Raw genomic sequence first — 72,089 nt, 5'->3', positions numbered from 1 at the left:
CATGTCCCTTTATTTTGCAAAGCAAATATATTCGATCTAAATGCAAAATCATTTGTTTAATCATACAGACAGAGGTGGTACAGTACTAAGTTAGTTCCAAAATGTAAGGAATAATCCAGTGTTCAACCCAAACGTTAACTTGCTTTATTGCAAGAGATTTTTTAGATAATTTCATGGCAAATCTATATCACTATATACTGAGAAGTTAACAAGTCAATTGGGACCGTCTGTACGTCTTGCCCCTGCCCTGTGTGACCATGTGTTAAGATGGCTGTGGCTGTTCTTTTCTTCTTTACACAAACTCACATTTGGATGTCCATTATCATTGCAACCTGTGTCATAATTGTCACCTTTAAATCAACATGTGTTCCAGCACGGATTAGTCACAAATTTTATGCACATTGCAGTGGTATCAAAATCCAAAAACCCTGTCTTGTAAAGACTTACTTTCTCCAGCTGTCTTTCACCCTCCTGGGTCTGGCTCCGGCTCCTCAGAAGACCACTCAGCCGCCCCAGAGGCGGAGGGGGAGGATTTGGTGGCAGGCTGGGAGTCCTCCTGTGCTTTATCCTGCCCTTCACCCTGCTCCTCCCCCTCCATCTCTAGGGAGGCTTCGGCCTCGTCCTCTGCCTGAACTGCCACCTGCTGCAGCTGGTCCTCTACCGCCTCCTCCTCCGCCTCCCTCACAACTCGACGGCGTTGCCGCCGTTCTTAACGTGCCCAGACTGTTGGAAACAAGACAAAAAAAACCAGGCTATTGTTAACACAATCACCAGCTTAATAAACCAATAGTATTATGACAATCAGCTGATCATACATGTTTAACTTAGCATTGCCAGCAGACACAAATATTAGCTACTACCAAAGCAAGGAGCTAAACATGATGAAGACAAAGCATTTCACATGACCTGTCACAAATGCTTGTTTTTGGTATAGGGATGTGGAATATCTTAGTGGCCTAGTGGTTAGCACTTTGCTCTCATAGCACTGGGGTCAGGAGTTTGAGTCCTGATTATAGCTTCATCTGTGTGTAGTTTGCATGTTTGCTCAACAACAAATTACCAGTAGTCTGTGTTGAAATGTTAGGGAATTTAAGTCTGCAAACTGCCATGGGGCTGGTAATGATGTCAATTAGTTCTCTCTGTACCGGACCACTGAATTACTGGAAAGATATCAAATACTTTGGATGATGAGTATATTTTTGAAATCAGCCTTTGTTGGGACTTCCTCACATTGTAACTAGCCAGTTAATTAGTGATTGGTTCGCTATATATAGTACAGTAGGTAATCTTTTTGCACCTTATGGGACCTACAAATATTTGCAAAAACCCCTAAGGTGTTTGATTTTTAAAACATGCCATTTAAATGTTTGCACAATAATAAAAAAAACATCTGCCACTTCAATCTGTTTAGAAGGTTAGGTCAGCAATTTACAGCACTGGGGTCAAGAGAGTTGGAAAGGCTGATTCAACAAACCTCCCTTATTGTTTAGAAGTTTCTCCCCAAAACATTTAGGAAAGTAAATGCTCAGCAGACAAATGTAGGAGACAGGAGCCAAAGCAGGTTGGGTGCATTTGAAGGGGATTGACCTTTATAGTGTGCTGGAACATTGCTATGTACTGGTAGGCCATGTCAGGCGATTAGGTTGAACATATTTTCAAACATATAGAAAAGCTAATGTGAACATCTGTTTTGGGCGATTAATAGAGAACTCACTGTTTATAATCTTCTGTCGCAGTTCCTGAAGGAGCTGGGGCTGACTCCGGCGGAGATCGCTCCAGCGGCGCTGGAGCTGGACCACTGTGCGAAATTTATGATAGTGCAGCCGGAGGTGTCTGCGCACCCTCCTGTATGCCTATAACTTGATCTTGTTCGAGACATAGCGCCCAGAGGGCACATTATCCATGCCCACTGTTAACACGCAGAGTTCTCTGTGGCTAAAGATTGCTGCCCTCATTTTGGAATTTGGAAGCAATCAAAATGGTAGTATTCTGCTCTGTGATTGGTTCTCTCAGCACGTATGGGCGCGATCACGTCACACGCGGATCTTTCAGACACCTTTGTGTTTAATGGTTGCCTTCTCCCTCCAAAAATATGGCGTCCATTGCGGACGAAAAGAGTACTCTATGCTTTGCAGTGAGGAAACATCAATGTACACCTGGCTTCTCAATTACCGTATTTGCCGGCGTATAAGACAACTTTTTTGCCCTAAAAACATGCCTCCTAGTTGGGGGGTCGTCTTATACGCCGGGTGCACTTGGGACAGCATATCAACGGAGACTGAAGCGCTGACCAGCCTATATGCGCATGCGCGAGCACGCCAGCGGGATCCGCTTACCATCTCCGGCCATGATGTGATCTCTGCACGGACGTGCAGCTCGCAGCACTTTTACATCCCAACAGAGGAACAGGACCTGGGTATTCGAGAGTCAGACTGAGGCATCCAGACCATCCAACCTGGGGAGGAAGGTAAGTGCACTACCCACTACCCACTACCCACTCTTCCCAGATTTGTGAATGGACTCTGTTTGGATTATCTGTTCCCCCTGGTCTGTTCCAGCGACTATCATTCCAGTGTTTTTTTAGGTACAATAGACCATTTACACTTTGTTCAGTGTTGTTTACCCAGCTACATCTGGGACAGACTCTCCGGATTACCACACTGTTTTTGGCACTATCAGGTTACCTCATGTACTACCATTATATACAGGGTCATGATACATGTAGGGGCAATTCTGTATGCATTATTTTCTGCTTTGTTTATTCAAATCTATCCTACCTGTCTCTCATTGCGCTGGGAGATCTCTGTTTTGTTTACTATCCATAATATGGATTCAAGGGCGGACCAGACTGCTGCTAGTGCCATAGAGACAGGAGGGCAGACAGGGAGCAGGGACCAATCCAATCAGGCTTTGTATACAGCCAGCAGCCAACCACAGTACTGCACCATTGTACAGTACAATACAGCATAGAAAATGTCCAGCAGTCAAACCCCTATCAACCCTATCATGGCACAAAAAAGAAAGAAATATGATGCAAGTTTTAAACTTAAAGTTGTAAACTTTGCCATGGAACATAATAATTGTGCTGCTGCAAGACAATATGGAGTAACAGAAAAGATGGTTCGGGACTGGAAATCAAATGAAAAAGCATTAAAGAGTATGCCAAGGGGTAAGTGTGCATTAAGAAGAGGCACCCCACACTGGCCAGAACTCGAAAAACATGTAGCAGACATGGTGGCTCAGCATCGCCAAAACGGTTATGTGGTGACACGAAATACAATACGCTTGTTTGCACTTCAGTGGGCCAAATCTAACCCAGATCACAGCAACAATTTTAAGGCCACTATATCCTGGTGTAGTAGATTCATGGCAAGGCATGATCTGGTACTAAGGCAAAAGACAAAAATTGCCCAAAAATTACCTGCAGATCTGGATAACAAAGTGGATAGTTTCCATCGATACGTAATACAACAGCGCACTAAACATGGCTATGCGTTAAGTAATATTGGAAATATGGATGAAACTCCAATGAACTTTGATATGATTGGAAATAAAACTGTCCATCAAAAAGGTGAAAAAACTGTTTTGATAAAAACAACAGAACATGAGAAGTCAAGTTTTACAGTGGTACTAGCATGCACAGCTGATGGCAACAAACTGAAACCTATGATTATTTTTAAAAGGAAAACAATGCCAAAACTCAAGTTCCCTGCTGGTTGTTTTGTGCACGTGCATGAAAAAGGCTGGATGGATGAGGAGGGTGTGAAACTTTGGCTGGATAATGTATGGAGCAGACGACCAGGTGGTCTACTTCAAAAACGTAGTCTACTTGTGTGGGATATGTTCAGGGCTCATTTAACTCCCACCACCAAGGAAAGGCTTGCGAGAATAAAAACAGATGTAGCAGTTATTCCTGCAGGATTGACATCATTGGTACAGCCCCTGGATGTGTGCCTAAACAAGCCGTTTAAAGATCACATTAGAGAAAAGTGGAATGAATGAATGGTTAGCGGCGAAAAGTCATACACAAAAGGAGGAAACATGCGTGCTCCACAGTTGGATGTTTTGTGCCAATTTGTCATAAAAGCCTGGAATGATATTGATGCACAAACAGTAATCAAGTCTTTCAAGAAGTGTGGCATATCAAATTCATTAGATGGTATGGAGGATGAGTACTTGTGGCAAGATGAAGAGGAAGCTGAAGCTGAGGCCACATCATCTGACACGGAATTACCGGTAGATCCATACGATGACTGCCTTGCAACTGTATCACAAGATGTCATTGATGAACTTTTAATATCAGATGACGAACAGGAGTTTGAAGGCTTTTAAAGGGAAACTGTCATGCCAGCAAACTTGCTAGGGACCTGCCCGGCACTTGCTCTCTCCCTCTATTTGTTATCTTCCTTCTATCATTGACAGTTCCAGTTTGGTTAACAGCTTAGAAAACAAACAGCATGGTAGCTCCCATAGGTTTATTGTTCCATTTGTTTTATGTTTACTGTACATGTTTGATAACATACAGTCTTGTGACAGTTTTCCTGCATGTCATAAGCATTCGAATATAAATTAACATGTTGAAATCAAATCTGATGTTTTTTTACGTTTTATTTGGTGTGTGGAAGGTGTGCGGAAGAGGGGGTAGTCTTATACGGCGAGTATATATCAAACTCTATATTTTGAGTGGAAATGTTGGGGGTCGTCTTATACGCCCAGTCGTCTTATACGCCGGCAAATACGGTAAATCATTTATTTAATACCACTTGTCCTTTTTCTTCTTTCCTTGCAAATTTAAGAAATCACTGAGCAGGCTCTGGCATACTGTGGACTGAGTTTTTTGGGGCAGAGATTTGCCAAACATGTGTAAACATTGGTAATGCAAAATGGGCCTACCTGAAAATACATGTTACTGCTGTGTTTTATTGAGAATACACATACAATTACCCATTAGGCATAAGTAAACAATAGGAAGCATGATACTAACATAAATAAATAACATACAGTGTATCTGACCAATTGTAAGCATCAAATGCAACTCCAGTGTGGAACTGAGCTCAGAGATGCTATGGGAATGAGTACTAACAGAATTAATTACTGGTGTTAATGTGTGCTAGGCTACGGCAGACAGACACTCTAAGGGGACATGGGATAGTAATTAAATCTTACACCATATAGTGTCAGTTTTCCCCTTGCGGTAACTTGGTTTTGATGCTGTCATCAAAAGGTGTTTGAACTGGAGGATTTGTAGTAGGGTAATGGCTTTTCAAAGTAGAACAGTACAAATGTTTGGGGAGTGCTTTGCCTACCTGTCATTTGGATTGAAATATCTGTCTTTGATTTGGTGCATGCAATTTTTGGACTCTACATCAAGTTGTTTCATGGTTGTGCACAGTTACCATTTGCCCTCTTGGTAGTGGTTCCCTTTAAAAAAAAAACACAGTGCCAGTTGGTCAGAGGATGGCCATGCAGACATGGCATATTCCAAGCCTATGAGCTAGGTAGCCACACCAAACTCTGCTTACTGATTAGATTTATATCCAAACACACCTTTGTGTCAACCACTATGTTTGGGGGGGGTTTTGAATCTCACTACAGATTGTGTGTCAGTGTTCAGTACTTACTGCTTGCCAATCTGGAGTATGGTCACTCTGCTGCATTAGGAGAATGTAATTGTGGCCTCAAAGTGCAATTATATGTCACACTTTGAAAGTATTTGAGCTACCTTACATGTAGACACATGTTGAAGCAGGCATTGGTATTACTCTACACAAAATAGGGCCAACATAGAAGTTAGATAGACACACACACACACACACACACACACACACATACACACACACACACACACACACACACACACACACACACGGTGTAACAACAATAACCAGCCCTGTGTAATGGGAGTGACAGGTATATATAAGGGGAATGAGATACACCCAGGTGCATGAGACAATTAGTGAACAGAAAGGTTAACTCCTCAAGCACAAGAATAAAGCACAATAGCAGCACCAGGTTAGGAGCTGCCAGGCAAAGCAGTATGCTGCAGGCAGATCGTGACAGTACCCCCCCCCCCCTTTAAAGGGCGGATTCCAGATGCCCAATTACCAAAAATGTCTAAATTCATTGGAATCATAGTCCACAATAGGGGGCCAGGCAGAAAAGTCCTCGTCCATGGGCAAAAGAGCAAAGTGAGGCCATGCCAGCTGCCAGTTCAAGCACTGCAGAACCACCTCTCTTCTTACGTTCTCCTCTCTTACGGGACTTCTTCGGAATTGGAGCCTGAGCCAACTGGGTGGAGCACAAAGATAGTTCTCGGACTGTAGTGTCGGATAGTGTTGATGAAAGCACAGCTGACCCACAGGATGGCACTGCAGGGGTTGGAGAAAACTTTTTGATTACTTCCTCAACTAACAGTTATAAGTCAGACGGGATGGGATCTTGGGTTTCAATAAATGGATTTGCCCATTCCAAAGCTTCTCCTTTAAAATACGAAATAAGGAACAGTACCCGTTCCTTAGGGTTGTTAACAAGCTCTGGTATGGAGGGAATATAAGAGGCAGCAAATTTCAGAAGGGCACAAAGTTGGGAAATGTGCCCCTCAAAGAAAGGCAACGGCTCAGACTTGCCACCCTCAGCACAGGATGACTCGGACTTGGCAACAGACTTGACAGGAGACCCGGACTGGGCGACAGGCTTGGCAGAAAGCCCGGACTAGGCGGCAGACTTGGCAGCCGGCCTGGACTGGGCGGTAGACTTGGCAGCAGGCCTGGACTGGGTGGTAGACTTGGAGGCAGCCCCGAACTGGGCGGCAGACTTTGTAACAGGCCCGGAGTGGGCGGCAGACTTGAAGGAGACAGTGCTGTGAGAAGCCTCGGAAGGTACAGCACTGCACTGTGAGAAGCCTCAGGGTGGACAGCACTGTGAGAAGCCTCAAGGTAGACAGCACTGTGAGAAGCCTCAGGGTAGACAGCACTGTGAGAAGCCTCAGGGTAGACAGCACTGTGAGAAGCCTCAGGGTAGACAGCACAGGAATGAAGTGAAAGCACATGAAGTTTATTGCTGAATATACAAGAACATGCAGGAATAAATACCGGGTAGATGACTGATGAAGGTAAGTGGTAATATGGAGAGATCCAGGCAGCATGAAACCATAAGCACAGCAGAGCAAAGGAACAACAGGATGGGGCAACAGGTCAGCAGAATGAATGTTGAGATCCTAATGCAGTATAATCACAGGAACAAGGCAGGAGAAAGAATCACAGGGTGTAACCAGCCCTGTGTGCTGGGAGTGACAGGTATATATAAGGGGAATGAGATCCACCCAGGTGCATGAGACAATTAGTGAACAGAAAGGTTAACTCCTCAAGCACAAGAATAAAGCACAATAGCAGCACCTCTGGTGAATGGAGGTACTGCTGTTAACACATAGAATTAACAAAAATAGCAACGTCTGATAGTCCAGGTTAGGAGCTGCCAGGCAAAGCAGTATGCTGCAGGCAGAATGTGACATTGATCTACATTGAAGTGGTATCAAATTCAAAAAAACATTTCTTGAAAACACTTACTATCTCCTAATGCCTCAACATCTAGAGCCACCACCAGCTGGCTCTCGGCCTTCTGGTCCTGCAGGACCTCTGCCTCTTCCTCCCGGTCAAGCTCGTCCAAAGAGCACTCACCCACCCAAGAGGTGGAGGGGGAGGTTTGGACCGCAGCCTGGGACTCCTCCTCCTCTGCCTCGGCCTGGCCCTCGCACTGCTCCTCCACCTCTGGGGAGGCTTCCGCCTCCGACTCGGCCTAAGCAGCCACCTGCTTAGCAGGACTCTCAGGATCCTCGTCCTCCACCAGCAGTCGCCGCCTTTCCAAACGTGCCCTGTCTGTTGGAAACAAGACAAAAAAAACAGGTATTGTTAACACATTCACCAGCTCAATAAACCAATAGTATTATGACAATCAGGTGATAATTCACGTAGCATTGCCAGCAGACACAAATATTAGCTACTACCAAAGCAAGTAGCTAAACATGATGAACCCAAAGCATTTCACATGACATGTCACAAATTTGGGATCTTTTTATACAGATGTTGAATCTCTCAGTGGCCTAGTGGAGAGCACTTTGCTCTCACAGCACTGGGGTCAGGAGTTCAAGTTCTGCTTATAGAATCATTTGTGTGGAGTTTGCCGGTTTCCTCCAACCTTGCATGTGTCGACTACCACTCTCCCCAAACATACTACTGGGCGGATCAATTGGATTTTGGACAAATTGCCAGTAGTCTGCTTTGAAATGTTAGGGAAATTAAGTCTGCAAACTCCCATGGGCCTGGTAATGATGTCAATTAGTTCTCTCTGTACCGGACCACTGAGTTAGTGGAGGGTTCTCAAATACTTTGGATGATGAATATTGTTTGGAAATCAGCCTTTATTGGGACTATCTCACATTGTAACTAGCCAGTTAATTAAAGAATCATTAGCTACATCGAGTACAGTATGTAATCTGTTTGCACCTTATGGGTCCTTCAAATATTTTGTAAAAACCATAAGGTGTTTGCCCGTTCAAACCTACATTTTAAAGGTGTGGGCAATAATAACCACACATCTGCCACTCCAATCTGATTTTAAGGTTAGGTCAGGAAGTGTCGGCACTCGGGTAAATAGTTGGAAAGCCTGAATCCAAAAAACACCCTTAATATTCTGAAGTTTCTGACAAATACTTTTAGGTCAGTTCATTGTCAGCAGAAAAATGTAGGCAACAGGAGCCAAAGCATTTTGGGTGCACTGGAAGGGAATGACCTTTATAGTGTGCTTGCACATTGTTATGTAAGCCATGTTAGGTTTTTAGGGTAAACATATGTTCAAACATATAGGAAATATATATGTGTGTACACGTTTTTTTTTAGAATAATAGAGAACTCACTTCTTATTATCTCCTGGCGGAGTTCCTCCAGGAGCTGGGGCTGACGCCGGCGGAGATCGCTCCAGCGCTGCTGGAGGTGAACGATGGTCCTATATACATGACACCGCAGGCGGAGGTGTCTGCGGACCCTTTCATACGCCCGCAGCTTGACTTCCTTTGAAAGGCCAGAGGGTACGTTTTCCATTCTGCTGAATATAGTAGCCCTCATTTTTGAATGCTATCTCTCACTATAAATGGAGTGCACTCCGGTTGGTTCTCTTAGCATGAATGGGCGTGTTCACGACACACGCGGATCTTTCAAACACCTGTGTGTTATGGTTGCCTCTCCAACCAAGAACATGGCGCGCGTCGCCGATGAGACAAGTACTCTGTGCTCTGCAATTAGGAAGAAGAGTTTACACCTGGTATATTAATACCAACCTCCATTTAAACCCACCTGCACTTTGCTTTCCTTCCTGTTCATTTGCTTTTTGGCAGGGCAGCCCAATTTAAAGATTTGTGAGGTTTTGTTTGCTTTGCCTAATAACAAACCAACAAACATTAAGTGCAAAATTATCTAACATATTGTAATATATACCACTTTTTTGAATCTCATAATGAAGGTATCTGTTTAGGAAGAAATATGTGTGTCATTGCTGTAATGACACTGTTACAAAAAGTGGCCTTGCCCTCACATTTTACAGGGAAAGTATACAATTTTAGGCTACACTATGCTAATTACCTTATCCCTAACAAACTCACTAATAATTGGATTATAGCATTGAGGTACACATGGCTCCAAATGTATCAACTTATTTATAAGATTCTCTAACAATTTACATTTGTAGTACACACTATTAAGTGTGGTGGTGGTGGTGGCAGATTAGTACAATAATAATAAATTTGTAATCACAATCTAGGGTTTGGCACTCCAAAAATCTGAATGTGATATAAATGACTTTTGTGTGTTGATAACGTGATAACCAATGTTATGCTTTTAAAAGTGAAGAGTGGTAGTAGTAGCAGAATGTTGAAGTAGTTATTGTAGGGCAATCGGGTAAAAATACAGTGGACTAAGTAAATGATGGTTAAATATTGAAGCAACAAAGATTTTTAGAATAAGGGGCATGTGCTTGATACATAGGTAGAAGTTTGCTAAATGCTACCTTTTAAGGGGGGTGGATGAGCTTACAATCTGTATTTGCACCTGACTGTTTGCATTGCCAATAAATACACTCCTTATCTTTCAAATAGGAATATGTCTGAGCCAGGCCCCAGTGCCGAACAGGCACCAGGTCGGCCAAGCAAGCAAAAATATAACTTTACGAACGAGGAACTGGAGGTGTTGGTCACTGAGGTTTTAAGTCGGTTCCATTCAAAAGACCGGCAGATAAGTGGACACGAGCGTCACCGCCACTGGGAGCAAATTACAGCTGCAATTAATGCAATATCGCCCTATGTGCGACAATTGCATGAGGTCCAGAAGCGGTAATAAGCAAATGTTTTTCATAAAGCCCTAGATAAGTTTAATGACTGTGTATAGTAGTTTATTTATATATATAGAAATAGATATAGATATGTATGTAGATTGTGAATTAGTATTAGTTCGGCAACTGTGAGCTTAAACCAGCCTTGTGTCTATAAAGTATTTCTCTATCAGGCCCTTAGTTGCATTTTAAAAGCAGCATGGGCCTTGCTCACATTTACACAATCAGTTTTGCACATTATCCACGCTTGAAAAGGCCCACACATTTTTTTAACGTTTTTCAATAATAATTGTTGTGAATGGCAAACTTACACTGTTTTATTTTACAATTCTGATTTGTAAGCTGGTATTTGATCCCATAATGTTTGTCTATTCCACAGATGGACAGACTATAAAAGCAGACTTAAGAGCAAGCTAGCTCGCCAACACCGATATGCAAAAGGGATTGGGGGTGGTCCACCCCTGGACATTACATTGAACCCCCTAGAGGAGCGTGCAAGGGCCGCAATAGCAATAGTGGAGATTGTTGGGGTGGGTAACATAGACACTGGCTATAGCCCACCTCGAACAGGAGAGGCCGCTCCACTAGGTACATGGTGAGTTTGCTTTGTTAATGTTTGCAAAGGTTTATGTCTGTCTGAGCAAATGTGTCAACTCTCACGATGTGTCTGAAGCAAATACTTTAATTGTGCAATGCCATAGCCTATCACATTGTAGGCAATGAAATGTACACACTGAAGAAAAAAATGTCTAAATATGTAGGGCTTTTAGCACAATTTGAAAACATAAGTGGCAATGTCTGCTTTTCTGGACTGTATTTTATAATGTGTCTGACAATGCATTTCTTTGTCAAATGTGAAGCTTATATCTAGAACGACCGCGAGAATCATGAAGAATCCAAACCTGAGACCCTTCTTATTTCAGTCTCCTATCCGAAACCATGTTACAATGTTAGGGCAGCAAAATAGTGTTTGCTGAGGCACACAATTTAAATACTGACTGTTTTTTCATGCAGCTGACCAATTTCGACGTGATTATTCAGTGTACAAATAAACAAGCAATTGTTTATGTGGTATATGAACTAACAGTCAGTTTTTTACTTAGGTTGCAAACCAAAAACTAATTAGGAGCCCTTGCATTGTATAATGTTTTTGGACAGGAGACTGAAATAAGAAGTGTCTCAAGTTAAGACCCACAATGACTTTGGGGCCCTTATGTCTATGTTTAATTATCCCTTTGTACCCACTAACTATTTAGTGGTGTCGTAGCTGACAAAGCATCCATGCCAGAACTAAATGTCTCTATAGTCCACACTATGTTTAATATTTAATGTACACATTTTTTGGATCTGGAGTAAAGCTCTAAATGTTTGCACACATGTACATCACAAAGCCAGGAATGAAATCTATAACATTTTAACTATCGTCATGTGGATGCAATTAACACGAAACTAATACTAGGTAATGGCTACCAAAAACTGACATATTTGACCCCAGTTGCAGTGTTTCTTGGTTTGTGTGAGTAAATGGTTTCAAACCAAGCATATAACTACTACAGTGTCCCTTTCTAGGTTGGCAAATTCCTCCAGTAAAGGATAAATTGCATTTTTTATATGTAACCTGACACAAAGGAGCCACAAATCACAGGTGCTAATGGCACGAAATGACTTGATAAAATCATTCTAGGGATGCCACAAGGTACTTAATGGTAACTGCAAATATGTTCCGTTATGATTATGGGCAAATGTCAAATATCTACGAAGGCATTAGGCTTTTAGAATAGTGCTAATGCACAGTGTCTGGCACACGGGCAGTGCTTCAGCATAACACTTGGATCAATCCTGTCCTTATTGCACTAGGCACATATTGTTAGAAACAATCTAAGGCTGTAGTGTTGTGTGAGCTGTTTGCAGTGTGTCTGGCTAATAATGTTTGAAAAAAGATTAAAAAATGGCGCTTTGAAAAATATTACCTCTGCCAAAGAACCACACCCTGTTATCCAAGTAGACAACACATTATCTACATCAACTAGTGATGGATGTCCAAGAGCTCGTTCAGTAACTATCCAGTAATGCTTTTATAAATCACTATGGTCTGATCCCCCAATCAAGGAAAAATATATACAATATGGAAGCCTGTATGGCTTTATTTCCCAAACTGACCATTAGTTTTGTTTGCTTCAGAACACTGGCATTCATACATTTTTATACTGGCCAGGTCATTCGGTTGAAGCTCCCTTACAGTAGTTGCTTAAATTTAAGCAAGCCCAAGGTAATTGGCATAACGGGCAACATAATGCAAATGGTATTTTTGTATGTTTAGATTGCTTGATATCATCGAGCCAGTTACCCATGTGGCAAAATACTCAAATATAAAACTAACAACTAGGAAGCCACACATAACCATTGATACATTATCTACAATATCAACCAGACATTAAACACTCAAAGGACTTATGTGTGCTACGGAAGACAGTCTTGGATAAGATGGTAATGTAAATCAAAATGTAACATGGGCCCTTAAACTTAAAGCCACTAACATTAAAAACTCAGGCAAATAAGCACCCTTGCCCAAACCATGTCCAAATGCAAGAGGTGCAAATGAGTCATTTGTATCAGTGTATAAATAAAGTATCAAGTATCTGTGTGCCTCATTAAATACAAGTCAGTATGTAAGATAGTCACGATTAATGTGATGTTTAACACTTTCGAAGTACTGAATATTTCAGCACATTTGATATCATGTTGAAACAGGAATTATTGTAATGGAACTAAGTATCCCTAAAGACTATTTATACACACATACTGTCACTCACCGGACTGTGAGTGCTTCTTCCCGTGTATTTGGGAACCGTGGCCGTCCACCATCCTGAGGGTCTGCGCATGCGCAGCCCTTTCAAACCTTCAGTACCTGTCCCTTTGGTTAATTGGCTGATCAGGCAACACTCCCTATTTATAGCACCTGAGTTCCATACCTCGTTGCCTGATCTTGGAGTCTCATTCCCCATGAGCCTCTGAAGGTGTTCCTGTGTTTCCTCGTGTATTCAGCGCTGCTGATTCCTGTGGTTTCCAGACCACTTCAACTCTCCTGCGTTTCATCGTGACTGTTAGCTGATTCCTATCCGCTGCCTCCGTGCACTACAGTCTTCAGACCACTTCAACCCTCCTGTGTTTCATCGTGACTGTTAGCTGATTCCTATCCGCTGCCTCTGTGCACTACAGTCTTCAGCTCATCTCAACTCTCCTGTGTTTCCTCGAGACTGCAACAGCTGATTCCTATCCGCTGCTCTCCGTGCTCAACAGTTCCAGCTCAGCTCTACTCTCCCGTGTTTCATCGTGGCTGCACCTGCTGATTTCTATCCGCTACCTCCGTGTACCTGCAGAGTCCTGCTGGCTGCTACTCCTCAGTTCAACTCGTGTCTGCAGGAGCTGATCCGCTCCCCGTGCTTCTCAGTGTTCCTGCTGGTGTCTACTCGCCAGTCTGCATCGGATCTACGCCTCGCTGCTTTCATCTCGTCTAGACCATCACTACTCTTCAGGGTGCTCCAGGAGTCCAGTTCTACATACTACTGCTTCCTGAGTATTTGTGCTATCCCTGCTGGTCTACCTACCTGTGCGCTGCACCTACTTGATTACCGCTTCACCCTCCAGGGACTTCGCATCCTGCCGGCCTCCAGCCGTTCAGGTATCTCTGCACTCCTGTCTGACAGCCTGCTCCTGAACCACGGTATGCATACTTCTCATTGACTGTGCTGGTGTATTGCATATCTTGCTGGACTGAGTTGTTCTCCTCTGGAGCTTACTATCCGCTGAGTCTTTTGCCATCATTGACCGTGTTATATTTTGCCCAGATAGTTTCTGTGACTTTATATTATTGCAGTGCTGTTCGTCATTACTATATTGTGCATGTCATTGTGGATCAAGTTCAAGGTGCCCGTGTATCCTCTGTATTGCAGTCTCTCCCCGTGCTCCTCCTCACATATATATTCAGTGGTACAACTTGCTAGAGGCAGACCACTGATTCCTGTTTCCTGTGTCACCTGTTCCAGTGTCCTCTCACATAGCAGTGGTACAACTTGCTAATGCAGACCACTGACTCCCCGGATACCTTTACCTGGATTCCATTCCTTCACCCAGACAGCGGTACAACTTGCTAAACGCAGACCGCTGACTCTCATCCCCTCCTCGTTTCTGTTGGACATTCCTCCTCACTATAGCAGTGGTACAACTTGCTACCGCACACCACTGACTACCCTCACGTGTCATTTGTCCATTCAGTTCCTCGTGTATTTCTACATATATATTACCAGTGCTGCTAGTCATAGACTTTCCCGAGCATCTCTATCATCTGCTGTCTCCTGTTCCATGATCACCCCACTACCAGAGTACCATATTACCATCTATACTGCTCTGGTAAGCTTATCACCTGGTGATCCCTGGGTAAAGACTCCTAGTGCCCGTGACAGTAAGATCAGGCCATGACAGACCCAGATACGGAACCTACAGCCAAAGAGATGCTGCAGCATCTGGTCACCCGTGTGGAGCAACAGGATGCTCGCCAACAGCTGTTACTTCAATGTTACCAGTCGTTAGCCTCCCAAGGAACATCTGGACAGACTGTTACAGCTAATGTTGAAGCTCCTGTGCTTTTCTCCGTTTCCCCAGTGCCATCCCAGGTGTCTACGGCTTCCACGCTTCACCTGCCTACTCCGTCAAAATACGATGGAGACCCCAAAACTTGTAGGGGTTTTCTCAACCAATGCTCAGTTCATTTTGAGCTCCAACCTCAAAATTTTTCTACCCATCGTTCCAGAGTGGCCTATCTTATCTCATTGTTTTCTGGACAAGCTCTGGCTTGGGCTTCCCCTCTGTGGGAAAGAAACGATCCTGTATTACAAGATAGTGCCAAATTCATTTCTATGTTCCGAAGTGTGTTTGATGAACCAGGTCGTGTGACCTCCGCTGCTTCCAGCATTCTTCGTTTACGTCAGGGTTCTCGTACAGTAGGCCAGTACGTCATTCAATTTAGGATATTAGCCTCTGAACTTCAGTGGAACACTGAAGCATTAATTGCCGCCTTCTGGCAGGGGCTCTCCGATAAAATTAAAGATGCACTGACTACCCAAGAGCTTCCTACGTCATTAGAAGATTTGATTTCTCTTTGCCATCGTGTAGACATGAGGTTTCGTGAAAGGAAATCTGAGAAAACAACTTCAGTTAAAGCACCTCTTCGCTCAACCCCTCAATTTCGTCCAGCTTCATCTTCTGTGATCCCCATGGAGATAGGACGTTCCAAATTAACTTCTGAGGAGAGGAACCGAAGAGTAAAGAATAGACTTTGTATCTATTGTGCTGATTCCACACATATGCTCAGTTTTTGCCCTAAGAAATCGGGAAATGCCAGGCCCTAACTAGTTCTGGAGAGTTGTAGTTAGGGTCCCTGGAGTCCTCTCCATCTTCTACGAAATTAAAAGTCTGCGCTTTTGATGTTATGATTTCCTTTGCTACCAAATCCTTTGAGTCTCAAGCACTGATTGATTCTGGAGCAGCAGGAAATTTCATTTCTAAATCCCTAGTGAATCAATGGTCCCTACCAGTGATTACTTTGAAAACACCGATTACTGTGACTGCTATAGATGGATCACGTCTCATCAATGGTCTCATCACCCAGAGTACGTCTCCAGTAATGCTTCAGATTGGTGTGCTACACCATGAAGAGATTTTGTTTATAATTCTTCCTGTTACGACAAGTCCGATTGACTTAGGCCTTCCATGGCTTCAATGTCATTCTCCCCAGATTGACTGGCGCACTCCTCAAGTTACATCTTGGGGAGCTGAATGTCATCATCGTTGTCTTTCTCAAGTCATTCCTCTTAAAATACAGCAATCTTCCATCTCATCTTCCTCACCTGGACTTCCTCCTCAGTATGCTTCATTTGCCGATGTTTTTGATAAAGCTCAGTCTGAACGTCTTCCTCCTCATCGTTCATGGGATTGTCCGATCGATCTTCTACCTGGCAAGACTCCTCCTAGGGGTCGGGTGTATCCACTTTCGTTACCTGAAACTCAAGCTACATCTGATTACATCCAAGAGAATCTCCAGCGAGGGTTTATTCGACCTTCCACCTCTCCCGCTGGAGCCGGGTTCTTCTTCGTAAAAAAGAAGGATGGATCACTACGCCCCTGCATAGATTTTCGTGGACTCAATGCCATTACTATTAAAAATCGGTATCCCATTCCGTTGATCACTGAGTTATTTGATCGTATCAAGGGAGCTCGGATCTTTACCAAGTTGGATCTTCGTGGTGCCTATAATTTAATTAGAATCCGGCCCGGTGACGAATGGAAGACAGCGTTCAACACCAGAGATGGGCATTATGAATATCTAGTAATGCCTTTCGGGTTGTGTAATGCCCCCGCTGTTTTCCAGGGCTTTGTTAATGAGATCTTTCGGGACTTGTTATATGTATGTGTCGTTGTCTACCTGGACGACATATTGATCTTTTCACAGGACCTGCCTTCTCATCACCAACATGTGGCAGAGGTCCTTTCCAGACTCCGGAAAAATTCATTATTCTGCAAACTAGAAAAATGTTCATTCGAGTTGCCCCAGATTCCATTTTTGGGGTATATTGTTTCCGGAGTTGGCCTACAAATGGATCCAGAAAAGGTGAATGCTGTATTACATTGGCCCCAGCCAACTACTCTTCGTGCTATCCAGTGTTTTTTAGGTTTTGCCAATTACTATAGACGCTTCATTCAAGACTTCTCGTCCATTGCATCTCCTATTGTGGCCCTGACTCGTAAAGGGGCTAATACTAAGCAATGGTCATCCGAGGCCCTCCAAGCCTTTCAATTTCTTAAAGAGTCCTTCTCCTCTGCTCCCATTCTTCGACAGCCTGATGTGACACTTCCCTTCTTCCTAGAAGTAGATGCCTCTAATGTTGGCTTAGGAGCCATTCTCTCCCAACGATCGGAGCAACGAAAATTCCATCCTTGTGCTTTTTACTCTCGGGGTCTCCTGCCTGCGGAAAAAAATTACACTATCGGGAACAAGGAGTTGCTGGCTATCAAAGTTGCATTAGAGGAGTGGAGATACTTATTGGAAGGAGCTCGTCACCCTGTGACGATTTTCACGGATCATAAGAACTTGTCATACCTAAAGTCTGCCCAATGCTTGAATCCTCGTCAAGCAAGATGGTCTCTTTTCTTTTCCCGTTTCGAATTAATCATAACCTTCAAACCAGCTGCCAAGAACAAGAAAGCTAACGCTCTATCCCGAGCTTTTGTGACGTCCTCTGACATTGAAGAGGTTCCCAACCATTCTATACTAGACCCCAAATGTATTTCGCTGGCTGCTTCTTCCACTAAAGTGCTACCATTTGGGAAGACCCTCGTGCCTCCTACTCTTAGGAGGAAAATCCTTTCGTGGTTCCATTCTTCTCGTTTTTCTGGACATGCTGGTGAACGCAAGACCTTTGAGATTCTCTCTCGAAGTTACTGGTGGCCCTCGATGAGGAGAGATGTCAAAGAGTTTGTAGCTGCTTGTGAATTGTGTTCTCAGTTTAAATCCTCCCGCAGAACTCCAGCGGGGTTGCTGCAACCACTACCCATTCCGTCCAAGCCCTGGACCCATATTAGTATGGACTTTGTTACTGATTTGCCACCTAGTAAAAATTGTAATACTATTTGGGTAGTGGTAGACAGATTTTCAAAGATGGCTCATTTTGTCCCTTTGTCTGGTTTGCCTTCCTCGTCTACTCTGGCTGAACATTTTGTCAAGGAAATCTTTCGTATTCATGGATGTCCGTCTGAGATTGTGTCAGATAGAGGAGTACAATTCGTTTCCAGATTCTGGCGGGCCCTTTGTAAAACCTTGGGCATACGATTAGCACTCTCATCTTCCTACCATCCTCAATCAAACGGACAAACTGAACGGGTCAATCAAGATCTCGAGACCTTTATAAGGATGTTCTCATCAGCCAATCAAGACAACTGGGTAGAATTGCTTCCTTGGGCTGAATTCGCTCATAACAACATGTACCATGAGTCATCTTCCAAAACTCCATTCTTTGTGGTTTACGGTCTCCATCCGTCTTTTCCGGAATTTCCTGCCCTCCCGCCCACCCAAGTTCCTGCTGTAGAGACTGTTTGTCAGACCTTCAAAAATATTTGCTCTCAGGTCAAAACCTGTTTAAAGAAGACATCTGCCAAATATAAGTCTTTCGCAGATAAGAAGAGGCGGGCTATTCCACCAATGAAAATTGGAGATCGTGTCTGGTTATCTACCAAAAATATTCGTTTTAGGTCCCATCTATGAAATTCGCTCCCGTTTTATTGGTCCATATAGGATCATTCAAGTGATAAATCCAGTTTGTTTCAAACTTCTACTTCCCAAGAACCTTCGTATTTCCAACGCCTTCCATGTGTCCTTGCTCAAACCTCTCATCATCAACCGTTTCTCGGTCCCTCCTTCAGCACCACGGCCACTTCAAGTTCATCAGGAGGAAGATTTCGAGATTACTCATGTATTGGATGCAAAAATTTCGCGAGGAGTTCTCCGTTTCCTCGTTCATTGGAAGGGCTTTGGTCCTGAGGAGCGTTCATGGATCAAAGCTGAAGATCTCAACGCCCCAGCTCTTCTTAAGAAGTTTTATTCCAAAAATCCGGACAAGCCCGGTTCCAGGTGTTCTGTGCCCACCTTTAAAAGAGGGGGTACTGTCACTCACCGGACTGTGAGTGCTTCTTCCCGTGTATTTGGGAACCGTGGCCGTCCACCATCCTGAGGGTCTGTGCATGCGCAGCCCTTTTAAACCTTCAGTACCTGTCCCTTTGGTTTGGCTGATCAGGCAACACTCCCTATTTATAGCACCTGAGTTCCATACCTCGTTGCCTGATCTTGGAGTCTCATTCCCCATGAGCCTCTGAAGGTGTTTCTGTGTTTCCTCGTGTATTCAGCGCTGCTGATTCCTGTGGTTTCCAGACCACTTCAACTCTCCTGCGTTTCATCGTGACTGTTAGCTGATTCCTATCCGCTGCCTCCGTGCACTACAGTCTTCAGACCACTTCAACCCTCCTGTGTTTCATCGTGACTGTTTAGCTGATTCCTATCCGCTGCCTCTGTGCACTACAGTCTTCAGACCACTTCAACTCTCCTGTGTTTCATCGTGACTGTTAGCTGATTCCTGTCCGCTGCCTCCGTGCACTACAGTCTTCAGACCACTTCAACCCTCCTGTGTTTCATCGTGACTGTTAGCTGATTCCTATCTGCTGCCTCCGTGCACTACAGTCTTCAGCTCACCTCAACACTCCTGTGTTTCATCGTGACTGTTTAGCTGATTCCTATCCGCTGCCTCCGTGCGCTACAGTCTTCAGCTCATCTCAACACTCCTGTGTTTCCTCGAGACTGCAACAGCTGATTCCTATCCGCTGCTCTCCGTGCTCAACAGTTCCAGCTCAGCTCTACTCTCCCGTGTTTCATCGTGGCTGCACCTGCTGATTTCTATCCGCTACCTCCGTGTACCTGCAGAGTCCTGCTGGCTGCTACTCCTCAGTTCTACTCGTGTCTGCAGCAGCTGATCTGCTCCCCGTGCTTCTCAGTGTTCCTGCTGGTGTCTACTCGCCAGTCTGCATCGGATCTACGCCTCGCTGCTTTCATCTCGTCTAGACCATCATTACTCTTCAGGGTGCACCAGGAGTCCAGTTCTACATACTACTGCTTCCTGAGTATTTGTGCTATCCCTGCTGGTCTACCTACCTGTGCGCTGCACCTACTTGATTACCGCTTCACCCTCCAGGGACTTCGCATCCTGCCGGCCTCCAGCCGTTCAGGTATCTCTGCACTCCTGTCTGACAGCCTGCTACTGAACCACGGTATGCATACTTCTCATTGACTGTGCTGGTGTATTGCATATCTTGCTGGACTGAGTTGTTCTCCTCTGGAGCTTACTATCCGCTGAGACTTTTGCCATCATTGACTGTGTTATCTTTTGCCCGGATAGTTTCTGTGACTTTATATTATTGCAGTGCTGTTCGTCATTACTATATTGTGCATGTCATTGTGGATCAAGTTCAAGGTGCCCGTGTATCCTCTGTATTGCAGTCTCTCCCCGTGCTCCTCCTCACATATATATTCAGTGGTACAACTTGCTAGAGGCAGACCTCTGATTCCTGTTTCCTGTGTCACCTGTTCCAGTGTCCTCTCACATAGCAGTGGTACAACTTGCTAACGCAGACCACTGACTCCCCGGATACCTTCACCTGGATTCCATTCCTTCACCCAGACAGCGGTACAACTTGCTAAACGCAGACCGCTGACTACCCTCACGTGTCCTTTGTCCATTCAGTTCCTCGTGTATTTCTACATATATATTACCAGTGCTGCTAGTCATAGACTTTCCCGAGCATCTCTATCATCTGCTGTCTCCTGTTCCGTGATCACCCCGCTACCAGAGTACCATATTACCATCTATACTGCTCTGGTAAGCTTATCACCTGGTGATCCCTGGGTAAAGACTCCTAGTGCCCGTGACACACACATTATATATATATATATATTTCATATATATATATGATTTGAAGAGAAACCCATCTCCAATGTGGCTTGGTTTGGATACTTGGCCCTTTCAGAGGACAATGTTAATGCGCTTTGTATTGACAAGCAATGACACATTTAGACACCACAATCCAATAACAAATGTATTCAAATAATATTTGGCCCATACTTTGTGAGATGCACAAAATATGTCCAGTGTGTGCTGGCTATCAATCTGTGTATTTAGACTAATTTAAGTAGTGCTAATTTGGAATATCTGTGTGGCCTTGAAATGGGACCTTGGCTGCCTGGACCAATGATCAATCTAGTTGATTTATTACATATCACAAATCTTTTACATTGCAAATACACCCAGAAAAGGGTGGAGAGTAGTTTATATCCTGTCCCAAAGGTGGGTTACACATAATGTGAATACGGCCTTGCAGAAAGAGTCCACTAGCTTCTGCCACTAACATTTTCAATGATTGATAGTGTGGGTTTTGTGTCTGCCATGTGGGTGTTGGGCCACTTGTAAACAAAGTGCCAATAGCACAAGACGCCGATATTGACCATATTTAGCTAAGGGCCAAAGCTTTGTAGTGTTTGAGGTAACTCCTCTAAGATTTAAAGGAAATACATAGATTTTTGCACAATGCCTATGTTGATATGCACATACCATGTTCCCATAAAAGGAGACAAAGCACTACAAATTGACTACTATGCAAACAAACACACATACAAACCTCCAAACTAACCAGAATTACTCTAAATTTACAAAAACACCAGAGAGTGGGTTTGTAGGCTATGGTGTGTCTGTGGCAAAGGACAAAAGAACCACACATTGATTCAATATATTGTAAAAGTACACATGTTCCACAATAGTTACCAAAGCACTACATATGGATTTATGTGTATTCAAAGAGGAATCACTGCACTATAGTAATCTTACAAAATTTCAATACAACAGGTTGCTTACACATTTGCAGCCTAGGATTTATTTATTACATATATGAATATAAACGTAAAAACAAGGACATAGCAAAGAAGTCAATGGTGTGTGTGTGGCAAAGTTCCTTGGCTGAAGAGATGACAATCTGGCCACACTGAAGAGAGACACAAGCAGGCTTGGAGCTCTGGAGAAATACTTCAACATGTAGTGAGACACGAATAGCACAAATCCAAAACGCAAACCAGCTTGAACTGTTTCTGCACTTGGCCTGAGACATAGCAAAGAAGTCAATGGTGTGTGTTTAGCAAAGTTTCTTGGCTGAAGAGATGACAATCTGGCCAGACTGAAGAGAGACATAAGCAGGTTTGGAGCTCTGGAGAAATACTTCAACATGTAGTGAGACACGAATAGCACAACTCCAAAATCCACGCCAACGCGCCCTGAATGTGAATCAAGCATTTACTATGGCAATAATAGCTCACAACTAACTTGCATTTAGGTATCTAGTTGATGACTTTTTAATCAAGAAGTTGACCACTGTATTGAAATGTGTAAAAAATCAGGAATAATCTACACAATAGTGTCTAATAATGGCTTGTGTGTTTGAGCTATATCTTGGTTTCAGATTGTACTATTTGACATGATTACAAACCCAAAAACCATACTTAACAAAGCTAGCACATGGCCATACGTTTAATTTGCACACCAACACATTCAAGGCTTACTAACGTCATTATTGTATGGAGCACACACACTTGACAGTCACATTTTAGTGCTGATAACACTATAGATACTTACATTTGTCAACAGCCATCACTATGACAACATCCACCAACTCCAAAAGAAGGTGCAATGGCACTACAGGCCAGCACTACAGGCCAAGTGTTATAAACAGCCTGTAGATATAATAAACAAAAAGTGTGAAAAATGTGCACTTCTCCACACTATAAGTGCTGATCAATAAGCTATAAAACTCACATGGCTAAATGAGCAGAATTAGGGTACATTTTCGATCAAAATATTTTGCTGGCCCATTTTGACACTAGGGGACATAGACATACTAGACCATTAGGCCCTTTAGTGACATAGCTAATACAAGCAGCAAGTGTGAAAAGTATGAACTGTGCAAACTGTACAAAACATTTCAACCCAAGGTCGATTATGTAGCCACATTAGCCTGTAGATGAAATCGAACACATTAAAGGTGCATTTAGGAAAAGACATTGAGGCTAAACTTAGAGGCATTTACCTATACATACAACACACATTGGAAAGCTAAATTACAGGTTGTCATTGATTTTTGCTATTATTACACATGTAAAACATTTCACTATCACACCAGGCCATGTATATTTATATTCCAAATTTTACTTACCATACATTAGTTAATCTTACTTTGACTAAACTTGGACATTATTTCACCACAGAGCTTTGTAATTTGAAATTATAGAAAGTGGCAAAAAATACATTACCTCAAAAATATGTCTCCACCACATAGTTCCTGAAGTTGGAGTCACGCACTGCTTCACGAGGAGTGTCTACAAGATCTTCCTCCTCCGCCTCCTCATCCTCCGCCTTGTCCACCCCAGCAACCTCGTCCATGACCCCTGGAACCCCACTCCTGATGGCAATATTATGGAACACCACACACAGAGCGATGATCCTACATACCTTACTCAGCTCATACATGAGGGCACCACCAGACCGGTCAAGGCATCTAAAGCGATGCCTTGACCATCTAAAGCGAGCCTTCAACACCCCAAAAGCTCTTTCAATGACGGATCTGGTGGCCCTATGAGCCGAGATATTGGCCTGCTACCGTTCTGTGTGTGGGATCAATATAGGAGTGAGGAGCCAAGGGCAGGAGGGATACGCATTGTCTCCTATGTAGGATGAGAGGAAAGACAAAAGAAACTAAGATTAATACGATTTAAGAGTAAAACTATACCTGCATAAAAAAAAATCATACTACAATATAAGTCCTAACTTTGTTCTATGCTAAATAGTAAGGTTACAAAGTCCTAATACTGTATAATTACCATCTAATGCAAACTAACAATGTCTATTAAGGTTGGCAAACCAAAGGTCATTCCAGATTATAGATTTACACAGTACACCTAACTAATACTTACACACCTGCCGGTGTACACTTTTCACAGGACACATACCCTTTACTATTAGCTCTGTTTCAGTAATAGGCCTACATTACCATTTAATATCATATTATTATAAACATTGATTAAACTACTCTATAGTAGCGCCAACTATAAATACAAGGCACATGCACTATATAACACATAGTGTAACAGTAACATCTCAAGTACAATATTATATTTATGAAATCTATCTTTGTCCTACATTGTTACTAACAAGTTATTTTCAAATAATTACCAAGAAGCCACGCATCTCCATGTGGAGGGACACCCACTTGCCTCTATTGCAATCTAGGCCACAACCATGAGTTATGAAATGCATAGGAGTCATGGGTACTCCCCCCCCCCCCATTTCGCAACCAGGTTACGAATCTGGAGAGACGGGTCACATATGGCCTGGACATTTATTGAGTGGAAATGCTTCCGATTCATCAAAACCGAAGCATTTCCACTCAACGGCACCAGTGCCACATGCGTCCCATCTTCAGCCCCTATGACGTGCTGAAAGCCAGCTATGATGGGAAACCTCTGCTTGATCCGCACAAGAGACTCCTCATCAAGTGGCAGATGGATAAACTGCCAGAGTCACGACAGAAATGCCCTCAGGACAATCTCCAGCACACGGCTGAAGGTCGCCTGGGACATACCTGCCGCGGCCCCGACTGTGCACTGGAATGACCCAGTAGCACAGAAGTGCAGTACCGCCACAAGTTTGGTCAAAGGCGGTACTGCTGTAGAGATGTTACGCTTTGGCTCAAGGTCACACTGCACAATGGGCAGGGTGTCCAAGATCACATGTGGAGGAAGCCGATAGCAACGTACAACCTCCGCATCTGACATCCCAAAGAGGCTGACACGTGGCCTGAAGATGCGCTTACTCGGACGGCGATGTTGGCGTAGTTGCTAGTAAGGACGGGGCCGAGGAGCAGGCCCCTCATGAAACAGAATGTGGTCCAACTCCAGGAGTGCCTGTATGTATTGCAAAAGCCAGAGTTTACAAACCAACACTTAGGTGACACTTTTAAACTTAGCTTTTTCTTACTTTGACACAAATGAGACAACCAATACTTACAATTTAGTCGTTATTCATCCTAAAGCTTTTTGGTTGAAAAGGACAGTCCATAAGTAGAGGTTTTCAACAAATGGGGAAGGGGAAAAAATGTTTTAAAAAAAATATATTTTTTTAAAAAAAACAAAAACCCAGCACACAAAACCTATTCATTGACCAAACAGCACCTAAACATATAGAACCACCACCAAAGTGCATGCAAATGTGATAATTACCATAGCCATATAACCTTTTAAAAATTACATTAGTTACATTACAATTGTTCAGGTGTAATCCGTTTAAGATAGTGCAACACAAAATACAGAGTGTTAAGGTTTTTGTTTTTTCGCTACCAAACCAAAAAATAAAAAAAACCAAGTGTTTGAAAACACACTAAAACACCACCTAAACCACAGCATACCCCTTCTTATTGCAAATGTTTTCACAAATGTGTATGTTATTACATTAATCTACGTTTCTACTTACCACACACACAGAAAATATGGTGTCCTGATTACACCGATCACTCTCACAGCTCCAAATATGAACACAGATCAACACAGATCCAATATCTGTGGGCGAGGGTCAACAGGTAACAAATTAAGCCATGAAAAGATATAAGATTTAGGCAATTCACTACATTCTAGAGGTCTGTATGCAGTCCCACCTCTAAGTATACACAGTGGCCTAAACATTCAAACTCCGCAGCTAACCAAACACTTTACCACTAACCTTTTACATAAAAACCACTACCACAGTACATTAAGCCCTTTCAGCAGCAATTGAGGTTTCTAGCTCACCAACACCAACCAATGCTTTGCTAAATATTTAAACATACTGAGGGCGGAGCAAGGTACAGCAGTAAACAGCAGAACAAAAAACATTTGACCATCTACGGTCTACTTACCCAGAACTGTGAAACTCCCAACAACACAGAAGTTCTAGCAAAGTATTTTTAACTACCGCTGTAATTAGTGAATTAAATGCCGTGAGTACGCGTGAGAGTACGCCGGACAGACGTCATTACGAGCACACAGGTGCGTTCTAATTAACTGAGTGTGTTTTTTTATCTAAAAGTGATCTGCCATGTTAGCAAAGTGGTTTATATGTACGGTGAGTCTATTTTCTAACGATTATTACATATGTAACAAATGAGCTTAGCTGTTAGTGTTGTTGCAATATTATTGTTAAATTAGTATACATTTAAAATATTTACTATGTCTGGTAGACAATAGTGTAGTGGTTAGGTATTGCACCCACCAATACTAAGGGCAGAAATTCAAGGCCACAAGTCAACTCTGAGCACAAAGTGGTTTAAGAGCCTACATTGAGCATACACACAAAAGAATAAAGTATAAAAGGCAAATTAAATACGCAAATGCTCATAACTCGGCCTAAGATTCACGATCATTCATTGTTTTTTTCTGGAGTGTTTCTAGCTCCTGCTGGTTTAGAAAAAAAGTTTTTTCTGTGTGTGTGTGTGTCTGTGTGTGTGTGTGTGTGTGTGTCTAGGGTGATCAATTTCATAGTACGTTATCCGTCATGCTGATAATAATAAATGCAACATGACAGAGTATTGATGAACAAGACAGCGATTCAGCTGACACAAATAAGTTGAGTGCAACCACTTTTAGGATTCAACCACTACTGACAGTGATGTATTTTCAAACGTGAGGCGCAAACCCCTTTGTCTCCAATGTGTGCAAAATGGATAAAGAAATGTTTGACCCACATGTCAAATCCCATTTTTCAATTAATGTTTATTACGTTACACAGTGCATATCCCACTGAGTGCCATCTGTAATACTTTTTTGTTCAATATTTCCCATTATCTGTATATACACAAAACATAGGAAAAGTAGATAAGGTTGCTAGTGTGTAGTCAAATGTATGTAAGTGTCATTGTTTGTAGAATCACTTGCTAATTGTTGTAGCGGTTAGAGAATGCACCTTTGCACATTGTAAACCTGAGTTCAAGTCCTCCCCCATCCAATTGTGCGCTTGTAATCAGTAATTTTGTACTTAGTTTCTATGAATTAAGATGTACCAAAGTGTCTATATAGTGAAAGGCAGCTAGCTCTATTTTCTGCCACTTCTGGCGTTCAAAGTGACAATGTAGCAGTATAATCTCTTTACTGAAGATCCACTCAGCAGCAGAGGGCGCTATATTGAGCTATCTAATTTCACCCTTCCGGCATTCCAGCAGTTCGTGATTGAGGGCAATGGGCCAAAATAACAGCAAACATCTTGCACTTGCCAATGGCATTTATTAGAAAGGTGTCTATAAGGAAAAAATGATTAGTTTAATCAAAAATACTAATGTAACCTTTGAAATATATATATATATACTAATAAATTGGTTTTTGTTGTAAACAATAAAAAGCTTGTCACAAATGTCTGTATTGATATATATGTATGTTGTGCATATTTCCTTTTGATTTTTAAACGGACAAAAATGCTTTTAAACACATTCCCTTGACCTATAACTCCCAAAAAATAAAAGGCCACTAATGCAATCACCAGCAGCAAAACACAGAAACTTTAGCAATGTAATCAACTTCCAAAGTCTGCATGAGGATGTATTTTATAGTGGTTTGTAATGTGGTTTATATGTATATTTCTAAGTATTGTCCTTTTTAACAATGTTGAAATAAAAACAACTTATGATAGAAGTAGGTGGTCAGCTTTTAGTTCTATCACATTTCCTTGACATGTTGGTTTCATCACTTGTACATTGGCGTAGCAGTTAGCTATTCTACCCTGCAAGCCTGCAAGCGTGAGTTCAAGTCCTGACCAATGCTCTTGTCTCTGAGGGATTATTAATATCCTTGCCATACTTGTGTTGATGTTAAAAGTGTTCCTGGGCTCATATTACACTCTGGCTAAAGTCACATAAATCATGCGTGTAATTCCAAAAAAAATGTAATATATTTCATTTGATTCATAGTGGTTTTTCATGCAAAAGCACCATCAACAACTGTCACATTATCCATTTCACATCGACAGTAATTAGAATGGTGGTTGTGGTGATTCTAAAGAGAATTAAAAACAATATTTATGATAACGTTGAATGTTAGCGCTAGACTAAAAATATATATATATTTTTTTTATCATGCACGCTGCACTCCATTCCAGCTGCCGGAATAAATGTTAAATTAGTGTGCACTCTATTCTGGCTGCTGGAATGAATGGGAAATGAGTGTGCACTCCATACCGGTTGCTGGAATGAATGGAGAATGAGTGTGCACTCCATTCCGGCTCCCGGAATGGATAGGGAGTGATAGTAAAGGAGATATCTGCCCAGCATATCGAACTGCAGTGTAGAGTCCGATAAAAGCTAGGCCTCTATACTGAAGACCCAGTAAGCAGCAGAGGCCGCTATATATGAAGCTTACTAATCCCACCGTTCCGGCATTCCGGCAGTTCCGATTCTAACCCAAAGGGCCAAAATATCATTAAACATCTTACACTTGGCAGTAGCATTTATTCGAAAGGCGTCTGTAAGAAAAAGAGGCTTATTTTACACAAACACACTAATGGAACATTTCATACATATATATATGTATGTATATAAATAAATTTAATTTTTTTTATATCTAAAATGTCTGTATTGATATGTATGTTTGTTTTGCATACTTGGCTGTGGTTTTTATCCGCAAAGTATGCTTCTAAAGGCGTTTATTAGTTGTTTTCGCTATCTGTTTTGGACATAAACATGACCGGGAGCTTCCTTAACTTTTGTCAAGGATTTGAGGCATGAGAGACGTCAGTTTCCCTTAACTGCACAGAGGGAACGCCTACTGTTCTCAAGTTACAAAGCATAACGCCTACTTGACTCAAATGATGTCTCATCTCCGCCCAGTCTGCGCCTACTCTCCTCCCATTCCCACCAATTTCTTCATAAGTGGTCAGCCGCCATCTCAAATATATTTGCGTTGGAGTTTGCGATTGAATTGCCTTTGAGTGCCGTATCTGCTCTGTTTGAGCAGCGTATGTGGTGTTTTACGCGGCTCAAGTTCCAGTTTTGCGCATGCGCAGAGACGACTAGCAGATTATCCTCATATGTTTGAGTTTGCGTACCTTGATGAGTCGGGCCCAGGATCTGTAATGTTATATTAAAGTGCAGATGAACTAATATTGTGTGACGATAATTTTGACATCAGTGATGAGAATAATGATGAGTGATGACATTGTCAATATTGTCAACAAATCCTGCTTGCAATTATTGTTAATTCCATTCTGAAATTGTGCAGACAATCATTAACGGTATATGTATTCTATATATAGTGGTGATTATTGATTACCTAACAGGACATAATATTTGTTTGTATATAATACAAACACACTGTCACAGCCGGCTCGCTTCTGGTGCCCTCTGGCGTCCCAGCCATCACCTTGACGACCGGGACGTCATTTCCACCGGTGTCCCGACCGTTGCCAAAGCAACGGTCGGACGCTTCTCTCTGTAGCGCCGCGTCTCGACAACTGAAGACAGCCGGGCATGTGCGCAAAAGCAGGCAACAATCTGCAGCCCATTAGAGCTTGATTTATTAATTAGTGAGCTCCTGGAGATGTTTTCAGAGCTAGGCTCTGATTGGTGGCCACCAGTATTTAAGGCAGTGAGGTCTGCAGCCTCACTGCCGGTTATAGCTTCCGTTACCAGTTCTGCTGACCTGCTCTGCTCCTTGTTCCTGTCCTTTGGATATTCTGTTGGATTGCCCGTGTATGATCCCTTGCCTGGATTTGGACCCTGCTTGTGTTTCTTGTGACCCCGACCTCTGGCGTGTTTACCAACTTTCCTCTTTGCTGGTGACCCTTGACCTCGGCTTGTTTATTGGATTCGCTGTCTGCTACCGGCCCTCGACCCTTAACTGGACTTCACTCTGCTTTCCTGGGTTCTCCTCAGCCGGTACGCACTTCACGACCCTCTGTTAGTCTGCGGCCAAATCTGTCCCCACCACTAGGGGCTCCAGTGAACATCAGACTGGCAGAGCAGACTCTGGGTTGTGCTGTACCGGCTAGAGGGGTTCCTAACATTATAACCGCCTAAAAACAGATATTCCGGAGACGAAGTTGGGATGCATGAAAGCGGAACCAAATCGTCTCCTTTTCAAGCCCTAGCAGGTCATTTTGAGACCCTGTCCCAAACGGTTCGGGAATTGTCCCAGCGTTTGTCCGCTCAAGAGGAGGACTCCCGGACTACACTAGCCATTTCCGGTCCTGTTGATGAACCAAGTTAAATTTGCCGGACCGGTTCTCCGGAAATAGTGCCCTGTTCCGGGAACTTTAAGGAAAGCTGCAAACTCTACTTTCGGCTGAAACCTCGGTCTTCTGGTTCAGAACAGCAGAGAGTTGGAATTGTCATCTCCCTCCTGCAGGGTGACCCCCAGTCTTGGGCTTTCACCCTACCGCAGTCTAGTCCTTTCTTGCAATCTTTGGAAGCTTTCTTTAACGCATTGTGTCTCCTCTACGATGACCCAGATAGAGTTGCCTCCGCTGAGGCTCAACTATGGGCCTTAAAGTAAGGCAGGCGTTCAGCAGAAGAATACTGCGCTGAATTCCGCAGATGGTCGCCTGACAGTGAGTGGAATGATCTGGCGTTACGCAGCCAGTTTCGCCTAGGACTGTCAGAATAGATTAAAGATTCACTGGTGCAGTATCCTTCCCCCACCTCATTGGAGAGCCTGATGCAACTCGCCATTAAAATTGACAGGAGAATCAAGGAGAGGTGGACAGAGAAACAGGCATCTTCCTTTTAGTCTGCATTTATTCCAGTTCCCACGGACCTTGAGGAGCCTATGCAGTCAGGGGCGTATCGCCTCTCTCCTGTCTCCTGAAGAGACAGAAGACGGTTACAAGGCCTATGTCTTTATTGCGGTAATAAAGGCCACTTCTCTTGCTCTTGTCCTTACAAACCTAAAAAAGGAGCATGTCTGGGAAAGGTCCACTTAGGTTTACAAATTGTTTCCCAAAAGAATGCTGTCCTGATTCCCGCACAGGTCACTTTTGGTGCCACTTCTGTGGCCCTGTCGGCCTTCATTGATAGTGGAGCTGCAGGCAACTTCCTCGACATCAGGTTTGCCCGTTCTGCTGGGATTCCAATGGTGAAGCTCCATTCTGCAGTTACAGTTTGTGGCCTAGATGGGAGTCCTTTGCCAGGAGGCAAAAGTGTTTGGGAGACTCCATTGTGTCACTCACCGGACCGTGAGTGCCTCTTCTCCCGCTATTAGGAACCGTGGCCGCCCGCCATCCTGATGGTCTGCGCATGCGCAGCCTCTATGAACTCTTCAGACCTGTTGTTTTTAGTTAATTGGCTGATCAGGCAACACTCCCTATTTAAAGTACCTGTGGTCATTACCTCGTTGCCTGATCTTGGAGTCTCATTCCCCGTGAGTCTCTGAAGGTGTTCCTGTGTTTCATCGTGTCTTCAGCTACAGCTGATTCCTCGCTACTACACTGCCGGTTTCCAGACCGCTTCAACTCTCCTGTGTTTCATCGTGTCTTCAGCTACAGCTGATTCCTCGCTACTACACTACCGGCTTCCAGACCGCTTCAACTCTCCTGTGTTTCATCGTGTCTTCAGTCCAGCTGATTCCTCGCTACTACACTGCCGGCTTCCAGACCGCTTCAACTCTCCTGTGTTCCATCGTGTCTTCAGTCCAGCTGATTAATCGCTACTGCACTACCGGTTTCCTGACCGCTTCAACTCTCCTGTGTTTCATCGTGCCTACTATTCCTGCTGACCTCCGCAAGAATCATCATTGCTCCACTCGTGTTATGTTCTCTGTCTGTGTGCGGATTACCGCTACCACTCTCCTGTGGCCTCTACTCCTGTTGGCGTTCAGCCGCTCAGCTATCCCTGTGTTTCTCTCGTGACAGCCTGCTCAACTGAATCGCGGTATGCTTATCTTTTATTGACTGTACCAGTTTATTGCATATCCGCTTGGACTGTGTTCTGCTCATCTACGGAGTCCTCTATTTCACAAAGTTATAGATGCTATTGACTTTGCCTTATATGATCTGGATTTCATTAGTGACTTTATATCTTCAAGCAGTGCTAGTCGTTTGCTATGATAATATATATACCATTGTAATCAAGTTCCTTGTGCTCTCCGTGTTACCTTTGATGTTCCATTCATCTACCCTAGTGCCTATCCTCACATATATATGCAGTGGTACAACTTGCTGAACGCAGACCACTGACTCCCTGTTTCCTATTGGCACCAGTTACAAGTTTCCTCACAATAAGCAGTGGTACAACTTGCTATACGCAGACCACTGACTTCCCCGTTACCTACTTGCACCTGGAACCAGTCCCATCACTACAAGCAGTGGTACAACTTGCTGTATGCAGACCACTGACTTTCCTCACGTCTTCACGTCCATCAAGATCCTCGTGTGCATATTGTTTAACTCATAACCTGTTGCTGCTAGTCATAGACTTTCCTCTAGCATCCTCTCACCATCTGCTGATTCTTCTGTTCCGCTAGTCACCCTGCTACCAGAAGACCACTGTGTGCATACACTACTCTGGTAAGACTACACCTGGTGATATCCTGGGCAAATACTCCTAGTGCCCGTGACACATTGTTACAATTGAATGTAGGAGCTCTCCATTCAGAGACCGTTAACTTCCTCCTTTTTGACTGCCTATCGGTTCCGTTGATTCTGGGTCATCTGTGGCTTTCCCATCATAACCCTGTTGTGGATTGGGTGAAAGTAGAGATTATCCAGTGGAGCTCTTTTTTGTGCACAGTCCTGTCTAACTATGCCTCTGCGTATCATTCAGTCAATTCCTGAACAGCTTCCCTCACAATATCGTGAGTTTTGGGATGTGTTCTCCAAAAAAGCTGCTGACACCTTACCACTTCACCGCGACTTCGACTGTGCTATTGAGCTTATTCCTGGTTCCAAGTTACCCAAGGGACGCTTGAACTCTCTCTCTGGTCCAGAGACTAAGTCTATGCAGGAGAATGTAGATGAAAACTTAGAGAAAGGGTTCATTAGGCCCTCTAAATCTCCAGTAGGATGTTTCTTCCTATCCAAAAAAGATGGAGGACTGAGACCCTGTATCGATTATCGAGGACTGAACCTCATTACAGTCAAGAATACCTACCCCCTTCCTCTCATCTCCGTATTATTCGATCAGTTAAGAGGCGCTACAGTCTTCACCAAAATCGATCTTCGTGGAGCATACAACCTCAACCGTATCAAGGAAGGAGATGAGTGGAAGACGGCGTTCAACACACATTCTGGCAACTACAAATATCTAGTCATGCCGTTTGGTCTTAGCAATGCACCTGCAGTGTTCCAAGATTGAATTCTCAAAGTTCTTTGTGAGTTCCTGGACCTTTTTGTAGTTGTCTATTTAGACGATATCTTCATATATTCTAAATCATTACAGATACATCGGGGTCACTTTAAACAGGTCCTACAGAAGTTACAAGAACATCACCTCTACGCCAAGCTAGAAAAGTGCGAGTTTGAGGTGCAGAAGGTATCCTTCCTGGGTTATGTAATCTCTTCTAAAGGAATTCTCCATGGATCCATCGAAGGTTCAAGCTATCCTGGATTGGGTGCAACCAAACAATCTCAAAGCGGTACAGAGGTTCCTGGGCTTCGCCAATTATTATAGAAGGTTCATTCGTGGCTTTGCAGACATCGTGGCTCCTATTGTCACCCTGACCCGCAAAGGAATGGATCCAACTAATTGATCGCCCTAGGCAGTGGCCTCATTTGAAATTTTGAAGAAAGCCTTTGTATTCGCTCAGGTCCTTAGACACCCGGACCCTACTAAACCGTTTGTTCTTGAAGTCGACGCCTCTGATGTCGGTGCTGGTGCTATATTGTCTCAGAAAGACTCTCTTACTCACCGTCTGCACCCATGTGCTTACTTCTCCCATAAGTTCTCTTCAGCTGAGGCCAACTACGATGTGGGCAATAGAGAACTACTGGCTATTAAATGGGCCTTTGAGGAGTGGCGCCATTGGCTGGAGGGTGCAACACATCAAATCTCAGTTATTACAGACCACAATAACTTACAATATATTCAATCGGCCAAACTCTTAAATCCCAGACAGGCCCGTTGGTCGTTGTTCTTTACCCGTTTCAATTTTGTGATCAAAAATGTCCGGGCAGATACTCTGTCCAGAAGCTTCTTGGCACATCATGTTCCAGTTACAAACCCAGAGCCTATCATTCCCTCTTCCATAATCCATGCTGGGTTAACCCAAGACCTGAGCATCACACTTCAAAGATTTCAAAGATTAGCTCCTGATAATACTCAGTGTCTATTTGTTCCAGTCCATTTAAGGAAGGCGGTTCTTGAAGAGGAGCATAATAGTAGGACTGCTGGACATCCTGGAATTCAGAAAACGTTAGAAATTCTTTCCCATACTGTCTGGTGGCCATCATTGTCTGCTGACATTAAGAGTTATGTCCTCTCGTGTCAGGGTTGTGCCAGGAACAAAGTCCCCAGGAGTCGTCCTGCAGGCCAATTGGTTCCTTTGCCCATTCCTGCAAAACCATGGACACACTTATCTATAGAATTTATTGTCGATCTACCTCGCTCCACAGGTCACAACACCATATGGGTGGTAGAAGACCGCTTTAGCAAAATGTCACATTTCACATGTCACATTTCATACCGTTGACCAGGCTCCCTAGTGCTCGAAATTTGGCAGTCCTGTTCATCCAGCATATATTCCACCTATCGTTTCCGATCGCAGTTCCCAATTCATAGCACAATTCTGGAAATCCTTTTGTACCCTTCTGTGAATCAAGTTTAGTCTTTCTTCTGCATACCACCCTCAGTCTAATGGGCAGACTGAGAGGGTTAACCAGTCTTTGGAACAGTTATTACGTTGTTACACTTCAGAATTTCACGACAACTGGTCCTCCTTGTTACCCTGGGCGGAGTTTGCCTACAATAATTCATGTCATTCATCCACTCAAACCTCCCCATTCTTCTGCGAATTTGGTTTTCATCCCAGGGCCAATTCCTTGTATTCCCTCAAATCCTCTGGCATTCCGGAAATTCTTTCTACAGCTGCTGATCTTAAGGTCATCTGGAAAATAGTGCAATCCTCTTTAAGACAGGCCACATTTTCTGCAAAGAAACTTTTTGGATCGCCACCGTACCACCTGCTCCTTCAAAGTGGGCCAATAAGTGTAACTTTCTACAAGAAATATTAGGCTCAGACAACCCTGCAAGAAATTGGGCCCTAAATTCATTGGTCCGTTACTCATTGTCAAGCAGATTAATCCCGGGGCATTTAGGTTGAAAATTCCTGGGTCATTGAAGATCCCCAACACATTAAATTGCTCCCTGCTCAAACCTGTACTTTATCCAAGTCAACCCCAGCTTCCAAGTTCATATGGACAGAATCGTAACAGAACTAAAAAATTTGTTATCCAGAAGATTCTTGATTCTAAGAAGGTACAGGGCCAGGTGCACTTCCTGGTACAATGGAAGAATCGAGGTGTGGAGGTGCGGTCTTGGGTTCCGCGAAGACAACTTCATGCCACTAAATATCTTAAAGAATTCTTTAAAAAATTCCCTAAGAAACCTGGGTGTCGGGGTTCCTTAACCCCTCCTCAAGGGGGGGGGGGTACTGTCATGAGCCGCGGCGGTACTCACAGCCGCCGCGGCTCGCTTCTGGTGCCCTCTGGCGTCCTGGCCGTCACCTTGACGATCGGGACATCATTTCCGCCGGTGTCCCGACCGTTGCCAAGGCAACAGTCGAACGCTTCTCTCTGTAGCGCCGCGTCCCGGCAACTGAGGACAGCTAGGCACGTGCACAAAAACAGGCAACAATCTGCAGCCCATTAGAACTTGATTTATTAATTAGTGAGCTCCTGGAGATGTTTTCAGAGCTAGGTTCTGATTGGTGGCCACCAGTATTTAAGGCAGAGTGGCCTGCAGGCTCAATGCCGGTTATAGCTTCTGTTAACAGTTCTGCTGACCTGCTCTGCTCCTTGTTCCTGTTCTTTGGATATTCTGTTGGATTGCCCGTGTATGACCCTATGCCTGGATTTGGAACTTGCCTGTGTTTCTTGTGACCCCGAACTCTGGCGTGTTTACCGACTTTCCTGTTTGCTCGTGGCCCTTGACCTCGGCTTGTTTATTGGATTCGCTGTCTGCTGCTGGCCCTCGACCCTTGCCTGGACTTGACTCCGCTTTCCTGGGTTCTCCCCAGCCGGTACGCACTTCACGACCCTCTGTTAGTCTCCGACCAAATCTATCCCCACAAGTAGGGACTACAGTGAATACCAGACTGGCAGAGTAGACTCCGGATTGTGCTGTGCCGGCTAGAGGGGTTCCTAACACACACATAAGTGGTTAAGATTAAAAGATAAATTTGCAATGTTTGCAACTGTAAATTTGCGAGATGAGACTATACATAGTAATAATTCACATTTGTTTAATAATTTAGAGAATAAGGTTATAGTCATTTGTGTGTTTGAAGTTGGAGAAAGAAATGGAGAAGTAAAAGAGGAGAAAGAAGAAAAGGGAACATAAGAAATAAATGTTTTTACATGATTTTGTTTTAGAGTCTAGATTGAAATCACTGGGGAGTAAGTATTTGCATTGTATAGATTCATCTAGACTTTTTATGTTTTAGATGTAAAGTTGTCACCTCTCCAGAATTTATTTGCATGTTTGTCTTGTGAGTAATAGTTTAGGTGGATCTATGTTATGCATTGTCAGTGGTCAAAGTGGAAAATTAGAAGTGCTGGTGTGGAAAATCAAGAGAATGGCCAGGGTGAAATTCATTTTAGATGCTTTGAAACACTCCCGAAAGTGTAAATAGGTGACAGTAACGTAACAAATGCTAAAAGAATGCAGATGTGTGTGACGCTGAAACACATTTTAATATAAACATCCCAAGATAAAGTCTTCACTCAGAAACAGAAATTATAAGTACTAGGGGCTAATGATGCCTCTTGAGTGCCCCATTTCACATATTTTTGCTCTGTGGATGTTGTCTGGGGTCTTTATTTATTATTTATTGGGCAATTACATTTGGACAACATCATTTTGAAATATGACAAGACCTTAGCTTAGTGGATTGGAAAATAAATTACACAGTAGAGAGATATCAGATCCTTTGATTGTTTGTCCCTTGTTTGCAATTTGCCCTTTTTATATGACTGCTGGACACCTCTTTGCTCCTTGACCCACCATCATGCTTCACCGCCAGAGGGGGCTTTACTCACAGCTGCACTCACATCAGAATTTTGGGTTTTGAGTTTCAAAATGTTCTGCTAAGGGAATGATAAATGGTATGTAATAGAGCAGTTACATCACAGTGCAAAATGTGCTGAAGTCGGTTACAAATTTTGGATTTTTGATACATGAACTCAACATGTGATTGTATAAAATGAAGTCCCTTTAAAGGCATAAAAATGAGAATACTACATTTTAACAGCCAAATCCATTTCTATGCAATGTTATAATAGTAATATTTTAGGCAAGCTGTCTGTTTGTGATCTTTAAGTAATTATAACACTAATAACAATAACAGTAATTATACAAACATGATGTTTCCCAGTGATGCACTTTTAAAAATTCAATACAGTAAAATGTAGGATAGTAAATATTTATATTTAATTATTATTTGCTACAACCAAAATAACCCAAATCACAATGTAGTTGTTCATGTGTCGTACTATGAAATTAATAATCCAGTTACCATGATCTCTTAATTACTATTCTCTTGTTTAAAGTTGTCATAGATGATAGTCACTCTTTGATGAAGATATTGTAATGTATTGTATATATAGGACGCCCCAATACTAATCCACAATACACAACTAAATATCAACAAAATATTTCACTAACGTTGAAGTTTCCACAAATTTCACTGTTTGCCAAAAAGAAATCAGCTCTCAAAGGTTAAGCATTGAAGTGAGAAACCACTAAATTTTATCAAGACTATTAATTGCAGAATTTACAAACCTTCAAGTGAGGATAAACCATGTACAGAATCTCATCATGATAATCACCATGTGGTCACACATACATATAATTACACACCTGTAACAGCCATGCACTGACCCCAGGCATCTCTTCTGGTCATTCCTGAGATCAGCTAATCTGCCTTGTGGTTGGTTAGATTTTCTCCAGTACCTGTATAAAAGGTGATCCTGGGACTGAGGTTACCATACAGCTAGAGAGATTCTACATAATACATTACAGAGAATAATATATAGAAGAACAAAGAGAGCAATATATCAACAAGATGGATGGAATGTTCGCTTTTTTTCTTCTGCTTGGTGTTATGGACTCAGTGACAAGTCTACCTTTAAAACGATCATTACAGGTGAGATACTGAGGAGTATGAATAGCACAATGTTACCTGATGCTGAGGAAGGTTTGAGGTGACTGTATGGTACTGTATGGTACTGTATGGTACTGTATGGTACTGTATGGGGTTCTACTGTACAGTTTTTTATTTGAAAATTATATTTAGTTTTTTTTTTTAGTTTAGAATATCTAATAATAGTATAAATATAAGGCTTTCTACCCTTCACCAGTAATTTTATGCATTATAATGTATAGGGTGACATAGATTACTGGTCACTTCCTCTTATATTCACTATGTAAGGAGTGGACTGTGTGCCAGTAGGATTAGAGAAGATAGAGGAAGAGCAGGTAATCTACTTCTCTTTCACTCTCTTCCCTCGCCATGGACCTCAGTTACTGCAGAGTGACATGTGTTACAATGCACTTTCGCAAATTGATGAGCACAGGAATATACTGTATTTAAGTGATTTATGGTAAAGAGTCTAGGGACAGGGGGTGAGAGCTTCACCTCTTCTTCCTCAAGAATTCTGCCACTTCATGTGACGTCCTCAAAAGTATAAAAACTCCAAGTGAGACCAGTGAGTAACATTAATAAAAATGTGAGTATAAACCAAAACTTATTTATCTTTCAGCTTTCCCACAATGAAACTAATGGCTTTGGTAAGCTGCATTTTTTTACTCTCATTTGAATATTTTAATTTTTCCCTGTCTTGTCCCTTTCTACATCTTCTTTGTTCTGTTTATTTTTACTATTTCATCTATTTGCTTCTATATTGTTATTTACTCCTCACACTCTCCTCTGCTGCATGTTCAATGATCTCCTTAATCTCTGGTCCATTTGCTTTTATTATCTTTTATTTATTCACTTACATTAAGTTTTTTTCTAATAAATGCTCTCTGTTTCTATATGCCTAAATATGGTTTAGTATCATTGCTAGTTCAGATGTTTTATGGATGTTGCAACATCTGCTAATGCATCTTTTGTACTAGTGATCATGTATATACATTTTGTGTTTCACTTATATCTTCAAGAATTGTGGTATCCTATAGATCCATGCCGGCAAGCATTTAGACCAGGCCTGTCCAACCTGCGGCCCTCCAGATGTTGTGAAACTACAAGTCCCAGCATGCCCTTCCAGCTATCAATAGGTTGTCTACTGGCAAAGCATGCTGGGGATTGTTGTTTTACAACACCTGCAGGGCCGCAGGTTGAACAGGCCTGATTTAGACCATCATGCAGCTGTAGCAATACACGATTTCACAATATTCAACAATTAAGTAAATCTTAAAGAGAAATCAAAATGTATTGGGGTCATTATCACATTTATTAAACAATTAAATACAGGTAACACCCACTTAGTACGTGGAGGAAGAGAAGCATGTATGTGAGGAGGTAACGGGATTCAGCCCCTGAGGACTAGAGATTCACATCTGCACTGTCTGCGCTATGTTCAATGAGATCCTGATAACAGCACCTGGAAGTCACAAATGCTTTCCAGTAGTTATACCCAGAAGTACTAGATTCAAGTTCAATAAGTAATACAATAATACTGAACATTTCTTACCTTGGTTCCGGAGTTCCCTCTGATTCAGTAGGTACCATGATGACTGTAGCAGGACAGCAATGCTGATCCAACCAAAAATTTTTCAACAAGCAGCTAATGGGATTGGGGCATCAACAACACTTCTGCCAGTGTGAAACATGAAGAGAATCAATGACCTGTTACAGATGTCAGGGCACTCACTGAAACAGGGTGATCACCAGACCCCAGTGAAGTAATATTCAGCATTATTATATTACTAGGTATGCTCTTATCATGGTCACTTATAATTAAAGCTTATTTTACACCCCACAGCACAATAGTTCATTGAACACCCCTCTTTCTCTTGCTCTGTCTCTCTCTGTCTCTCTCTTTTTCTCTCTCTCTGTCTCTCTCTTTTTCTCTCTCTTTCTCTCTCTCTCTCTCTGTCTCTCTTTCTCTGTCTCTTTCTCTTCATGCTTTAAACCATCTAACTCTTCTACTGATATCAATTTTTTACCCACCTATATGTTTCTCTTTGTCAAAACCCGACACACAAACAATGAACATGATAAAGGAGATAGCAACATCTCATCCAGGTATAACCGTTAAGAATAGACACACCCCATACTGCCCTAGTTTAGCTACACACTGCCAAGAATGTAGATATGTTTACCATTAAATATTGTGCATTAATGACCAACACTGGGATATTTTACATACTTTTGGGTAAGTAAAACATTTACATTTTGGAAATTTACTACAGCACAATAAACACTGTTTGCTAAAGATTGTTTTATTATTCCCCTTTACTCTGTATGTGATTATACTCACATTGTCAACGTCTATTTGGATTTTTCATACTTTTAAAATATAATTTGAGATGAGTGAACCTTCTGTGGTTCAGTTAGGAGAAGGTCTTACGATATTGTTCTATATAAATATGTAGAGGGGCATAAAAGTTGATTATATTGTAATTTTTTTATGTGATATGTATAAATGTGTTTGTCTTGGGGACAATGCTGTCTTTTTAGCTGTCTCATCAACCTCACTCACACTTACTTCTGAATTTAAAAATACAAAACAGAAGTAGGAACATTTTCCTAATAAATTTTTTAAACCATATACTAGACATTTATATCTGGACACACTGTAACATATGAGAATCTGGTCATATAACATATTTATCTGGTCTTATGGAAGTCATGTATAGCAAATAAAACATTAACATAAAATGTAGATTACATTTTTAGGAATTCCTTTATTAAACTGCAACAACTGCACTCAGGAAACTATTCAGATAAATGTATTATACATGGTTATCACATTGTAGGTTTAAAAGGATCAAGCAGAGGCCTCTTGTGAGGATACTAAGAAGAGGTCCTCAATCTGCTCTTTTCAGAGCCACAGATTGGGGGTGGGGAGGGGGCAGAATGCTGTAGGGGCAATGGAGCCAGGCAATGTTTTTTCCCTGCTCAGGAGACAATCCATATAGATGAAGTATACATTGATACCACATTATATGTACATTTGTATTTACAGCAGATACAGATGCCAGTGAACCTGAAGATATTTTCAGCAGGATTATTGAAGTCAACAAAGGTATCAACCTACTACTAAATGCTAAAATGCAATACAAAGGAGTTAGGCTAAGAAGTCTAAGGGGGAATTGAATTAGCTATAACGAGTCTATGGAAATATATTGCCTCAATGTTTTTTCTCAAATCTCTGCTCATTCTTCCTATCATTTCATAGAGATGTGGGGAGAAAAGGACTGGAAACGTGTTACTGCATTTTCTGGCAATGTGTACAGACGGACATTGGTATGATGTCCGTCAGCACCTTGCGGATAATTTAATTCATCCCTAAATGTAGAACAATAGTATTTATGTAGAACAATGTTATTTTCAGTCGGTGTGTTGAAATGAGTCTTACATTGTACATGCATTTGTAGTTTAACTACAATAACTCTTATAAAGTAAGTAAAGTTGTGTTATTGATCTAAGAAACATATTTTTAATGGAAACAAAGATGGGTATAATATTACTTTGATATTGTTACAAGTTAGGATTAAGTTATTAATCTGACATCTCATTAACTGGTGTTTTCATCTCTGCAACTTTCTTTTTAAGAATAAGTATGTTCATTCACTACCACGCTCAATCAGACTTTCCCACAGCCTTCAAATCTTTAGATGCTCTTTGAAAACCAATCTCTCTTTTAGAGGTGACCTCATCCCCGATGACACTATTCACAATACTGCACCCTTGTAACTGTCCCAATCTCCATTCTCCATCACATTGGCTCCTCCTATTTCCTCCTATTTCAGCTGTGCCCGCTTCCACTTAGAATGTAAGCTCTGTAATGGGCAGGGTCCTTCATGCTGTTGATTTCATTTCTGCGTTTATTTTGTCTACCTTGTATGTAGCTGTTTTATGTATGTCCTGATTTTATTACTGTACAGCGTTGCAGCACTTTAAAAATCTACCATAATAATAATAGTAATAATTCTTTATGTGTGTTGCTGTGACTAACGATCCCCCTGGTGGCACCAATTCTTTGACGATTTCTCTGCATGGCTCCCTCATTTCTAATATTCCTACATGCCCAGCATCATCAGTTATTTATATAGCGCCACTTCTTACTTCAAGTACAAGATTGATAAGATCAGACTTGGAATGGTATCATCTCCCTCGACAAGCAATCAGCTCAATTCCTTCCCAGCATCCTCTGACATCCTCTTTTTATTTGATTTCACAAATGAAGATGAAGTATCTACTCTTTACTTATCTTCCTGCTCTACCTTCTGTCCTCTTGATTCTATACCTTCACCATGTCTCTTGTGCTCATTTCACCTCCAAATACAAATAAAACAGAGTTAATAATATTCCCACCCAACAAGAGAAGTTTCCTACTTGACATTTCTATTTTGGTTGACAACATGATCATAAACCCCACACCACAATCTTGCTGCCTTGGTGTGATCTTTTACTCAGAACCATCCTTTTTTTGCCCACATGACTCTATATTTAAATCATGGTGCAGACTTTTAAAAGAACTTTGCTAAAATACACCCATATCTTACACAAGACACTGCAAAACTCTAATTCATGCACTCATTATCTCCCGCATTGACTATTGCAAATCCCTCATTACTGGTCTTCACCAAAACAGACTCAAGCCTCTACAATCCATTTTGCACACAGAGGCTAAATTGATTTTCCAGGCAAATCATTCTTCCTCTGCTGAGCCACTCTGTCAGTCTCTACATTGGTTGCCTGTTTTTTTACCAAATTCAATATAAAATTATTCTACTAAACAACAAGGTCATTAACAAAACTGCACCAGCATTCACCTTCTTACTTTTACCACCCTTTGCACAATTCCCACAAGACAATAACACTCTGACCCCTGACCAACATTGCTATGGGACTGGATCATATTGCATACTAATAACTTTTACCTTTGCAATCTGTCTGGACCGAAATGCAATATGTAGACCTAACCTAATGTATCAAACTCCCATTGTCCCTTAGATTGTAAGCATGTAAGCAGGGCCTTTCTACCTCTTTATCTGTATTATCCAGTATTGTATATTATTGTGTTTGTCCCCAATTGTGGGCTACAGAATTTGTTTGTACTATATAAAGAAATATTGATGATGATGATGACATGACATGCATTTTGCTCATAGTAAATTAACATTTAAATGCTTCATGTCTATTTTTCTGATTAATGCAGGTTATAACATGACAAGACAGCAAGGAGACATTGTTATAAAAACTGGGCGCAGCGCTTCCAAGTGTTCAAAATGCCTGTGGCCTAAATCTGAAGATGGGACTGTCCCTGTTCCATACACCTTATCCCCTGATTACAGTGAGTTTCCTCTTCCATATGGTTTACTAATGTTTTCATGGCCATCTATTGCTCTAATCTATTAATAAATGTGCATCATTCTTTCTCCACAGATGACAATCAACTGAAGGTGTTTACAAATGCTATGCAGGAGTATGAGACATTAACCTGTGTGAGGTTTATACCTCAGACAACAGAGACGGCTTTCCTCAACATTGTCTCTTCAGAGGGGTAGGTTCTTCCATTCTGTCTATGTCAAAAAGGAATTATTATTATTAAAGGTTTATTAAGAGGAGAGATGAGAAAAATAGTTCAATATTGCTTGGAATTATTATTATTATTATTATTAATATTATCATTATTATTATTATTATTATTATTATTATTATTATTATTATTAGCACTGACATATTACACAGTGCTGTACATTGACAGAATCATGATACATACAAATGACATAAAACAGAAGGTAAAGAAGGCCCTGCCCTAATGGGCTTACAATCTAGGTGTGGGGAAGACTTGATACAAAAGGGAGTGGAATAACAATTGTATCAGCTGGTGGAGAAAGTGTGTGTTATTATAGTAAGACAGAAGCATTATCAGCCAACAATAATAAAGCAGTCATTGGTGACCCAAAATATTAACCAGTTACTTTAAAAATCTTAACACAGTCAGCAGATGTCAACCATAGCTGCCCTTCACTATTTATTGTGGGGTTTGCAAACTTCAGGGATCTTGAATCAATCTGGACACTGATTTGCAGGGAAACAAATACCATGGCAGATTTGCTAATCTATATTCTCGAGTGCAAAGCAAACAAAAAACAAATAAATAAAAATCAAATGTATGCTGTAACCATTAACAAACTCTCATTGCTTCCTTACTGTTTCCAGCTGTGAGTCATTGGTTGGACGAACAGGTGGAGGTCAGAAGGTTGGAGTACAGACTGGTGGTTGTGTGATTAGAGGGATTATACAACATGAACTAAATCATGCCCTGGGATTTTACCATGAACATATGAGAAGTGACCGCGATGACTATGTCGACATCATGTACCAGAACATCTCACCAAGTACTGTGCACAAAGCAATTACATAAATATTCATTTTGAGTTGTTTTCATTGATGCATGTGGTGTTGTAACTGGGCATTTCCTGTTGCAGTGTGGCGGCCTGATTTCAAGTCCACAGACACTAATAACCTGGGTCTGGAGTATGACTATGGCTCAGTGATGCATTATGGAAGGTAAGTTAATACCCTTTGCTATGCACATTTTTATTATATTATAGATGATGGTGCTGGAATTGATTAGAACACATTGATGTTGGAATATTCCTTTTTATGATGTATCATTCTGGAATGTACTGATGTCTTTTGTCTGTGTGACAGGTATACATTTTCTAACACTTCAAAACAACCTAGCATTGTACCCAAGCCAGACCCCAACGTGCCTATAGGACAAAAGAATGGATTAAGTATCTTGGACGTTTCCAAAATTAACCGGCTTTATCAGTGCCGTAAGTATTGATAGATATATGATTCTCAACAATGGCCTAATCTGTCTGCAGTTTGTATGTCCTTCTCTTGTTTGCGTGGGTTTCCTCCGGGTGCTCAGGTTTCCTCCCACACTCCAAAAACATACCGGTAGGTAATTTGGCTGCTATTAAATTGCCCTTAGTCTCTCTCAGTCTGTGTGTGTATGTGTGTGTACGCTAGGGGATTTCAATTGTAAGCTCCAATGGGGCAGGGACTGATGTGAGTTCTCTGTGCAGCGTTGTGGAATTAGTGGCGCTATATAAATAAATAGATGAAAATGATGATATGAGGCCTCAATTAGATTTAGGAGTAAATCCAGCTTGCACCTTGGCATACCATGTTGGCTGCATGGGGGGAAGGGTAAGCTCCTATCTCATCTCTAAACTGCAGTGTAATGTTATAGTTGCTAATATATTTGTGCTGTGTGCCAAAGGTAATTAAAGAATATGTAGAGGCAGGAGAGAAGTTCAAATGACTATGAGATTATTTGAATATAATGTAAACATATACAGTTACCAATGATCATATTCAGTGAAAGCACAGCTTGCAAATGGTTTGTAAACTAAGAACAGAGTAGTCTAGTAGTGGCTGTATCTGACAGCTATAGTGAATAAATGATCTCCAGAGACATTGCAGACTCATTGTTTACAAGATACAATGTTGGTAATGGAGAATGACCAAACTTCCTTATGTTACTGCAAAACTTCCAGCACAAGTGAGACCAGCCCAGAGCCTCTCAGTGCCATAATCAGTAGGTAGTGATATAGAAAGATTTCCTTCCTAGCCAGCTGACCAATGTTTAATAGACTGTTCAATGTTGAAAATGCTCTACACACAGGTAGATATCACAGTAAGCAGAAAGCCAAAATGCTGAGTTGGAGTAGTAATGCTGGTGCCAAGGTCCAGAGTCAGAAGTCTTTGTATGCCCTTAGTCAGGGAATAAAGAGCCATATTTGAAGGTGAAATCAATAAACTGAAGAACTCCAGAGGGGAGACTGTACAGGAGTCAAGAATAAAACTCACTGACAAAGCTGCAAAGAACAGGAGGGTCTTTTAAACTCCAAAGGTCCAATCAGGTCAAAAGAGAAGCATACCTTAATTTATTGAGACAGGTGTATACTAACACATGCCTACCTGAGCTAAAGTGGCAATCCCAATATCCTAACAGGAAGAGTGTATTTTCCATGCATTGAAAACAACTTGTATTTGCACTCCTTACAAAGCGCCATGGTTTGTCCAGGTGTAAGTTTCTACCTTGAAGAGAGATTCCTTCCTAATTCTACATGAGGCTCATAAAGTGTCTAGGTGAAGTTATCTGTCACATATATAGTAAATCAAAATTAACTAATAACTGGACATACTTCACCAAGTCTACAGTAATTGATTAAAATCCTTTTCTCCCTTCATAGATGTTTGTGCTCATTTACTTACGAACAAAAATGGAATATTGAAATCAGCCAACTATCCCTCAGCCTATCCCAATGATGCCAGCTGTGTTTGGTTGATCAGAACAACCACTAAAGGGGTACAGTATAGAATGCTTGGAACAGGTGACAAAAAGAAGACAAAGGAAATAGATATAATTTCTAAAATCAGTTCTGTCACTTCCGGGGACATGAAATCCAATACACCTGAAAGATATTCAGATCAGATCTCACTGCATTGAAATGGATTTTCATCTATCATGATGGAGCTTCACAAGATCCAATCACCAGCTAATAAGTGTAATATATGTCTATTATGACACTACACACACAGTGATATAAGTAGCGTTAGATGCCTTTCTGTCCTGACTATTTGCAGGTAAGGACACACACACGTTATATTTACTCAGACGGATCTCAAGGTGCGTCCATCTGTACATCACTAGCATTGGCGCCAAGTGTACATCAGATATAAGACGTTTGTGTATTTAGCCCCACGATAACCTATAGAAAGTATAGGGATGTCACAGACTTAGTAGTAAATGCAAAAGCCACATTACTCTATATGTTCACAATCTAATAATGTGTCATACACAACTGAGATTAGTAGCTTTACAGTTGCTAATAAATGTGATATGTTCAATTACCTTAATAAATGTATATAAGTACAAACACAAATATCATTGCACCTCACTGAACCAGCCCTCCTAGCACCCACATCAGATACCTTCCTACTGGTGTATCTGCAGCTATGTCCATGTCTACTACAGTCTCAGTTATGTGACTATTCCTTACTTACTGTACTCGGCCTATGTTTGCTCACATGTTCCCTCCACCGTTTCATTAGTTGTAAGTGTAAGATGCATTGTAAGCTGCATACAGACGTATCAGTATGGCTTTTATACATATGCTCAGTAAGAAAATGTGTATTTTACACAAATAAAAGAGACAACTCTGCATGAGCCCCACAGTGTTCATCGTGCATTACAAAATCACAAGAACCTATAGAGTTTGGGTCCGAACCAGATATATTTCTTGGAAATTATCAACCTTCACTTAATAAGTAAGGAAAAGGCAGATTTATAATAGGACCTATAGATGGTGCTCCCCTGAATAAGAATAATCATTTATCAAACAAAATAAAGTGTATTCCTATAGGGGCACTCGGGGGCTGAAGTATTTTAAAACACCTGCTGCTCAATTCAAAATGCAATGCTTCTAGTTATAGTTCTACAATACTCTAGGGGATAAGTGATTATCCCCAATCACTTATCCCCTCTTTTTTTTATCCCCCTAAAAGAATATTTGTCTAGATTTTGTGGAGCGTAGGACAGGAGAAAGGTCCAGGAATATTTGTGGACATTTCAAAAAGAGAATTGAGAAGCTTTAATCACATATTGATCACATCCTCTATGCAGTAAAGTCCAGCTTGGCATAAAAGTGTAAATTAAGTTACACGGGGTCTTATTTCTTAAACTAACATTATTAATGTTTAATATTTAGATCACCCTGGATTTTAATGGCTTTGATGTCGAATACTCAGCTGATTGTGTATCTGACTACATCAAGATTTATGATGGTCCCAGTAGGACATCTCCTGTGTTGCTGGACAAAACATGTGGGACAGGACCGATCCCTCGCATAGTTGCTTCCACTAACCAGATGCTGATTGAGTTTGTCAGTGACAGCAGTGTTACTGGGGTCGGCTTTAAAGCTAAATATAGCTCAGGTATTGTATTCAGATTTTAAAAACGGCTTATATGTCCCTTGTCCTTGCACAGTTTTATCATATGGACATTATACTGTATATTAATGAGAACAAAGCCATTCTTTAACCTCATATACTTGGTAACTGTTGTATATAGTTATGTGTCTTCTATATATGATTATTACATAATATGCAGGTAGAAGTATGTACATATGTGTGATCATTTAGTTTTCTAACTCCTATTTCTTTCTCTTTCTTTACAGTATAATTGTGGGATATTACACACCGGACAATGTCATATTGCAATAAACAGAATCATTAATTGAGGAAAAAACTGACTTCACAACTGAGGCAAAACTCACAGTACAATTTCCTGTCTATACATAGCGAAGCAAATCTATTTTTTCCAGAAGATTTCTAATAAAAACCATAAAGAAGAACAATGTAATATCTATATAAAATATTGTTTATAGCTTCATAGCAAATTATATTTGTATCTCTCTTACTATGGATTTGAAAACATCTTTTTTAGTAATCATAAGGACAATCGATTGTATATATAATAAAATGGTTTTCTCGTATAGTTGTGTGAGATAATTATTTTAAACACTATAAGGTAAATGTATGAATCTCCAGATTCTTTATCTCCGACGAGTTCAGCCTCTTCAGCGCTTAAATTTAAAGCTGCGCTGCCTTGTAAAGGGAAACTTCCCTTTACAAGGCAGCGCCGCTTTAAATTTAAGTGCTGAAGAGGCTGAACTCGTCGGAAATGAAGAATCCGGAGATTCATACATTTACCCCTATGTGTTATATTCAGTGACTCTAATGATCATACAAATTTGAGTCTGGAAGAGGTTGCCTTATTTCTCATAATACATAAGTAGTATTTTATAACTCTTCCAGGCAAAGATGAGGCATCCGCTAAAAAATATTATTATATTTGTCACTCTCTGACATCACTGGTCACAATTACATATACAAGTATTCACACCATGCATGTATTATAATATCTTACTTGTACTCACACAGGGGGCTGGTAGTACAGTATTTACCTATAGAACTTGTGCTATATAGAATCTCTGTAACAGAACAATCCTCCAATCTGTTTATGCAGAGAACAATGGGTGGAAACTAGTAAATCAATGGATTAAAAAAATCCCTTACATTGTCTATAATTATGGTCAGCATATTATAACATATTGATTGACAATTACAAAATGAACAGATTATAAGTACATCATGGACTATTTGTTCTCATGAAGTAAATTTAATATTTGTTGTAGCTAGTAATAAATTGTGCCTTTTAATATATTTTCTTTAAACATTTTACGTTGGGAAACTGGGTCAATTAGAAGAAGCTGCACTGGAACCTCAGGCAAAGTGCAGCTACAGGAAATGCATAAGTTAGGTGCATGTAATGCTGATATTAATAGTTATTACATGTTAATCCATATTAGATGGATGTAGATGAAATAATAATATGTGTCAGGTCAGCATAGTTGCTGTGAGAAATAGTCCATGTAGTTTAATAACAACTGTGCACCCTAAACATGATACAGAGGGATGATATTATATATAGAATTGGCACTTTGTCTAGTTGCACCCGCTGATAGTAGCAGAGAGAACATACCGTATTTTTCGCTCCATAAGACGCACCTGACTATAAGACGCACCTAGTTTTAGAGAAGGAAAATATACACTGGCCCCTTCACTCACACAAAATACACTGGCCCCTTCACTCACACTCACCAACATACACACACACACACACTCTATATTAACACACTGATCCCCACTCTTAGACACACATGCTATGTTAGCACACTGGCACACACACACTATAGCCTCCAGCGCACACACACACTATAGCCTCCAACACACACACAGTATAGTCTCCAGCACACACACACTATAGCCTCCAGCACACACACAGTATAGTCTCCAGCACACACACAGTATAGCCTCCAGCACACACACACAATATAGTCTCCAGCACACACACAGTATAGTCTCCAGCACACACACAGTATAGTCTCCAGCACACACACAGTATAGTCTCCAGCACACACACACAAACACTATAGCCTTATCTTATTCCCTCAGGTGTCTTCAGCACTGCGGATCCTCCTGAAGGAAGGAAGGAACATTTGGTTCATCAAATTAAAAGAATGTTTGTCTAGATTTCGTGGAGGGTAGGACAGGAGAAAGGTCCAGGGATATAGATGGACATTTCCAAAAGAGAGTTGAGAAGCTTATGTTCTTCAACCTATTAGTAGGACATTTTGGGACAAGGTCATCATATGAGGTAAAAAAAACCTTACCTTTGGTCATGATGCCTCCAACTAGTTGGACCAGTGGAGACATATATCTTAAGATACCTTTGATATTATATTGTGTATGCTGTCTCCTTGAAAGTGTTTGAAATAGAAGCTCGGCTGTTGTATTAGTTTTCAAAAAATCACTTCAGGCCAAGCTTAGATTCTCATTCCAGTTGATGTCTTCAATGGAGAACTGTTAATTTGTCAAAGAGAATACTATTATTATTATTATTATTATTATTATTATCATTTATTTGTTAGGCGCCACAAGGTATCCGCAGCGCCGCACACAGTACTAACAGTAGACTATACAGGGTGAAACCATACAGAACAATGAACAAAAAGTACCAATAATTCAGAAACTCAGGCTAGTCATATGCAGTAAAGACGGAGCGGAAGAACAGGTAAGGAGACAGGAGGGGAGGGGGCCCTGCTCATACGAGCTTACATCCTAAGGGAAGGTAAACAGACCAGGCACAAGAGGAGCCAGTTGAGGCAAGAGGAGAGAAGGGAGGACGAGCAAAGGGAGGAGATGGGGGTTAAGCAAGCAGGGTTACTATGGGGGTTACTAAGGGGGTTACTATAAATCAAGCAGATCACACCTTTTTGCTATGGAGTTTGTAGACAAAATGTTTCAAAGGGGTATATTTATCAATATTTATCAAGTGGAGATTTCGAGTTGTGACTTGATTTCTCATGGTAAATTCATATCGGAAAACGAGCAAAACATCATTTCCTAGAAAATATCAGATCTCACTTGTTTTGGATCAATATTTTCTTTATATAGCCCATGCTCCTGCTCTCAGCTGCTATTATAGAAGTGATAAAATGTGGGTAGGACGCATGCTACAAGTGTGTGCTCATAAAGTGGGTTGTAGAGGGTTGAACAAGGTGAAAGAGGCAATCAATGTATATTGATATAGCTGTGATCTGACTGCACCGATCTTATCAGGTTATTTACAGATCAATATGATGGAAATGTGCTCATAAAGTGAGTGTGAGAGAGTATACAAAAAATGTAACCACTATGCTGTGAGCTGTACAGATATGAATATGTGTAAAAATATATCGGTCGCTATCCCCAATGAGGTTGCCAAGCTCAAAAAGTAATATATCAGTGTGTATGCAAAAAAAACGTATGGGATGCGCCACAATATATCTATACTAAAAAATACTAATAGATGGCGGATGTTGTGTACTTATATTTTATTTATAAGCATAATAAAAATAATAGAAATGTTAGCAATGCTGTATTACAATAAAAACATGATATAACATGAAATACAATGATGAAAAAGGGGTGTCTGGCCAGTACACCAAAATTCCACATATGCCAAGGAAAGCTATATCAGTGTCATGTTAAGGTATACAAAAAGTATTAAAAAATATATAATGATATGTCTACTAGTGGTACCTCTATATGATGGTCTGAATAAATTTATCGTTGGAGCTCATGGATCAAAATACAAAAAAGAAAAAAAATTAAAAATTAAAAAAATGTCAGTGGACAGAAAAAATAAACAATTAATGATTAGTCTATAGCAGATATATATGGAAAATGGACACATAGTGTCTAACGTGTATTGAAGGGTAGACACAATGTGTCTCTTACTCAGTCTCCACGTATTTCCGCCCCTCTTGCGGTGGTATCAGAATACACAATCTCAACTGTTGAGGGGATGACAGCAAATCCAGGAGTCACTCGTGATTTGTGCTCCGTTTCTCAATAGAAAGAAAAATCTGTACAGACCTTATGATGTTATGATATGTGGTCCCGTATAACATCTAGTTGGATCGTCTATGAATGGTATATGTGGGCAGCGAGGTTAGCTGTACTTTTTCGTGAGGTCACCTGTATGTTGTTTCCGCTCAATAAAGCCCCGATCATATCCACTTTAGATATAAAAGCTGTGTACTCTTGATCCAATATGTTCGCTTATGTTGATATAATATATAGTCCCATATAACATCTAAAAGGATCTTCTATGAATGGTGTGTAAGGGCAGCGGTGATAGTTGTGCTCTTTCACAGGGGCACCTGTGTATTAGCTCCGCTCGATGTAGCCCCGATAGTATCCAATATAGATGTAATATCTGTGGATTCTTAATTCAATATATCCGCTATGTTGGTATCCAAAAGAGGAGAAAGATGATAAATATTGTTCCTCCGTAAATCTCATAAATCAAAGACAATAAGAAGAGTCTTCCTATTCCTTCTAACGGATTTCGTCAGCTCTGTGGCCAACTTTTCAAAAGATAGTCAGTAATAATTCCTGTAGATATTTATAGAGCCTGCTTGTGTTATTTAGAAGCTGGTGTTACTAATTAGCAGTCCGTTTTTTCTTTTTCTATATATATTATCAAAGACTCTCTTATTTATATACTTCCTGTATACATGTATATCTTGTATCAAAAGTCCAAAACTAAAACTAAAAATAAATATTGTCTCAATAACAAACTGTAATCGTACACTATTTATATAGCGTATATAGGAGATTACATGAAATATATAACTAAAGGGAAGAGAAGAGAGGGACTTAGATCCACTATTCAATATTGTCAAACAGAACTATCTATATGGAATGTTTCTGTAGAGACTTTTAAAATGGATTTTTAATTTTTAGAAATCCTTTATTTAGCAAGAAAAACAAAAATGACTTGGTGCTAACATGTCTCTTAAATTTGTATTTTTCTTAAAAATTATTGTGGGTTTTTCTGCAATAGTGGTGTTGAGAATAGGGTCTTCCTTAAGACTGTGATAGGTTTTATGAATGATATGTTTTATAGCCTTTGACTTATTATTGTATTTTGTGATTAATGTCACATTAGTTGCTATCTCAGTTAGTTTGTTATTGTTTTTATTCTTTTTTTTATTCTATTAATAAGTTACGGTCTAGTTGTTTTGTAAGTTCATACGCTGTTTTTAGAATTTGTAATGGATACCCTTTATTTTTAAAAGCATTTATCATATCTTTCGCTTGTCTATCAAAGCTTTGAAATTCTAAACAATTTCTCCTTATTCTACTAAGTTGATTTTTTGGAATGTTTTCTAACCAAGGTTTATAGTGTCCACTGTTTAACTCTATATAGTTATTTGTATCTACTGGTTTCTGATAGTTTTCAGTTATAATATTGTGAATTTTTTTATCAGAAGAGTGAGATCCAAAACATGTACTGATTCCTTACTCCAATTACGGGTAAATGATAAATTATAATCATTTTGATTGAGATGTACTATTAATTCTTGAATACATTTTGTGTCTCCAGCCCAAATAATATTAAGGTCATTTATATACTGGCCATAGTACACGAGGTTCGCGCCATAGCCACTATCCCACACATACCGGGATTCAAAATGACCCATGTATATGTTGGCGTAGCTAGGCGCGAACCTCATGCCCATGGCCGTCCCATTGATTTGTAAATAATATTCTAAATTAAAAATAAAGTAATTATGAGAAAGAAATATAAATATAAATATATATAAATATGTATATAAATATAGAAAGAATATAGGTGATAGAATCCATTATAAATTTTTGTTGTTCCCTCTCCATATTACTTTTCTATAAGTCTTCTTTTATGACTTCTATACATTTTTTATGAGGGATATTTCTGTAAAGTACATTAACATCTAATGTAACAAAGGAATATCTGATGATTTCCATGAAATATTTTTCAAAATTCTTAATAAATGTCTTGTGTCCCTAATATAGGTATGTCGGGATACAGCGAATTCCTGTAAATAAAAATCTACATAGTGTGATAGGTTAGTGCTTAAAGATCCAATGCCAGAAACTATAGGTCGTCCTGGCGGTGAGATAAGTGTTTTGTGAGATATAAAGATATAAAAGGTTGGAGTGATAGAATATGGTACCCATAGATAGTGCCAACAATCTTTAGAAATTATACTTTTTTTCAAGGCTGAGTTTATAAGGTCTTTTAAGGAGTCTTGATAATCTTTTATAGGTTTTTTTTCTAATTTTATGTAAAAAGTGTTATCATTCAATTGTCTGTATACTTCTTTTAGATAGTCCTGTGATCAAGTATAACCACTCCTCCTCCTTTATCTGCTGCTTTTATGGTAATTTGTGAATCGGATTGAAGTTTCTTAGGAGCTTTCCATTCTTCTTTGTTAAATTTTTGTATGTATAATTGTGTTTATTTTTAGAAAACATTTTTTTGCACAAGTCCTGAAATTCTTTTAGCGTCACTTTGTAAAAGCATTGTATTGCCGTGCTTTTTGCTGGATAGGATAGAAACTAGATTTTAACTTAAATCTGTTTGTTTCTATATTTTTTGTATAAACTATTTTATTTTATTAGATCTATAGGATTACAACACACTACATTATATATATATATTGCACTAAGATACATTATACTACAGAAAACCTACACTAAGCCACAAGAAAGGATTCTATGCTACAGGAACGTTCCCTACACTGCAGATAAAGAATCAGGCCGAGGATACAAGGACTTGATAAGTATCATTAATATCCATAGAGCTATATGTGTATTTGTAATGTGGATTTAACTATTATTATTATTTATGTGTCTGCTATTGCTACGGATGGCCTACCTCTTGGAGGGGGGGATTGGTGGTGGAGGGCATATGTTCCTTTGGCTGACATGGAATTAGCAAATGGAAACCTTTTTCTCTTCAGCTACTGCTTGTGCCTGGATGTGATTTCACCATCTTCTTGTCTTGCAAAATACTATATGCAGCACCGGGTCAGCATTGTGGCTTATTATTTGCCACCTCTGACTCCCTGTGCTGGTGTCATGAGTTGGGTTCCTGACCATTGCCTTATGTGTATGGAGTTACTGTTATACACATGTTAGTGTGGATTTCATTACAAAATACACTTTGTGTATCTTCATTAGCTGATAGCCACAATTAGTAGGGCTATAGAAATATCGACATGATGATGGGTTTGTGTCAAAAATGTGTCACTTAAATGTTAGTGTTTTTGGAATCCATATCCATTCTTTATTGACCTTAGACCCACATGTTGTGCATTTGTAATAGATTAATAAAGACACACACAACAAGGCTTGAAAAACTTATATAAATTGAGAAATATAAACAAAAATAAACATATGTACAATAATGTGTAAAACTATTTACATAAAAAAACAAAAAAACAAACAAACAGACTAGTCATATAATGTAGACCATTAGTCCATTTTGGGCTCCAGCTCTTCAAAGCATTTATCCTGCACTTTTTGCAGGTTTTTGATTTTAGCTCAAGATCCAGCAATTTCAGCCCTGATCTGAGACAATGTTGGTGGGGGGGAAGAGGCTAACTGTCAGCTTCCTCCATGTGTGCTGAAAGAAACCAGAAAAAAAACATTAAATACATGTAAACCTATTTTGACAAACTAACAGGAATTAGAGATGTGTATTGTTACATTAATGTAAAATGTTAGGCCTCTGCTACAAAAACATTTGGACGGACATTACACGTTGATAAGGCTTTGGTGTCGCATTTTTAGAGATGTACTACATTCTGGTGTGCCCCGGGAGAGGGCCGTGGGCAGGGTGGTCTTAACAGCATTATAGCCCCAAGGAAAAAACACTACATTGAGGCCCTACCTACACAATAACGCACAGCTAATAGTTGAAAATTAGTCTGAAAATTGAGCTCATACTTATTGCAAACTCCCACAAATTCAGTGTTTGTCAAATCAAACGTCTGCTGAATAGCAGAAATTAATCTATAAAACGTTTGGTAAATCTAACATGTCCCTTTATTTTGCAAAGCAAATATATTCAAATCTAAATGCAAAATCATTTGTTTAATCATACAGACAGAGGTGGTACAGTACTAAGTTAGTTCCAAAATTTAAGGAATAATCCAGTGTTCAACCCAAACATTAACTCGCTTTATTACAAGAGATTTTTTAGAAAATTTCATGGCAAATCTATATCACTATATACTGAGAAGTTGACAAGTCAATCGGGACCGTCTGTACGTGTTGCCCCTGCCCTGTGTGACCATGTGTTAAGATGGCTGTGGCTGTTCTTTTCTTGTTTACACAAACTCACATTTGAATGTCCATTATCATTGCAACCTGTGTCATAAATGTCACCTTTAAATCAACATGTGTTCCAGCACGGATTAGTCAAAAATTTTATGCACATTGCAGTGGTATCAAAATCAAAAAACCCTGTCTTGTAAAGACTTACTATCTCCTAATGCCTCAACCGCTTGAGGCACCAGCAGCTGTCTTTCACCCTCCTGGGTCTGGCTCCGGCTCCTCAGAAGACCACTCAACCGCCCCAGAGGCGGAGGGGGAGGATTTGGCGGCAGGATGGGAGTCCTCCTGCGCTTCATCCTGGCCTTTACCCTGCTCCTCCCCCTCCGTCTATGGGGAGGCTTCGGCCTTGTCCTCCGCCTGGACTGCTATCTGCTGCAGCTGGTCTTCTTTTGCCTCCTCCTCAGCCTCTGCCTCCCTCACAACCCAACGGCGTTGCCGCCGTTCCCAACGTTCCCAGACTGTTGAAAACAGGACAAAAAAAAACAGGCTATTGTTAACACAATCACCAGCTTAATAAACCAATAGTATTATGACAATCAGCTGATCATACATGTTTAATAAACTTAGCATTGCCAGCAGACACAAATATTAGCTACTACCAAAGCAAGGAGCTAAACATGATGAAGACAAAGCATTTCACATGACCTGTCACAAATGTTTGTTTTTGGTATAGGGATGTGGAATATCTCAGTGGCCTAGTGGTTAGCACTTTGCTCTCATAGCACTGGGGTCAGGAATTTGAGTCCTGATTATAGCTTCATCTGTGTGGAGTTTGCAAGTTTGCTCCATACTTACATGTGTTGGCTACCACACTCTCCAAACATACTACTAGGTGGCTAATTTGGTTTGTAAACAAATTACCAGTAGTCTGTGTTGAAATGTTAGGGAATTTAAGTCTGCAAACTGCCATGGGGCTGGTAATGATGACAATTAGTTCTCTCTGTACCGGACCATTGAATTACTGGAGAGATATCAAATACTTTGGATGATGAGTATATTTTTGAAATCAGCCCTTGTTGGGACTACCTCACATTGTAACTAGCCAGTTAATTAGTGATTGGTTCGCTATATATAGTACAGTAGGTAATCTGTTTGCACCTTATGGGACCTACAAATATTTGCAAAAATCCTTAAGGTGTTTAGTTTTTAAAACATGCCATTTAAATGTTTGCACAATAATAAAAAAACATCTGCCACTTCAATCTGTTTAGAAGGTTAGGTCAGCAAGTTACAGCACTGGGGTCAAGAGGGTTGGAAAGGCTGATTCAACAAACCTCCCTTAATGTTCAGAAGTTTCTCCCCAAGACATTTAGGAAAGTAAATTCTCAGCAGACAAATGTAGGAGACAGGAGTCAAAGCAGGTTGGGTGCATTTGAAGGCAATTGACCTTTATAGTGTGCTGGAACATTGCTATGTACTGGTAGGCCATGTCAGGCGATTAGGTTGAACATATTTTCAAACATATAGCAAAGCTATATGTGAACACGTGTTTTGGGCGATTAATAGAGAACTCACTGTTTATAATCTCCTGTCGCAGTTCCTGAAGGAGCTGGGGCTGACGCCGGCGGAGATCGCTCCAGCAGCGCTGGAGCTGGACCACTGTGCGAAATTTATGATAGTGCAGCCGGAGGTGTCTGCGCACCCTCCTGTATGCCTATAACTTGATCTCGTTCGAGACATAGCGCCCAGAGGGCACATTATCCATGCCCTCTGTTAACACACGGAGTTCTCTGCGGCTAAAGATTGCTGCCCTCATTTTGGCATTTGGAAGCAATCAAAATGGTAGTATTCTGCGCTGTGATTGGTTCTCTCAGCACGTATGGGCGCGATCACGTCACACGCGGATCTTTCAGACACCTGTGTGTGTAATGGTTGCCTTCTCCCACCAAAAATATGGCGTCCATCGCGGACGAAAAGAGTACTCTATGCTTTGCAGTGAGGAAACATCAATGTACACCTGGCTTCTCAATTAAATCATTTATTTAATACCACTTGTCCTTTTTCTCCTTTCTTGCAAATTTAAGAAATCACTGAGCAGGCTCTGGCATACTGTGGACATGAGTTTTTTGGGGCAGAGATTTGCCAAACATGTGTAAACATTGGTAATACAAAATGGGCCTACCTGAAAATACATGTTACTGCTGTGTTTTATTGAGAATAAACATACAATTACCCATTAGGCATAAGTAAACAATAGGAAGCATGATACTAACATAAATAAATAACATACAGTGTATCTGACCAATTGTAAGCATCAAATGCAACTCCAGTGTGGAACTGAGCTCAGAGATGCTATGGGAATGAGTACCAACAGAATTTATTACTGGTGTTAATGTGTGCTAGGCTACGGCAGACACTCTAAGGGGACATGGGATAGTAATTAAATCTTACACCATATAGTGTCAGTTTTCCCTTTGCGGTAACTTGGTTTTGATGCTGCCATCAAAAGGTGTTTAAACTGGAGTATAGATTTGTAGTAGGGTAATGGCTTTTCAAAGCAGAACAGTACAAATGTTTGGGGAGTGCTTTGCCTACCTGTCATTTGGATTGAAATATCTGTCTTTGATTTGGTGCATGCAATTTTGGACTCTACATCAAATTGTGTCATGGTTGTGCACAGTTACCATTTGCCCTCTTGGTAGTGGTTCACTTTAAAAAAAAAACACAGTGCCAGTTGGTCACAGGATGGCCATGCAGACATGGCATATTCCTAGCCTATTAGCTAGGTAGCCACTCCAAACTCTGCTTACTGATTAGATTTATATCCAAACACACCTTTGTGTCAACCACTATGTTTGGGGTGGGGTTTTGAATTTTACTACAGATTGTGTGTCAGTGTTCAGTACTTACTGCTTGCCAATCTGGAGTATGGTCACTCTGCTGGGTGAGGAGAATGTAATTGTGGCCTCAGACTGCTAGTATGTGCCACACTTTGAAAGTATTTGAGCTACCTACTATTTTACTAGGCTTCAAAGTGTGCATATGTGTGCTGCTGCAAAGGAACATTGCATGACTGCACCAATACACAATATAGTTAAAGTGTCACATTTGAAAAAAAGCATATGAAGCCACACAACAGTGCTGTCCAAAAGGTCAATACAAAATTACGTGGAGACCAACTCCAACAGATGCTGAACTTGCATCTGACGCAAATACCTTGGCCTTGAATATGGATTAGAACTCATGACTGTCTTTATGCAAAGTGGGAGAGCTACCCACTACCCAACCTGAGTTGTGGAAAAACAGGGAGAACCCCAAAAATACAGCATGCGTTCGACACAGGCAACACAAATTACTAACAAAATACCAAACTCACAGGTAGCTCACTGGTGAGCACTTTGGACTCACATAATTTAGATGAATAAAGACACACCAAGGTTGTTTTTAGTTTAACGTCTATAATTTATGCTATTTAAGCAAATCTTAACATGTGTACATTAATCGTGAAAACTATTTACAATAAAAAAAAAAAACTAATCATATATGGTTCACCAATAGGCCATTTTGCCCTCAAGCTCCTCCAAACAGTTTTCTTGTTCTGTTTGGAGTTGCTTTAATTTGGCCCCAGATGCTGCAATTTCATGCATGACATCTGCCAAGGTTGGTGGGGGAGGGGGGGGGCAATTATCTGCTTCCTCTATGTGTGCTGAAAGAAAGCAGAAAATAAACATTAAATACATGTAAACTTATTTTGAAAAAAAAAAACAGGATTTACTAGAGATGCGTACTGTTACATTACTTTATAACATTAGGCCTCTGGCTCCAAACCCATTTAGATGCACATTAGACATTGATAAGGCTTTGGAGTAGCATTTTGATAGATGTACTACATTCTGCTGAGCCCCAGGAAGAGGGCCGTGGACACGGTTGTCTTACCAGCATAATAGGCCCCAGGGCAAAGCACAACAGTGGGCCAATACCTACACAACCACTCACAGGAAGTAACAATATTTAGGTTTCGATTTGATTTTCAAGAAAAAAATGAAAAAAACTGACAAGTTTGCCTGGCTCTCGAGCCCATTTGTGTTGCCCCTGCCCTGCATGCCTATGTGTTAAGATGACTGTGGCTGTTCTTTTCTGGTTTACACAAACTCACATTTGGATGTCCATTATCATTGCAACCTGTGTCATAAATATCATCTTTTAATCAACATGTGTTCCAGCAGGGATTAGTTCCAAATTTGATCTACATTGAAGTGGTATCAAATTCAAAAAACCATTTCTTGAAAACACCTGCTATCTCCTAATGCCTCAACATCTAGAGCCACCACCAGCTGTCTCTCGGCCTCCTGGTCCTGCTGGACCTCTGCCTCTTCCTCCCGGTCAGGCTCGTCCAAAGAGCACGCACCCTCCCCAGAGGTGGAGGGGGAGGTTTGGGCCGCAGGCTGGGACTCCTCCTCCTTTGCCTCGGCCTGGCCCTCGCACTGCTTCTTCGCCTCTGGGGAGGTATCCGCCTCCGACTCTCAGGCTCCTCATCCTCCACCACCGGTCGCCACCATTGCCACCGTTCCAAACGTACCCGGTCTGTTGGAAACAAGACAAAAAAAAACAGGTATTGTTAGCACATTCACCAGCTCAATAAACCAATAGTATTATGACAATCAGGTGATCATACATGTTTAATTCATGTAGCATTGCCAGCAGACACAAATATTAGCTACTACCAAAGCAAGTAGCTAAACATGATGAACCCAAAGCATTTCACATGACCTGTCACACATTTAGGATCTTTTTATAGAGATGTTGAATCTCTCAGTGGCCTAGTGGAGAGCACTTTGCTCTTACAGCACTAGAGTCAGGAGTTCAAGTTCTGCTTATAGAATCATTTGTGTGGAGTTTGCCGGTTTCCTCCAACCTTGCATGTGTCGACTATCACACTCCCCAAACATACTACTGGGCCGATCAATTGGATTTTGGACAAATTGCCAGTAGTCTGCTTTGAAATGTTAGTGAAATTAAGTCTGCAAACTCCCATGGGCCTGGTAATGATGTCAAATAGATCTCTCTGTACCGGACCACTGAGTTAGTGGAGGGTTCTCAAGTACTTTGGATGATGATTATAGTTTGGAAATCTGCCTTTGTTGGGACTATCTCACATTGTAACCAGCCAGTTAATTAAAAAATCATTAGCTACATCGAGTACAGTATGTAATCTGTTTGCACCTTATGGGTCCTTCAAATATTTTGTAAAAACCATAAGGTGTTTGCCCGTTCAAACCTACATTTTAAAGGTGTGGGCAATAATAACCACACATCTGCCACTCCAATCTGATTTTAAGGTTAGGTCAGAAAGTGTCGGCACTCGGGTAAATAGTTGGAAAGCCTGTATCCAAAAAACACCCTTAATATTCTGAAGTTTTTGCCAAATACATTTAGGTCAGTTCATTGTCAGCAGAAAAATGTAGGAGACAGGAGCCAAAGCATTTTGGTTGCACTGGAAGGGAATGACCTTTACATTGTTATGTAGGCCATGTTAGGTGTTTCTGGTAAACATATATTCAAACATATAGGAAATATTTATGTGTGTACACGTTTTTTTTTAGAATAATAGAGAACTCACTTCTTATTATCTCCTGGCGGAGTTCCTCCAGGAGCTGGGGCTGACGCCGGCGGAGATCGCTCCAGCGCTGTTGGAGGTGTACGATGGTCCTATATACATGACACCGCAGGTGGAGGTATCTGTGGACCCTTTCATACGCCCGCAGCTTGACTTTGTTTGATAGGCCAGAGGGTACGTTTTCCATTCTGCTGAATATAGTAGCTCTCATTTTTGAATGCTATCTCTCACTATAAATTGAGCGGTGTGCGCTCTGATTGGTTCTCTGAGCACGAATGGGCGTGTTCACGACACACGCGGATCTTTCAAACACCTGTGTGTTATGGTTGCCTCTCCAACCAAGAACATGGCGCGCGTCGCCGATGAGACGAGTACTCTGTGCTCTGCAATTAGGAAGAAGAGTGTACACCTGGTTTATTAACTCCAACCTCCATTTAAACCCACCTGCACTTTGCTTTCCTTCCTGTTCATTTTCTTTTTGGCAGGGCAGCCCAATCTGAAAATTTGTGAGGTTTTTTTGCTTTGCCTAATAACAAACCAATAAACAGTAAGTGCAAAATTATCTAACATATTGTAATGTATACCACTTTTTTGAATCTCATAATGTAGGCATCTGTTTAGGAAGAAATATGTGTGTCATTGCTGTAATGAAACTGTTACAAGTGGCCTTGCCTTCACATTTTACAGGAAAAGTATACAATTTTAGGCTATACTACACACTATTAAGTGTGGTGGTGGTGGCAGATTAGTACAATAATAAGAAATTTGTAATCACAATCTATGGTTTGGCACTCAAAAAATCTGAATGTGATATAAGTGACTTTTGTGTGTTGATAACCTGATAACCAATGTTATGCTTTTAAAAGTGAAGAGTAGTAGTAGCAGAATGTTGAAATAGTTATTGTAGGGCAATCAGGTAAAAATACAGTGGACTAAGTAAATGATTGTTAAATATTGAAGCAACAAAGATTTTTAGAATAAGGGGCATGTGCAAGGGCCGCAATAGGAATGGTGGAGATTGTTGGGGTGGGTAACATAGACACTGGCTATAGCCCACCCTGAACAGGAGAGGCCGCTAGGTACATGATGAGTTTGCTTTGTTAACGTTTGCAAAGGTTTATGTCTGTCTGAGCAAATGTGTCAACTCTCACGATGTGTCTGAAGTAAAACTTTAATTGCACAATGTCTTAACCTATCACATTGTAGGCAATTAAATGTACACACTGAAGAAAAAATGTCTAAATATGTAGGGCTTTTAGCACAATTTGAAAACATAAGTGGCAATGTCTGCTTTTATGGACTGTCAAGGCCTGCTAGCACATTCAATGTAAGTTGAGACTTGACCAATGCTACATCACGCGTAGTAAAGTTTGTTAGCAAATATAATATTGTACCTTACTGTTTGAATATAATATCTTAGTGTTTCTTTTTATCTCTCTACAAAATCTGAGCAGCAGCCTGCTGCACACGTGCAGGAGGAAGTTGCCCGTGATGTGGAGGAGCCCCAGCTGGATCCAGCTGAATATGTAAGGGTGCGGACGCTCTCACTCGCATCCCAAAAACTTCAAAACACCACTGAAGCACAGAATATTCACCTGGCAATAATAGCTAGCACTGTACAACACACGGATCACCACTCACCCCTCTCAATAACACACTCTCCACTTGCATGAGCACACTCAACAGCAAATTGGATACTCTAAACAACACCATGTCAACTATTGCAACACTCCTGGGTAATCTTTTGCATGCCCACTCCCAACATACCTCCGGCACATTCCCTTCACCCAGTTCAGATTATTCTTTCACAAGCCCCCAAACCCAGTTGTGTGTTGCCTCCCCCCTCCCTGTTGTGTCTGTTGCCTCCCCCTCCCTGTTGTGTCTGTTGCCTCCCCCCTCCCTGTTGTGTCTGTTGCCTCCCCCCTCCCTGTTGTGTCTGTTGCCTCCACCCTCCCTGTTGTGTCTGACTCCTCCACTCTCAATGTTGTGTCTGTTGCCTCCACCCTCCCTGTTGTGTCTGTTGCCTCCACCCTCCCTGTTGTGTCTGTTGCCTCCACACTCCCTTTTGTGTCTGTTGCCTCCACACTCCCTGTTGTGTCTATTACCTCCACCCTCCCTGTTGTGTCTGTTGCCTCCACCCTCCCTGTTGTGTCTGTTGCCTCCACCCTCCCTGTTGTGTCTGACTCCTCCACCCTCCCTGGTGTGTCTGACTCCTTCCTCCCTGGTGTGTCTGACTCCTCCCTCTTTGACCCAAAACGATCCCGTCTTTATTGTTTAGCGCTTGCCTGTGCCTTTGCCCCCCCCACCTGTCGTGGCCCCTGCCCCCCCGCCCCACCTGTCGTAGCCCCTCCTCACCCCCTGGCCATGACCTTGCACTTTCACAGCATCGGACACAATCTGTTCCCCTTGCACGTTTGGCTGGTTCCTCTGACTCCTCTACATCACGGGTAACCAGAAGTCAGAGCCGGAGTATGACAGTTAATATACCGTATAAAAAGCCCAAAAAATTAATGACCTGTGTTTTTTATGTGTTGTTTTAAAGATATTCTTTCATATATGTTGGAATATATGCTAATTTTTAGTTTAATGAAATTTGTAACGGTAATGAAACTATGTCGTTGTTATTGTGAGATTGCATATTCTATTATGGTTGCCAAAAAACAATACTTGTTATCAAGTCAAAGCCCATTATTATCTCAAAACACAGAGTCTACTGTCCATAATTTTGATTATTTTTTATAACATGTCTGACAATGCATTTCTTTGTCAAATGTGAAGCTTATATCTAGAACGACCATGAGAATCATGAAGAATCCAAACCTGAGACACTTCTTATTTCAGTCTCCTGTCCGACACCATGTTACAATGCTAGGGCAGCAAAATAGTGTTTGCTGAGGCACATAATTTAAATACTGACTGTTTTTTCATGCAGCTGACCAATTTCGACGTGATTATTCAGTGTACAAATAAGCAAGCAATTGTTTGTGTGGTACATGAACTAACAGACAGTTTTTTACTTAGGTTGCAAACCAAAAACTAATTAGGAGCCCTTGCATTGTATAAAGTTTTTGGACAGGAGACTGAAATAAGAAGTGTCTCAAGTTAAGACCCACAATGACTCTGGGGCCCTTATGTATATGTTTAATTATCCCTTTGTAGCCTTTAACTATTTAGTGGTGTCGTAGCTGACAAAGCATCCATGCCAGATTTAAATGTCTCTATAGTCCACACTATGTTTAATATTTAATGTACACATTTTTTGGATCTGGAGTAAAGCTCTAAATGTTTGCACACATGTACATCACAAAGCCAGGAATGAAATCTATAACATTTTAACTATCGTCATGTGGATGCAGTTAACACGAAACTAATACTGGGCAATTGCTACCAAAAACTGACATATTTGACCCCAGTTGCAGTGTCTCTTGGTTTGTGTGAGTAAATGGTTTCAAACCAAGCATATAACTACTACAGTGTCCCTTTCTAGGTTGGCAAATTCCTCCAGTAAAGGATATATTGCATTTTTTATATGTAACCTGACACAAAGGAGCCACAAATCACAGGTGCTAATGGCACGAAATGACTTGATAAAATCATTCTAGGGATGCCACAAGGTACTTATTGGTAACTGCAAATATGTTCCGTTTATGGGCAAATGTCAAATATCTACAAAGGCATTAGGCTTTTAGAATAGTGCTAATGCACAGTGTCTGGCACACGGGCAGGGCTTCAGCATAACACTTGGATCAATGTTCAATCCTGTCCTTATTGCACTAGGCACATATTGTTAGAAACAATCTAAGGCTGTAGTGTTGTGTGAGCTGTTTGCAGTGTGTCTGGCTAATAATGTTTGAAAAAAGATAAAAAAAATGGCGCTCTGAAAAATATTACCTCTGCCAAAGAACCACACCCTGTTATCCAAGTAGACAACACATTATCTACATTAACTAGTGATGGATGTCCAAGAGCTCGGTTGTCTAAAAAATTACACTATCCAGTAATGCTTTTATAAATCACTATGGTCTGATCCCCCAATCAAGGAAAAATATATACAATATGGAAGCCTGTATGGCCTTAATTATTAAACTGACCATTGATTTTGTTTGCTTCAGAACACTGGCATTCATACATTTTTATACTGGCCAGGTCATTCGGTTGAAGCTCCCTTACAGTAGTTGCTTAAATTTAAGCAAGCCCAAGGTAATTGACATAACGGGCAACATAATGCAAATGGTATTTTTGTATGTTTAGATTGCTTGATATCACCTAGCCAGTTACCCATGTGGCAAAATACTCAAATATAAAACTAACAACTAGGAAGCCACACATAACCATTGATACATTATCTACAATATCAACCAGACATTAAACACTCAAAGGACTTATGTGTGCTATGGAAGACAGTCTTGGATAAGATGGTAATGTAAATTAAAATATAACATGGGCCCTTAAACTTAAAGCCACTGACATTAAAAACTCAAGCAAATAAGCACCCTTGCCAAACCATGTCCAAATGCAAGAGGTGCAAATGAGTCATTTGAATCAGTGTATAAATAAAGTATCAAGTATTTGTGTGCCTCATTAAATACAAGTCAGTATGTAAGTTAGTCAAGATTAATGTGATGTTTAACACTTTCGAAGTACTGAATATTTCAGCCCATTTGATATCATGTTGAAACAGGAATTATTGTTATGGAACTAAGTATCCCTAGAGACTATTTATACACACACATTATATATATATATATATATATATATATATATATATATATATATACACACACCGTATATACTCGAGTATAAGCCGAGTTTTTCAGCACTTTTTTTGTGCTGAAAAAGCCCTCCTCGGCTTATACTCGGGTGATGGAGATGCAGACCTCAATAAATAGTACTGAAGGGAATGGTGGTATACCCGGAGGCTCCAAACTGTATAGGACATAACAATAAGGAACAATGCAGAGCAGTGTTGGTGTGTATAACTCACGATTTCTTGATAGCAGTTCTCAGTCCGTCCGCGGTATTCTTTAAAGACTGCAAGCAAACAGATGGGGGGCGCTGACTATAATAGCCGTCCAGACACAAAGTCTTTTGAAGGAAAGTTCCTAGTTCCGTTTGGTCCTACCACTCCAATAGCGCTGGTTGATGTAGTGATGTTTCCATTCTTCAGATGCGCCTGTGCAGGAGGTTCCTGACGTCCCGGCTGTTACTGATTTCCTCATGTCCGTAGTGCTGCTACATATAATGGAGACCAAAAATTTGGAAGATAAAGTAGGGAAAGATCAAGACCTACTTCCTCCTAATGCTGAAGCTGCTGCCACTAGTCATGACATAGACGATGAAATGCCATCAACGTCGTCTTCCAAGCCCGATGCCCAATCTCGTAGTACCGGGCATGTAAAATCCAAAAAGCCCAAGTTAAGAAAAAGTAGCAAACTTAAAATCATCTGAGGAGAAACGTAAAGTTGCCAATATGCCATTTACGACACGGAGTGGCAAGGAACGGCTTAGGCCCTGGCCCGTGTTCATGACTAGTGGTTCAGCTTCACCCACGGATCTTAGCCCTCCTCCTCCTCCCCCCTCCCTACAAAAAATTGAAGAGAGTTATGCTGTCAGCAACAAAACAGCAAACAACTCTGCCTTCTAAAGAGAAATTATCACAAATCCACAAGGCGAGTCCAAGGATGTTGGTGGTTGTCAAGCCTGACCTTCCAATCACTGTACGGGAAGAGGTGGCTCGGGAGGAGGCTATTGATGATGTAGCTGGCGCTGTGGAGGAACTTGATGATGAGGATGGTGATGTGGTTATTGTAAATGAGGCACCAGGGGGGGAAACAGCTGATGTCCATGGGATGAAAAAGCCCATCGTCATGCCTGGTCAGAAGACCAAAAAATGCACTTCTTCGGTCTGGAGTTATTTTTATCCAAATCCAGACAACCAATGTATGGCCATATGTAGCTTATGTAAAGCTCAAATAAGCAGGGGTAAGGATCTTGCCCACCTAGGAACATCCTCCCAATATACGTCACCTGAATAACTTTCATAGTTCAGTGGTTAGTTCAGGAACTGGGGCTAGGACCCTCATCGGTACAGGGACACCTAAATCCCGTGGTCCAGTTGGATACACACCAGCAACACCCTCCTCGTCAACTTCCTCCACAATCTCCATCAGATTCAGTCCTGCAGCCCAAGTCAGCAGCCAGACTGAGTCCTCCTCAATACGGGATTCATCCGAGGAATCCTGCAGCGGTACGCCTACTACTGCCACTGCTGCTGTTGCTGCTGTTAGTTGGTCATCTTCCCAGAGGGGAAGTCGTAAGACCGCTAAGTCTTTCACAAAACAATTGACCGTCCAACAGTCGTTTGCCATGACCACAAAATACGATAGTAGTCACCCTATTGCAAAGCGTATAACTGCGGCTGTAACTGCAATGTTGGTGTTAGATGTGCGCCCGGTGTCCGCCATCAGTGGAGTGGGATTTAGAGGGTTGATGGAGGTATTGTGTCCCCGGTACAAAATCCCGTCGAGATTCCACTTCACTAGGCAGGCGATACCAAAAATGTACAGAGAAGTACGATCAAGTGTCCTCAGTGCTCTAAAAAATGCTGTTGTACCCACTGTCCACTTAACCACGGACATGTGGACAAGTGGTTCTGGGCAAACGAAGGACTATATGACTGTGACAGCCCACTGGGTAGATGCATCCCCTTCCGCAGCAACAGCAACAGCTGCATCAGTAGCAGCAACTACAAAATGTCTGCTCGTGCAAAGGCAGGCAACATTGTGTATTACAGGCTTTAATAAGAGGCACAACGCTGACAACATATTAGAGAAAATGAGGGAAATTATCTCCCAGTGGCTTACCCCACTTAGACTCTCATGGGGATTTGTGGTGTCAGACAATGCCAGTAACATTGTGCGGGCATTAAATATGGGCAATTTCCAGCACGTCCCATGTTTTGCCCACACCATTAATTTGGTGGTGCAGCATTACCTCAAGAGTCACAGGGGTGTGCAGGAGATGCTTGCGGTGGCGCGCAAAATTGCTGGACACTTTCGGCATTCAGCCAGTGCCTACCGCAGACTAGAGGCACATCAAAAAAGCATGAACCTGCCCTGCCATCACCTCAAACAAGAGGTTGTGACGCGCTGGAACTCCACCCTCTATATGCTGCAGAGGATGGAGGAGCAGCAAAAGGCCATTCAGGCCTACAGAGCCACCTACGACATAGGCAAAGGAGTGGGGATGCGCCTCAGTCAAGCGCAGTGGAGACTGATTTCCGTGTTGTGCAAGGTTCTGCAGCCATTTGAACTTGCCACACGAGAAGTCAGTTCCGACACTGCCAGCTTGAGTCAGGTCATTCCCCTGATCAGGCTGTTGCAGAAGCAGCTGGAGAAAGTGAGGGAGGAGCTGGTAAGCCATTGCGATTATACCAAGCATGTAGCTCTTGTGGATGTAGCCCTTCGTACGCTTTGCCAGGATCCGAGGGTGGTCACTCTTTTAAAGTCAGAGGAATACATTCTGGCCACCGTGCTTGATCCTCGGTTTAAAGCGTATGTTGTGTCTCTGTTTCCGGCGGACACAAGTCTACAGCGGTGCAAAGACCTGCTGGTCAGGAGATTGTCCTCTGAAGAGGACCGTGACATGCCAACAGCTCCACCCTCATTTTCTTCCACATCTATGGCTGCGAGGAAAAAGCTCAGTTTTCCCAAAAGAGGCACTAGAGGGGATGCTGATAACATCTGGTCCGGACTGAAGGACCTGCCAACCATTGCAGACATGTCTACTCTCGCTGCATTGGATGCTGTCACAATAGAAAAAATTGTGGATGATTACTTTGCTGACACCATCCAAGTAGACATGTCAGACAGTCCATATTGTTACTGGCAGGAAAAAAAGGCAGTTTGGAAGCCCCTGTACAAACTGGCTCTATTTTACCTGAGTTGTCCCCCCTCCAGTGTGTACTCGGAAAGAGTTTTTAGTGCAGCGGGGAACCTGGTCAGTGAGCGGCGAAGGAGGTTGCTTCCTCATAACGTTGAAAAAATGATGTTTATAAAAATGAATAATCAATTCCTCAATGAAGTACAGCACTGCCGTCCAGATACTACAGAGGGACCTGTGGTTGTGGAGTCCAGCGGGGACGAATTGATAATGTGTGATGAGGAGGAAGTACACACTGTAGGGGGAGAGGAATCAGAGGTTGAGGATCAGGACGACATCTTGCCTCAGTAGAGCCTGTTTAGTCTGTACAGGGAGAGATGAATAGCTTTTTTGGTGTGGGGGCCCAAACAAACCAATGATTTCAGCCAAAGTTGTTTGGTAGGCCCTGTCGCTGAAATGATTGGTTTGTTAAAGTGTGCATGTCCTATTTCAACAACATAAGGGTGGGTGTGAGGGCCCAAGGACAATTCCATCTTGGAACTTTTTTTTTTGCATTATATGACCAATCAACAGTCGTTTGCCATGTTCAAAAAGTAAAACCAAATTTAAACAAATTCAAGAAATTAAACCAAAAGTAAAATGCACTGTCATAATTTAAAACAAGAGGTATTGACGTGCTCTAAAACTACTGTATTGTTGTTTATATTTTATAAACACTACACTTGAAAGCTTGAGTCTTTCAATAAAAAAGTAACTGTCCATTGCACGAATATTTGCAACAGGGACAATTTTAGGGTTAAGAAAGTCAACTAATAACACTTCGACGCTGTCTGTCTTTATAAACACTACACTTGGAAGTTGGAGGAGGTATTGTGGCCCCGGCACCAAATTTACTACCGGGGCCACTCCACTGTGCAGTCCATATTTAGGTGTATTAGATGTTAAACAACGGTGACAGTTGATGCCCAGTTTTTTAATTATATTGTGGCCTCGGTACCAAATTGTGTACCGGGGCCACCACACTACGCAGTCCATACCCTTTTTTGGTGGAATTCTGACCCGTGGAGGGTTTTTTAATTATATTATGGCCTTGGTACCAAATTGTGTACCGGGGCCACCACACTACGCAGTCAAGATAGATAGCTGCGTATCATAGATAAAGTACATTCAGTGGTGTGGGGCAAATTGAAAAATATTCAAAATGCACTGACATTATCAAAAACAAGAGGTTGTCACACGCTAAAACTCCAACATGTATATGATGGAGAGGATGGAGGAGCAGCCGTATGTGCAGTGTAATGCAGACCTGTTGAAGGTTTTTTATATATTTTATTGTGGTGCCCAGTGCCCACTCCTCTACGCAGTCCAGATACATTTATTGGTGCGAATCATAAAAGTTCAGGGTTTTTAATATATATTGTGGTGACCCACTCCTCTACGCAGTCCAGGTACATTTATTGGTGCGAATCATACAAGTTGATGGTTTTCTTATTATATATATTGTGGTGACCCACTCCTCTACGCAGTCCAGATACATTTATTGGTGCGAATCATAAAAGTTCAGGATTTTTAATATATATTGTGGAGACCCACTCCTCTACGCAGTCCAGGTACATTTATTGGTGCGAATCATACAAGTTCAGGGTTTTTAATATATATTGTGGTGACCCACTCCTCTACGCAGTCCAGGTACATTTATTGGTGCGAATCATAAAAGTTCAGGGTTTTTAATATATATTGTGGTGACCCACTCCTCTACGCAGTCCAGGTACATTTATTGGTGCAAATCATACAAGTTGATGGTTTTCTTATTATATATATTGTGGTGACCCACTCCTCTACGCAGTCCAGGTACATTTATTGGTGCGAATCATAAAAGTT

At 41.3% G+C, this 72,089-nt stretch overlaps 1 protein-coding gene across 1 annotated transcript; it reads left to right on the top strand.

Moving 5' to 3' along the window:
* The first annotated feature begins 41,461 nt into the window (after window positions 1-41,461).
* Window positions 41,462-48,677, top strand: LOC142138981 (embryonic protein UVS.2-like). The gene is made up of 9 exons (XM_075196168.1): window positions 41,462-41,489; window positions 43,629-43,763; window positions 43,856-43,973; window positions 44,636-44,814; window positions 44,905-44,986; window positions 45,131-45,258; window positions 46,687-46,802; window positions 48,205-48,430; window positions 48,673-48,677. The coding sequence occupies exons 2-9, from the start codon at window positions 43,637-43,639 to the stop codon at window positions 48,675-48,677; spliced, it is 981 nt and encodes a 326-aa protein (XP_075052269.1). The 5' UTR covers window positions 41,462-41,489; window positions 43,629-43,636.
* Window positions 48,678-72,089: the final 23,412 nt, after the last annotated feature.

This window comes from Mixophyes fleayi, chromosome 2 (assembly GCF_038048845.1).
Source record: "Mixophyes fleayi isolate aMixFle1 chromosome 2, aMixFle1.hap1, whole genome shotgun sequence".
NCBI classification, from domain to species: Eukaryota; Metazoa; Chordata; class Amphibia; order Anura; family Limnodynastidae; genus Mixophyes; species Mixophyes fleayi.
The sequence above is the reverse complement of the archived record's forward strand: the minus strand, read 5'-3'. Positions and strand labels throughout refer to the sequence as shown.

What these genes read in the sequence shown, in the direction of transcription:
- LOC142138981 (XM_075196168.1), top strand. Translation starts at nt 43,637, where the DNA reads ATGACAAGACAGCAAGGAGACATTGTTATAAAAACTGGGCGCAGCGCT. An exon ending in AACATTGTCTCTTCAGAGGG is followed by an intron (nt 43,974 to 44,635) that starts GTAGGTTCTTCC and finishes TACTGTTTCCAG; the next exon opens with CTGTGAGTCATTGGTTGGAC. An exon ending in TAACCGGCTTTATCAGTGCC is followed by an intron (nt 45,259 to 46,686) that starts GTAAGTATTGAT and finishes CTCCCTTCATAG; the next exon opens with ATGTTTGTGCTCATTTACTT.